The sequence below is a fragment of the Pan troglodytes genome, chromosome 15, assembly GCF_028858775.2.
Source record: "Pan troglodytes isolate AG18354 chromosome 15, NHGRI_mPanTro3-v2.0_pri, whole genome shotgun sequence".
Lineage (NCBI taxonomy): Eukaryota > Metazoa > Chordata > Mammalia > Primates > Hominidae > Pan > Pan troglodytes.
Genome location: NC_072413.2, coordinates 88,280,792 through 88,352,140, shown reverse-complemented (window position 1 = coordinate 88,352,140; position 71,349 = coordinate 88,280,792). Strand labels below are relative to the sequence as shown.

Below are 71,349 nucleotides of genomic sequence, written 5' to 3'. Positions count from 1 at the left end.
ATCCAATTCTGCATGTAATCATAATTCTACCCTAAGTCATCTTTGATTTCTGGACCTAATAAATTTTTTCCCCTTATTAAAAAAAAAAAAACAGGTGTTTTGGCTCACGTCTGTAATCCCAGCACTTTGGGAGCCTGAGGCAGGAGGATCACCTGAGGCCAGGAGTTCAAGATCAGTCTGGCCAACATGGTGAAACCCCGTCTCTACTAAAAATACAAAAATGAGCCGGGTGTGGTGGCGGGCACCTGTAATCCCAGCTACTCAGGAGGCTGAGGCAGGAGAATTGCTTGAACCTGGGAGGCAAAGGTTGCAGTGAGCTGAGATAGTGCCACTCCACTCCAGCCTGGGCAACAAGAGCGAAACTCCGTCTCAAAAAAAAAAAAAGAAAGACAAGTGGGTTATGTTGCCCAGGCTGGTCTTGAACCCCTGGGCTCAAGCTAAAATGCTGGGTTTGCCTCTCTAATCACTGGGATTAGAGGTGTGAGTCGCCACACCTGTCCTGAAACACTTCCCTTTCAACTGGCACATTTTTTTCCTTTTGTTTTTTATTGGCACATTTTAAATACCTGTAGGTCTAGGACCACCAGGCAGAGTGGGCTGAACAGACTGGAAGAAACCTTCAGTTCAGGGACTACTTGGAATCCCTGTGGCTGTGTGTTTACCACAGTCAGGCCAGCGGGGCTTGCAGGTGCTGAATTTGGACTCCCACTGAGCCCATTTGCGGCTTCTGTCGCCTTGCCAACGGCTCCTCCTCGCTCCCCACTGCTCTAGTAATGATTCTGGAAGCAGCCCAATGAGGCCTCCTCTAACCTTTCTTTGCCTCAGCCTCACCTCCCTGTGAGTTTTACAGCGGGGACCATGTTCCAGTGGCATGCCCCTCCTGGTAATGACACAGGGTTTCCAGGAGATTAAAACCTCCCCCAGGGGCATGTCATCTCGGTGTTATATGCTCTCAACCCCTAGAGCCCAGGACAGTGCTAGGAATCTTGTCAGGGCTATATAAAATAAATAGGAGGGCAGGGTGTGGTGGCTCATGCCTGTAATCCCAGCACTTTGGGAGGCTGAGGCTGGTGGATCATGAGGTCAGGAGTTCGAGACCATCCTGCTGAACACGGTGAAACCTCGTCTCTATTAAAAATACAAAAAAATTAGCCAGGTATGGTGGCAGGCGCCTGTAGTCCCAGCTACACAGGAGGCTGAGGCAGGAGAATGGCGTGAACCCAGGAGGCGGAGCTTGCAATGAGCTGAGATCGCTCCAATGCACTCCAGCCTGGGCGACAGAGGGAGACTCCATCTCCAATAAATAAATAAATAAATAAATAAATAAATAAATAAATAAAATAAATAAATAGGAAAAGAAATCAAATGCATGGACACATTGAGGTATTGGTGCATAGCATAGCAATCACTGCTGGCACTTTGAAAGGTTTGTAGGATGATATGACACAATGTCAGTCCTGTCAAAATCTCAGCTTCCTCTTGCTAATACACTGGGTCCTAGAGATTCTTGCTTTTGAGCTCTGTGGATAAGGATGGCTTGCTATGACTTGTACAGTGACTCAAAGGCAGAAGACCAGGATTTCCCATGCATTCTGGTTGTGAAAGGTTCACTTCTGGAAGGTTATTCACAAGCTCACAAACATGGAAACCAATGTTGCTGGCTGGCACATGAGAGATACTAATTTAGTCTTTTGTCTTTATTACGTGATCCCATTTAAAAGAAAATCTCCCCAGCACTGTTTATCTGGTTTCTCAGAGTCTCATGCTATGATGCATAAAGTTTACAGTAATTGAAAAAGTAATGACTAACACCCAAGGTGGTAAATAAATCACCAAGTTCACTAATTCAAAGCACTGAACATCCATTTGTAGAACACTACAGCACGATGTAAAATAACATTACCCCACAGCATAAAAACGGGAAAGTGGGAATTAATTTTCTTTTAATTTTTAATGCATTTTGGCTGATAAAGATATTAAACGTTAACAAAATTTAACATATACGCTGGCATTTATTAAACCACTGACTTGCGAGCAAAATAAGTGACATGTATTTTTAAAGCATTAAAGATTCCCTGCTGATAATTAGCTTGAAGGTCAAGGAGGAAACCATTATCAGCATATTCTGCAGAATCCCCTGTAGATTATACAGCCCATATGCTGAGGGAATGTGAAAAGTTGCAATCAGCTGCTTGATACTCCTGAGAGATGTTGAAAGACATTAAGCTCTCACTAGTTCTGATGAATCCGTTAGCTAAACATTTGAGGATAGTGAAAAATAAGGGGGTGAATTTCCATCCTCGATGCCACCTTTCAGTCTAACATGGAAAGATCTGTGTCTTCTGCTTAAGCCAATCAAGCTGCATTGTGGAGGTTCTGTCCATGACATAAGCATCTCTAATGAGGCAGGATGGAGAACTGCACTAGGAATGTTGCTTCGTCTAAATGACTGTCACCACCATGCAACATTTCATTGCTGAGGTCTTTGAATTTAAGGGCCCTGACTTGAATTTTGATTCTTTCTATACAAAAATGCCTTCAAAATAAGAAGCAAATAGGGATGATTTTTCACTAAGGGAAAGCGATGTCATGCCTGGGACTGAATTAGTTGGTAAACCAATCAGGTACAATACCAATATGTGCTGATGTAGTGAGTTTTTATCCCTAGTTATAAAAGTAGATTTATCTGCAGAATTCCATTTGGCTGGAATACACAAAACCCCTCTGTCCTTAGACCTAACTCATGATAGTGGTTGCTTTGGGGGAGACAGTGGATGGAAGTGTGTTCAGGTTTGGGGAGGGGTACAAAGGGACTTCGATTTTATCTATAATATTTTATGTATTTTATTTAAATTGGAGTTTCTCAGTCTCAGCACTATTGACATTTGAGGCCAGATAATTCTTTGTGGTTGGGGCAGTCCTGGGCATTGTAGGATGTTCAGCAGCATCCCGGGCCTCTCCCCTCTAGATGCCAATAGCACCCCAAATTGTGACAACCAAAAGTATCTCCAGCCTTTGCCAAATGTCCCCTGGGAAATAAAATTGCTCCCCCCACACTGCCCCCACTCCCCCCCACACCGCCCCCACTCCCCCCCACAGCACCCCCACTCCCCCCCACAGTGCCCCCACTCCCCCCACAGCACCCCCACTCCCCCCACACCGCCCCCACTCCCCCCACAGTGCCCCCACTCCCCCCCACAGCGCCCCCACTCCCCCCACACCGCCCCCACTCCCCCTACACCACCCCCACTCCCCCCCACAGCACCCCCACTCCCCCCACAGCGCCCCCACTCCCCCCCACAGCACCCCCATTCCCCCCCACACCACCCCCACTCCCCCCACAGTGCCCCCACTCCCCCCACAGCGCCCCCACTCCCCCCCACACTGCCCCCACTCCCCCCACAGCACCCCCACTCCCCCCCACACCACCCCACTGCCCCCCACAGCGCCCCCACTCCCCCCCACACTGCCCCACTCCCCCCCACAGCGCCTCCACTCCCCCCCACAGCGCCCCCACTCCCCCCCACAGCGCCCCCACTCCCCCCACACCGCCCCCACTCCCCCCCACAGCGCCCCCACTCCCCCCCACAGCACCCCCACTCCCCACACCATCATGTTGAGAGCCATTGATTTAAATAAAAAGCAAATAAGCACAAATAGAACAAGTGAAGAAAATGTTAGCATGTGCTAAATTGGGGGTGGGAGAGAGCACTCTATCATTTGTTTTATTATTATTATTATTTATTAATTTATTTTTTGAGAGAGGGTCTTACTCTGTCACCCAGGCTGGAGTGCAGTGGTGTGATCTTGGCTCACTGCAACCTCAAACCTCCCCGACTCAATCCTCCCAAGTAGCTGGGACCACAGGGGTGCACCACCACGCCTGGGTAATTTTTGTATTTTTTTTAGAGACAGAGTTTCGCCTCATTGCCCAAACTGGTCTCGAACTCCTGGACTCAAGTGATCTGCCCACCTTGGCCTCCCAAAGTGCTGGGATTATAGGCACGAGCCACTGCATCTGGCCTGTTTTATTATTTTGTATCTTTAAATTCTTCCCAAAAACTCAAAAGGAAAACGTATCTTTAAAACACCCAAATCCAAGCCGGGCATGGTGGCTCACGCCTGTAATTCCAGCACTTTGGGAGGCCAAGGCGGGTAGGTCATGAGGTCAGGAGATCAAGACCATCCTGGCCAACATGGTGAAACCCTGTCTCTACTAAAATACAAAAAAAAAAAAAAAAATTAGCCAGGCATGGTGGCGCATGCCTGTAGTCCCGGCTACTTGGGAGACTGAGGCAGAGGAATTGCTTGAACCTGGGAGGTAGAGGTTGCAGTGAGCTGAGATGTACCACCGCACTCCAGCCTGGCAACAGAGCGACACTCTGTCTCAAAAACAAAACAAAACACAAAAACAAAAACAAAAAAACCCAAATCCTTTAGCTCACCAATAATCTAAAGTGATATGTTGCCAATAAACTGCTGTGTTCCTCCTGTCCCACGCCAGGCTGGTTACATGCAGAACTAACCCCTGGGGGTGCTGCTCTTTCATCTGCCTCTGCACACACGTATTTCACAGAGATGTTTGTAATTCATTCTCTTAAACACACTGTTGTCCTAAAAGTCAACTCAAAAGGAACAGTCTCACTCCTGATCACTGTATGTTGGCCTGGTTTATTGATCATCCTGATTCCTAGCCATCTGCAACACACCCCCCTTCATATTCTACCCTGTCTAATCCATTCTTTATACTGCTGCAGATTGGTTTTTCTGACACAAGTATTTGATATTTCCTCACTTAAAACGTCTCAAAATAAGGTGTATGCGTTATGAAATACTGCAATGCAACTCTTTTTTTTTTTTTGAGACGGACTCTCCATCTGTTGCCCAGGCTGGAGTGCAGTGGCCTGATCTTGGCTCACTGCCACCTCCGCCTCCTGGGTTCAAGTAATTCCCTTGCCTCAGCCTCACTAGTAGCTGGGATTACAGGCGTGCGCCACCAAGCCTGGCTAATTTTTGTATTTTTAGTAGAGACAGGGTTTCGCCATGTTGGCCAGGCTGGTCCAAACTCCTGATCTCAAGGGATCCACCCAACTCAGCCTCCCAAAGTGACGGGATTACAGGCTTGAGCCACCGAGCCCGGCCGGCAATGCAGTTCTTATGTGAGGCACCCAGAGTAAGCACAGACTCCACAGATTCAAGGGCGTAGTTCCCAACTAGACCACCCTACTTCAGATGCCAGCTGCAGGTTCCAGAGGTCCCCAGGCCACCTACTCTTTCTTTTTTCTTCTCCCTTCCTTCTCTCCCTCCCTCCCTTCCTTCCTTCCTTCTTTTTCTTTCTCTCTCTCTCTTTCTTTTCTTTTCCTTTTTTTTTTTTGGCAGGGTCTTGCTCTGTCATCCAGGCTGGAGTGCAGTGGCACAATCTCAGCTCACTGCAGCCTTGACCTCCTGGGCTCTTCCTGATCATCACCTCACCCCCCCAAGTAGCTGGGACTACAGGCATGTGCCATGACATGTGGCTAATTTTTGGTATTTTTTGTAGAGATGGGGTTTCACCATGTTTCTTAGGCTGGTCTTGAACTCTTCTGAGCTCAAGAGATCCTCCCGCCTCAGCCTCCCAAAGTGCTGAGATTACAAGTGTGAGCCACCGCACCCAGTGGCTCAAGTGGCAATAAATTTGGGAGTTTCCATGACACCCTCGGGTTCCACAATTCCCTAGAATGACTTGTTGAACTCAGGAGAGTGCTATATTTACTATTACAGTTTTATTATAAAGGATACAAATCAGGGCTGGGCGCAGTGGCTCATGCCTGTAATCCTAACACTTTGGGAGGCCAAGGCAGGTGGATCACTTGAGGCCAGGAGTTCGAGACCAACATGGTGAAACCCCCATCTCTACTAAAAATACAAACAATAGCCGGGCATAGTGGCACACAGTTGTAATCCCAGCTACTTGAGGCTGAGGCACAAGAATCCCTTGAGCCTGGGAGGCAGAGGTTGCAGTGAGCAGAGACTGTGTCACTGCACTCCGTCCTGGGCAACAGAGAGAGACTCTGCCCGAAAAAAAAAAAAAAGATATCGATCAAGACCAGCCAAATGACAGTTCTGAGAGGGTCCTGAATGTGGAATTTCTGTGCCCTCTGAGAATCAGGATGCATGCTGATGTGTTTACCGACCAGGAAGCTTGCTCAGCCTGTGTCTAGAGTTTTACTGGGGTTCCATGACATAGGAATGATGGACTGAATTGTTGGCTCATTATTCAATATGATCAAATTCAGTCTCTAGCTACCTTCACTCCCTGGAGGTGGGGCTGGCTAGAAGCCCCACCTCTCTAATCACAGAGTTGGTCTTTCCAGGCATCCCCCATCTGAGTCATCTTGTTAGCATAAACTCAGGTGTAGTCTGGGGCGCACCATGAATAACAAAGTCACTCCTATCCTATCACTGGGGAAATTCCAAAGATTTAGAGTTTAACACCTGGGAAGAACCATTATTATTATTATTATTATTATTATTATTATTATTATTATTATTATTATTTTGAGACAGAGTCCCGCTCTGTCGCCCAGGCTGGAATGCAGTAGCGCGATCTCGGCTCACTGTAACCTCCGCCTCCTGGGTTCACGCCATTCTCCTGCCTCAGCCTCCCGAGTAGCTGGGACTACAGGCGCCCACCACCACGCCCAGCTAATTTTTTGTATTTTTAGTAGAGATGGGGTTTCACCGTGTTAGCCAGGATGGTCTTGATCTCCTGACCTCGTAATTTCCCCCGCCTCAGCCTCCCAAAGTGCTGGGATTACAGGCGTGAGCCACCGCGCCCAGCCGAACCAGGGACAAATTATTAAACAACCTATGACATCAGATTTCTTCACGTCCTGATCCCAGACAGTCTTCGCAGGCTCCCCAGCCTCTCCCATTACATTGCAGCCAGAGAACCCTTGAGGATCCTTGAACACACCTTGCTGTTTCCTAACCTGGGACTTCTGCGCATGCTGTTTTCTCTGCCTATGTTTGTTTTCTCCTTTGTCTGTCCCAGGAACTACTTCTCATTTGTAAGACCCAGGTAAGTAGCTCCATCTCCTTGGAGCCTTCCAAAGGGGCAGAGTTAATCTCCACCTCCGCGATGCTGGTAGTAATCCTTTGTTCATTTATAGATCATCTTTGCACTTAACTCTTCAGGCAGACTTGTTGGTTGAGATGCCCGTATGTACCATTGGCACGTAGCATATGGCCTTTGCTGAATACGCATTGAGTAGAACCTTGCCTTTATTATCTGAAGTTGTATTTGTCTGTTTTTTTTTTTTTTTTGGAGATGGAGTTTCACTCTTCTTGCCCCAGGCTGGAGTGCAGTGGCACGATCTCGGCTCACTGCAACTTCCGCCTCCCGGGTTCAAGCAATTCTCCTGCCTCAGCCTCCCGAGTAGCTGGGATTACAGGCGCCTGCCACCACGCTCAGCTAATTTTTGTATTTTTAGTAGAGATGGGGTTTCACCATGTTGGTCAGGCTGGTCTCGAACTCCCGACCTCAGGTGATCCTCCTGCCTCGGCCTCCCAAAGTGCTGGGATTACAGGCGTGAGCCACCGCACCAGGCCGTATTTGTCTTTTTAGAAAGTGTCATTGTGCCCCTCTTGGTTCCTCTTTTCACACCTCATTCCTCATGCTCCAGTGAAGTGGCTGTTCATCATCACCAATGTCCCTCTTGGCTGCTGGTGGACAAGCTACAACTTAAAATTCTATGGTTGGCAGGGCATGGTGGCTCACGCCTGTAATCCCAGCACTTTGGGAGGCAGAGGTAGATGGATCGCTTGAGGTCAGGAGTTCCAGACCAGCCTGGCCAACATGGTGAAACTTCATCTCTACTAAAAACACAGATTAGCCAGGCATGATGGTGGGTGTCTCTAATCCCAGCTACTTGGGAGGCTGAGGGAAGAGAATCACTTAAACCTGGGAAGCAGAAGTTGCAGTGAGTCAAGATCACGCCACTTCACTTCAGCCTGGGTGACAGAGCAAGACTCCATCCCAAAAAATAAAATAAAATAAAATCCTATGATTGACAAACCTGACCAGCCAGTTCACAGTTTGGAGAACTCATAGATAATATTGATGAGATGACATAAGAGGTGAGGTTTGCTAAATATCTAGCTACAGGGAGTCGTTAAGTATGTTGTAATTCCATCTATTGAATGAAATATTACGCATCCTTTCAATGCCATTCCTCATTGAAAGGAATGGCAAAAACCTCACTTACTTTTGCACCAACCTAATACTACATGTTTATGAGGTTTGTAATAAAACAGAAAGGCTTTTGTATAACATGAAGAGAAAGAGCAATCACAACTATGATGAAACAAATTATCCATAATCTAAGACACAGGAAAAACCTAAAAGAAAGAAAGACCTGTAATCCCAACTACTCAGGAGGCTGAAGCAGGAGGATCGCTTGAACCCAGGGGTTTGAGGCTGCAATGCACTATGATCGTACCATGACACTCCAGCTTGGGCAACACAGCAAGAATCCATCTCTAAAAAAAAAAACAAAACAAAGCCTGGGCAACAAAATGAGACCCCATCTCTATAAAAAATTAAAAAATTAGCTGGCGTGATGATGTGCGCCTGTGGTCCCAGCTACACAGGAGGCTGAGGAAGGAAGATCCCTTGAGCCTAGGAGGTTGAGGCTACAGTGAGCCGTGATCTCACCATTGCTTTCCAGCCTGGGAGACAGAGGGAGACCTGTCTGAATAATAAAAAATAATAATAAAATAAAATATAAAACAAAACAAACTCCAAAATAATATTTGTCTTTGGGTAATGGAAACATGGGTGATCATTCCCCATCTTTTTTATACTTTCATGTATTGAAAACTTTTCTTGTATCATGCTTAAAATGGTAGGAGAGAATAGTTCCTCTCTGTATTCCTAAATAAATAGGCAAAAGGTGAAAACAAATTTAATTTGGATACTTTCTCCTGTAATTGGAAATTTACAGGTGAAAAAATTCACACTTTTGCTCTTTTTGGCAATGAGAGGAGGCAATGAAGAGAGGTGCAGATGGGAATACAAGGCGGAAGACAGGAACCAGCCAATACCTCTGGCCACACTTTAAAAACGGGCACCCACAAGCCAGGAGAATTGCCAGAGAGACAAAAGTCAACAACAACAAAAAAAGGAGATTTTAAATGGAGACTGGGACCAAACCAGTTCTTAAAATGTCATTTTTCTAGTCAAAGAAAGGCAGCCTGAACAGTGGGGATTTAACTATTTGCCTATTTTTTAATTATTTTTTTAAAAAGAGGTTTGTGTTGTTTCATTGATCTCTTTCACTATCAACATAACATAAAACCTATCACTTTCTGGAAGAGCTATAATCACAACGAAAGCTGAAAATTGTTTCAGAGCACTTTGGGAAGAGGGGCTAGTTTAAGAGTGAGCTACCCAAGAAGACTGATTTAACCTTTTAAAACTCTGGTTAAAGTCACTCTTATCCAAGGCTCTTAAAAATGTCCTCACCCAGAATACACCAGCCTCCATATAGCACAGTAAACCCAAGCAGGGTTCTCTTAATGATTATTCTAGATGGCGGTATAGTTATTAAGTGTTATTGGTGTCATTCTTCTCTAATTTCTGCATAACCTTACATATTTTAGCAGGTTCTGGAGTGCGTGAATTGTGAGTTAGGCATAAATAGGCTGGTTTAGCTATGACTGAAGATCTGTTACTTGGGATTGTGTCCACATATTGAGACATTTCCAACCTGAGACCCCCATCACCCCAAAACAAAACAAAATAAAACAGAAAAAAGATCACACCAGTGAAGTGGCTCAGGCTCTTTTATTTCCTTGCTGATATTTCTGTCCAAAGGGCACATTTTCTTTTGTTTGACTTCATAGGAACTACCAGAAAATTCCTAAAGATTGATGGAGTTGATAGACCCGTTTCTCCAGTTTTCTTGATCAGTGAGTGAGGATTCTTTCCCTCTTAAGGTGAATGAAGTTTGTTTATACATGTTCTGAGTACACCATTTTAAAAGTGTCATTTGTCATTCGAACTATTAATAATTGGAGTACCCTCAGGTTCTGAGATTGTGACTTTGAGTGTGGAAATGGTATCATTTATTTATTCATTCACTTGTTCATTTTGTATCATTTAGGACTCTTGGTAGCAAGTGGCAGAATTTGTTTACTGAAATGTGAGATGTATTATAATGATATTGATATTGGGTTTCCTAGAACCCAAGCATAGGAATGCAGCAGAGCTCCAGGGAGAATTAGAATTAGAGTTCCAAAATCCCAGGGCCCGTCTTGTCCAGCTCACTCCTGGTTTTATCTTCTCTCTACAGGCAGTTTACTCTGCTTCTCCACCAGCTCCTGGACTATTATATCTTGCAGTCTAGACACACAAAGAAAGACAACTTTTTCCTTTTCAGTTCTGGTTTCAAAATTCATGGAAAAGAACTTTGCTTGGCCTGGCTTGGGTCAGAGCTGGGTTGAGCACCTATCAACTAAGGACATGACCGAGCTGGGTCATGCACTTACCCTAACCTGTCAGATGGGGCTGAGACAGCCAGACCACATTGTACTGATAGGACTTCTTGTGGATTCAGAAAGGAGCCTGCCAGTTAAACAAAATAAAACATGTTCACTACCTATTCCTTTTTCCTTTTTTAGTTTTACTTAAAAAATGATAGAGACGAGGTTTCACTATGTTGCCCAGGCTGGTCTCGAAGTTCTTGGCTCAAGCAATCCACCTGCCTCAGCCTCCCAAAGTGCTAGGATTATAGGCATGGGCCACCATGGCTGGCCCCCTATTCCTTTTTCTATAATATCCTCTTCCAAAAGTGAGTGGGAATTATGTATGCAGTATTTTGCCAGCAAACAAGTACTGAGTACCTACCTATTTTGTATCTAGCTGCCTCTTGCCGATCCTTTTGTTCATATCATGTCTTCTGGAATAACCTAAAGATTGTTTTCTATAGTTTTTAGCTCTCACTCATACCCACCTCTTTTCCGTTCTTTTTTTTTTTTCTTTTCTTTTCTCTTTTTGAGACAGGGTCTCGCTTTGTTGTCCAGGCTGGAGTGCAATGGTGTGATCATGGCTCACTGCAGCCTTGATCTCCTGGGCTCAAGCAATCCCCCTGCCTCAGCCTCCCAAGTAGCTGGGATCACAGGTATGCACCACTATGCCTGGCTAATTTTTAACTTTTTCTGTAGAAACAGCATCTCACTTTGTTGCCCAGGCTGGTCTCAAACACCTCATCCTCCCACCTTGGCCTCCCAAAGTGTTGGCATTACAGGCATGAGCCACTGCACCCAGCCTCTTGTTTGTTTTTTATGGACAGACTAGCTGCCTGCTTTATTAAGATCAAAACTCTTATCCAACTCCTCTGCAACTAAAACAAAGCCTCTTTTCACATTTCTCTCCTGCAGGATTTTTGTTTTTGTTTTTGTTTTACCTCTTCCTTCCTGCCATCTTCAGGGAAAAGATTCACTCATGTCAGGGTCCAGAGGCGATCAAGATCCGTGACAAATACAGGCTAATGAGAATACCCCAGAGAATGAGATAGATGCAAAACAGCAACTTAACAATCTAGAGTGAGTTATTTCTGCCACAAAGAAGAGAGATACTTAAAAGTGGTTGAGAAATTCAGTCCCTTCCTTTAGTCAAGCTATATACAAAGCCAAATCATTATCTGAAAACATCTTTGTTTATTCTGAGAAATCCCTGCCATATGCACTGGAAATACCCAAAGCCTATAGATTGAAATAGTAATAATAATAATAATAAAGTGAGTTGTTTTTATTTTTTCTGGGATTGTTTTTCAATGCAGAGAAGACTACTCAAAAGTTTACTTTTAGTTGACTCTAATAATAAAAAGTTTGCATAGGTCTAGAAAATTACGGCAATAGGTCAGGTTAGCCCACTGCCAATTGGTATGACCTATGCATTAAGAATGATTTTTACATATATAAATGTTGAAAAAATAGGCAAATAACATTTTATGACATGTGAAAATTGTATAAAATTCAAATTTCAGTGTGGTTGCGACCACATGTCTTTTTTTTTTCAGGTGGAGTCATGCTCTGTTGCCCAGGCTGGAGTGCAGTGGCACGATCTTGGCTCACTGTAACCTCTGCCTCCCAAGTTCAAGCAATTCTCCTGCCTAAGCCTCCTGAGTAGCTGGGAGTACAGGTGCCCGCCACCACTCCCGGCTAATTTTTGTATTTTTAGTAGAGACGGGGGTTTCACTATGTTGGCCAGGCTGGTCTCAAACTCCTGACCTCAAGTGATCCACCCGCCTCAGCCTCCTAAAGTGCTGGGATTACAGGTGTGAGCCACTGCATCCAGCCAATACCATATGTTTTATGTGACTCTTTCCAGAAAAAAATTTGCAGACACAGTGTTTAAAAGATTGGCATCCAATATATTAAAAACAAATTCAAAACCCTTGTTTGTTCTTAAGCTTTTAAGAACTTGGTCAGTTACACACCTGTGATACCCCCACCATAAACAAGATTCAGAATATTTCCATCAAGCCCAAAACATTCTCCACACCCCTCTGTGGAATATCCCTCTCTTCGTTCCCAGAGCAAGGCAAACACCGATCCACTCTCTGTCACTATATATTAATTTGTATTTTCTGGGATTTTGTATAAAGAGAATAATACAGTAAACACTCTTTGTGGCTGGCTTTTTATACCCAGCATACCGATTTTGAGATTCATTCATGTTGTATGTATCAGTAGTTTGTTCCTATTGTTATTATTATTGTTGAACAGCCATTATTTATACTCATTCTAAGGCTTCTAACTTCTTGTCCATAAGCTTTTTTCAACTAGGGAGGGTGAGCTTTGCTCATCGTGTCTATTTCGTGAGCTCAGAGCTGCCTCGAAATGGAATCTGCAGCCTCCCTCATGCTCCTGCAATAGGACCCCATTATTCTTATAAAGCTAACCAATTACACTTACAAATATGGCGAGCTTTAGATTCTCTTGGATATCCTGAAACTGCTTAAACCTCGTTAAGATTTCAATTTACTGCCGGCCATGGTGGCTCACACCTATAATCCCAGCACTTGGGGGTGCTGAGGCAGATGGTCGAGACTGGAGTGAGCCATGATCGCACCACTGCACTCCAGCCTGGGCGAGAGAGGAGACCTTGTCTCAAAAACAAAACAAACACAAAAAGATTTTAACTTAAAACCAGGAGTCTATATCAGTTACTTGATTATACACTTTCAGTTGTTCTTATGAGGAGGGTCTCTTGAGCAACATTCTCTTATACATTTGTAAGTACACAATATACCTAGTATACCCAGATTCCTTTGTATTACAGAAACATTATTATGGTTTTAATTTCTTAAAACTTCCATATTAATTCTTACTTTTCTGGGGTGGAAAGATAGGAGGCATTGGGATAGACTATTTCCATCCCAGTTACCTGAAGTGATCTGCTAAGAAAGACAAATGCTGCCCCAATTAATTGAGGTAACTTAGAGTCAAAGATTTTGGCAGAACCTGAGATTTAAAGTTGAAGACATACAGGAATTACTGCCCCTATTGTCATACTAAGCTCCTTTTTGTAAGTACTCTGCCAGGGACTTCAAAGCATTAAGGGTGTCTATTTTGGACTCATAGAACCTAATTCTTATGCAGGTCTGCAGACTTCATCAGAGTCCATACATTCCTTGATTAGATGATTACATTTGCATCTCTGGTTTATAATGTATTTCCTAACTAAAGATCTTTAACTCCCTAGGATTCCAATAAATATATCTTCATTTACCTATCTATTTTCACTTGCAAATATTTCAGTATATATCTCTAATATATAAGAACTTTAAAAAGTAATCTCAGGCTGGGTTGGGGGATGCTCAGGCACAGGCACCCAGCACTTTGGGAGGCAGAGGGGGGCAGGTTGCTTGAGCCCAGGAGTTCGAGACCAGCCTGGGCAACATGGTGAAACCCTGTCTTTATTAAAAAAAAAAAAAAAAATTAAGCCAGACATGGTGGTGTATGCCTGTGGTCCCAGCCACTTGGGAGGCTGAGGTGAGGGGATTGCTTGAATCGAGGAGTTCGAAGCTGCAGTGAGCAGAGATCGTACCACTACACTCCAGCCTGGGTGGCAGAAGGAGACCTTGTCTCAAAATAAATAAATAAAGGTCACCTCAGTGACATAAGTACCTTAGTACATCTAACAGAATTCACAAGAATTACTTGTGAATTGCTTGTACTCTGCCTACCTTCTTATTTCTCCATCTATCTTAAAAAGGTCTTTTTACAGTTTGTCCAATCGGAATTATAATGAGACCATAAATATGTTGTATTTGCTTGATGTGTCTGTAAGATCTTCGTATCTATTACAATCTCCTGCCCTCTTAAAGCCCTTGATATGTTAAGGAAGCACGGTTGTTTTCTATAATTTCCCACATTCTAGATTTGGCTAATTGTTTCTTGGTGGTACAAAGTCTTCTAAGTTGTTCTTTTACTCTCTATATTTCTGGTAGCAAGTGTGATTAGATTTTGGGTGGGTGGAACTGGGGTCAAGAATGCTTCACAGACAGGTATTTTCTAACTATCAAAGACCCTTGAACTTGATGGGACTTTCCATTTTTCCTTGTTCTGGGGTATTTAATATGGTAACCTGATTGAAGTTCGGATATCTCACATGACTTTGAGCCGAACTTGCAGTCGTAATTCACATAACGGCTAACACATATTAAGTGCTTTTCATGGGCCGGACTCAATGCTAGGCCCTTTATAAATATGTTCATTTAATCTTCTCAATATTTTGCAGATAAGGAAACTAATGCTTAGAGCGTTTAAGTTGACCCAGTTAGCAAGGATGGTGTGAATTTAGGGGTCGAACTGGAATCCCAATTTCCTTAGTCCCTTTCGCGGTGAACAATTCCCTTCTCCGGTTTTCGCAGTTCCGGTTCTCACAGGGCCCCAACCACTAGAAACCCGTCACTCCTCGCCCCGCCCCCTTTGGCCCCGCCCTGCCCTGCTTTGCCCTGCCTCTCCCTGCCCCGCCGCGCCCCAGTCCCTTGACGACCCTCCTCTCTGGGCCCCGCCCCTCCCGCTTCGAGGTCAAGCCCCAGAGAGCGCCGCGAAAACCACATTTCCCAGAGTGCACCGCGACGGCAGGGGTCCTCAGACCGGCGCTCGCTCGCCGGCGCCATCTCTATAGAGAAGAACGGAGGTACGGCCTGTGGTCATGGCGCTGTTCCCAGCCTTTGCGGGGCTTAGTGAGGCTCCCGATGGCGGGAGCTCCAGGAAAGGTAAGCACACAAACGAGCCGAAGAAGGCACCTGGGGGGCCTAAGAGGCTGTTTCTCGGGCCCAGGTCTAGACTTTTGCTTTGGATTTGTGTATCCATTTGTATCCCAGAGTTCTCCGCGGCGCTGCAAAGCCTTCTGGGAAAGGCTCAATGCCTCCGAGGTCTGGGGCCCAGAGGCCTGTTCTGGACCAAGGTTGTAGAGTTATGGAGGGGTGGAGAAAGACCAGCAGATGCCCTGGAGCTGGGACTTCTGTACGATGTTGTTAGGTCCTGTTCTTTTCGAGCCTCAGTTACTTCATCTTTAAATTGGGAATAATGATACTCGACATCTCGAGGAAACCCTTGATGCAAATGCAGAATGTTTTTATTACATATTACTTCCTTTCCTGTTATACTTATTTCTGAAATGCTTATTAGATTGGTATTACTTAGTGGCCTAGAGCTAGGGGATTAGTATCCAAAACCTAATCAGTTTCTCTCTGGAGGGGCACAGCACCCAGTGAAAAGAACTAACATTTATTCTTGAGGGCCTACTGTGTATCAGGTTATGGCTTTACACATTTTACTTAAGTCCCAGACATTTCCAGCAGAGCTGCATTGTTCAAAATTGGGGTACATAGTTCATTTAAGAAGTTAATTAATCCTGGCCAGGAGCAGTGGCCCACACCTGTAGGTGGAAGGATAGTTTGAGCCCGGGACTTCATGACCATCATGGTCAACATAGCGAGACTCCTGTCTCTTAAAAAAAAAGCCGGGCGTGGATACTACGCCTGTAGTATCAGCTCCGCAGGAGGCTGAGGTGGGAGGATTGCTTGAGCCCAGAAGTTTGAGGCCGCAGTGAGCCATGATCGTGCCTCTGCATCCCGCCCTGGGGTGGGGGGACCTTGTCTCTAAAAAAAAAAGAAAAAAAAGTAATTCTAAATTATGTGCCATACGTGACAGGGCGCAATTGAGTCTTACCTGTCTGTTATATCCTCTAATGTAGTTCCTACACTTTCTGTAACGTTTCTCCTAATTTTTTTTTTTTTTTCGAGACAGGGTCTCACTCTGTTGCCCAGGCTGGAGTGCAGTGGCGCTGTCATAACTCACTGCCGCCTCAGACTCCTGGGCTTAACTTCCTGCCTCAGCCTCATGAATAGCTGGAACTACTGGTGTGCACCACCAGGCCTGGCTAATTTTTTTTAATATTTAGTAGAGACGAGGTCTCACTGTGTTGACCAGGCTGGTCTCGAACTCCTGAGCTCAAGCGATTCTCTGCGTCAGCCTCCCAAAGTTCTAGGATTACAGGCATGAGCCACTGCGCTTGTCCTATTTCTCATAATTGTGAGTAATTTCTTGTGTAAAATTGTTGTCTTCCCTTACTAGACTGTAATCTCTATCAGGTTGGGCAGTGTTTGTCTATTCATTGTAGCATAGTTAGCCCCTAGCACAGGTCCAAAGTATAATAGGTGTTCAATAAATATTTTCTGGATGTACAGATCGATAGTAGTTACTTAATAATTACGTGTTGCAGGAATGCATGAGTGCACCTAAAAGAAGTGTATAGTACAAGGTGGGATATTACAGATACCATAGGTGAACTGCAGGATTAATTACTTCTTTTTATTTATTTATTTATTTTTTATTTATTTATTTATTTTTTTGAGACCAAGTCTTGCTCTGTCGCCCAAGCTGGAGTGTAATTGTACGATCTTGGCTCACTGCAGCCTTCGCCTCCTGGGTTCAAGTGATTCTCCTGCCTCAGCCTCCCAAGTAGCTGGGACTATAGGCACTCACCACCATGCCTGGCTAATTTTTGTATTGTTAGTAGAGATGGGGTTTCACTGTTTTGGCCAGGCTGGTCTCGAACTCCTAACTTTAAGTGATTCGCCCACCATAGCCTCCCAAAGTGCTGGGATTACAGTTGTGAGCCACCACACCCAGCCCAGGAATAATTACTTCTAATAGAAGGTTCAAAGAAGGCTTTATGTAGGAACTAATATTTTTTTCTTTTACTTTTTTTTTTTTTTTTTTTTTTTTTGAGGCAGTCTCACTCTGTCACCCAGGCTGGAGTGCAGTGGCACAATCTCAGCTCACTGCAACCTCCGCCTCCCGGCTTCAAGTGATTCTTGTGCCTCAGTCTCCCGAGTAGCTTGGATTACAGGCGTGCACCACCACACCTGGCTAATTTTTTGTATTTTTAGTAGAAATGGGGTTTCACCATGTTGGCCAGGCTGGTCTTGAACTCCTGAGCTTAGATGATCCGCCCACCTCGGCCTCCCAAAGTGCTGGGATTACAGGTGTGAGCCAACGTACCCAGCCTACTTTTTTTTTTCTTAAGTAGGGACAGGGTCTTGCTATGTTGCCCAGGCTGATCTCAGACTGCTGGGCTCAAGTGATCCTCCTGCCTCAGCCTCCCAAAGTGCTGGGATTACAGGCGTGAGCCACTGTGCCTAGCCAGGAGCTGAGTTTTGGATGGATCTTCAAGAGAGTAGGATTTGGACAAATAAAACGGCGGAAGTGTATACCAGGGCCTTCAAGTCCTGCAGAAGAAAAGTGTGAGAACTGCAAATCATCTAGTTTGTCTGGAGGTGTAGTGGCATAAAGAGGAGCCTTGGGAAATATGGTTGGGCTGGTGGTGATGGAGGATAGTGATCTTTAATAACATGTCAAAGCTTTATCCTTTTATTTTGAGAGGGGGAAATCGAACTTTTGCAGAGGAGTCTTACTCTTAAATAGTATTTATTTGACATCCTCTGGATATCTACAATCAGGAAAATGTGTGTAAAAGTATGTTTTATAAAGTATTGTCTTTTGAAAAAATATAAACACAGCATCATTTCTTGTAATGGAAAAAAGCCTTAATTCTTTTCTGGTCATTTTCACTTACCAGTCGGTGTTCAAATTTCACGAGATGTTTCAAAAATGGGATTTTACAGTTGGATTGTCCAAGTCAATTTCCAAAATACAGCCAACATTGCATTTTGTGGATATATGCCTTAGGTCTCTTTCAGTGTAAATCGGTTTCTTCCTCTCCTTCATTCCATGTGATCGATTTGTTGAGGAAACCGTGTCATTTGTCCTGTAAATGTTTCCCACCAAATCCTCATAGTGTCACTTAACATGCTTCTGTATTCCAGTATTTCCTGTAAACTGGTATTTACCTCTAGTCAATTAATTAGATTCAGATTTAATCTTTTTGTTGAAAGTACCTCATTGGGGGAGCAATGCACTTGCTATGGAATCATTTCAGGAGGATGCCCTGTCTAACGTTCTCTGTTTTAGTGATGTTAAGATTGACCAGTGGATTCATGTGTTTGCAACCTGTTTCATCCCATATGAAGCAGCCCATGAACCTTACACCTAATGATTTTTGCAGCCATTTATGATTATTGTTTAGGTTCATTATTATTTCATTGAGGTTGCAAAATGGTTGTTTTCTAATTGTATCATTCCTCCTGTATTTATTAACATCAATTATTCTATGAAGAACTATTGGGATACCCTGAATACAGTTTAGTTAGGCAGGAAAGACAGGATAAATACTTTTTTCTTTTTTTTTTTTTTTTTTGGAGACAGAGTCTAGCTGTCGCCCAGGCTGGAATGCAGTGGTGAGATCTGGCCCACTGCAACCTCCGCCTCTTGGGTTCAAGTGATTCTCCTGCCTCAGCCTCCCTAGTAACTGGGACTACAGGCATGCGCCACCACTCCTGGCTAATTTTTTTTTTTTTTTTTTGAGACAGAATATCTCTCTGTCGCCTAGGCTGGAGTGCAGTTGTGTGATCTTGGCTCACTGCAAGCTCCGCCTCCCGGGTTCACGCCATTCTCCTGCCTCAGCCTCCCGAGTAGCTGGGACTACAGGCGCTTGCCACCACGCCTGGCTAATTTTTTATATTTTTAGTAGATAGGGGGTTTCACCATGTTAGCCAGAGTGGTCTCAATCTCCTGACCTCATGATCCGCCCGCCTCTGCCTCCCAAAGTGCTGGGATTACAGGCGTGAGCCACTGCGCCCAGCTTACTCCTGGCTAATTTTTGTATTTTTACTAGAGACAGAGTTTCACCATGTTGGCCAGGCTAGTCTCGAACTCCTGACCTCAAGCGATCCACCTGCCTTGGCCTCCTAAAGTGCGTGAGCCACCTCACCTAGCCTGGGATAAATACTTGATTCATTCCTTTTGTTAGTTTCAGAATAATGAGTTGGAGGTCCCAGTAACTTCTAGAGGTGACCAGTGAGGTGTGAAGTTTTTTGTTTTCATTATGAAGTCATGAATTTTTAATGTTTATATTTCAATCCATTGCAGGTAGGCTTTTTTTTTTTCTTTTTTTAGAAATGAGGTTTCACTCTGTCGCCCAGGTTGGACTGTAGTGGCGCAATCACAGCTCACTACAATCTCCAATTCTTGGGATCAAGCAGTCCACCTGTCTCAGCCTCCTGAGTAGCTAGGACTGCTAGTGTGCACCACCACACTTGGCTGATTCATTTATTTTTTTAGAGATAGAGTCTTGCTACATTGGTCAAGCTGATCTTGAACTCCTGGCCTCAAGCAGTGCTCCCGCCACGGCCTCCCAGAGTGCTGGGATTACAGGCATGAGCCATCATGCCGGACCTGACCCAATCATCTTTATTTAATAGCTTTCTTGCTTTCTGTCCTAAGAGATGTCCAGGAATCATCACTTACATTTTCTCTTGTGGCCTGGAGTTGGCCATTTCTCCAGGGAATCCTGGTTTCTTTTAGTGGAAAATGGTATGGATATATGAAAACCACACACTGGGTTGTTAGGGGTATCATCACCACTGTGTTGTCATTACTTCTAGACTTCAGTGGATGGAACCAGGAAGAGAAAAATACATCATGAATTCGTATTAGTATTTCCAGTCCAAATGTAAGATTATGAAGCTTTTACTTCTTTGATTTAATTTTTAAAGTTCTTTATATATTCAAAATAACAGTATTAATGTGACTAATACTAACAGTTTCAGATTTTTTTATGGTTCTATTTGTTTTAAGGACATGGCCCACAGTGGATATGCGGTCAATTTACTGAGTTTGAAAATCACTTGAAACAATTCCCTGTGTGGTTTTACCACCAGTTTGATATATGGTGATATAAATATTTTCCATTTTTAGGGATTGTTTTTATTTTTAATTTGATTTTGTTTTATAATGATGTAAAATGCTTAGCCTAACGTTGAGATTGTAAACCAGGTATATTCAGAGGAGAAAAACCTTCCATCTCTGTTTCTCCAACCTGTCACTTTCCTTCCCCTGCAGACTAACATTTTCATTAGCCCATGGTATCCTCCCATTTTTTTTCCCTCTCTTCTATAAGAGCAACTACATTTTCCCTCTCTTTCTTAAATGCGTACTATTCTGCATTTTACCTTAGATCCTGGAGATCGCTCTACACTCTATAGAGATCTTCCTCATTTCTTTTTACTAGTGCACAGAACTCCATCGTGTGGCTGTCACATGCTTTATTCAACCAGTCCCCTATTAAGGACATTTGGACTCTTTCCAGTCTTTGGCTGTTATAAATAGAAGCAGTGTACTTTTTGCCTTACAGTATAAAAAATGTTATAAAAATGTAAAATAGTGTTAGCAAGAAGTGGGTGCAGAGTTTCAATTAAAAAAACGTTAAACTCCTGGACAGGAAAGACAGCCAATACCAAAATGAGTGAGAGGGGTGCTGTTCTCCTCTTTCTGGCTACCATTAAAAGTTAGGCCAAGGGCTGGGCACAGTGGCTTACACCTGAAATCTCAGCACTTCGGGAGGCCAAGGCGGGCAGATCACATGAGCTTAGGAGTTTGAGACCAGCCTGGGCAACATGACAAAACCCTGACTCTAATAACAACAACAAAAACTAGCCAGGTGTGGTAGTGTGTTCCTGTGGTCCCAGCTACTCGGGAGGTTGAGGTGGGAGGATTGCTTGAGCCTGGGAGGTGGAGGTTGCAGTGAGCTGAGATCTCACCACTGCACTCCAGCCTGGCTGACATAGTGAGACTCCATCTCAGAACAAAAAAAAGCAAAGAGGCCAGGATTTAAGTAGGCATCACATTCAGTAAGGAGTCTGGTGGGACTATGTTTAGTAAAATTCATTCTTTCGGGAAACAAGAATAGGAGCATCCATTGTGTCAGGAGCAGCAGAGAGTGCCCAGCATCTGACCCCTTCAGTTCTGGAGCTTTTCTTCCTACCCTCAGATTGTTGACTAGGATTGTGTACCCTAGAACATTGTTGCTTGGGAATCAAATATTTGACAGATTTGGAATGGAAGATGGTATATTAGTTTATTTAATCTTCATATTATATGAAGCAGACATATTATCCATATTTGGGGAAGAAACTAAACACATTATCTTTTACCCCCAAACCTTTTTCTTCCTGTGTCCACAAATCAGAAAATGGCACTACCATTCACCCAAACCAAAACTTAGACATGTACCTTGACTCCCCACTTCCACCCATTCAATTCTTTAGTCCTTCCAAACAACTCTGAAAGTCCTTAGTTTCTCCATAGTCTCACTACCATTACCTAACTTTTGCCGTCATCGTCTCCTAGATTACTACAACAGCCTCCTAAAATAGCGTCCCCGCCGTTAGTCCTGCCATTGCTCCCTGAGCCACTCTCCACACTGTTGCAAGAACTTTTAAATGTCCTTATTTAAAAACACTATGTGCCATTCACTGGTTTAAATGCCTTACAAATACTAACTTATTGAATGCACGTAACAACTCTATGAAGTTAGTGCTGTTCAAATGTACGCACAGAGGGAACCAGTAAGTAACTTCTGAAGGTCACATGGTTAGTAAGTCACAGAGTCAGGATTTGAACTCACACAATTTAGCTTCAAAGTGTGTGCTCTTTTTTTTTTTTTTTTTTTTTTTTTTTGGAGACGGAGCCTTGCTCTGTCACCCAGGCTGGAGTGCAGTGGCATCTCCACTCACTGCAACCTCTGCCTCCAGGGCTCAAACGATTCTCCTCCCTCAGCCTCCCAAGTAGCTGGGATTACAGGTGTGCGCCACCACACCTGGCTAATTTTTGTATTTCTAGTAGAGATGGGGTTTCACCATTTTGGCCAGGCTAGTCTCAAACTCCTGACCTCAAGTCATCCGCCCAACTCGGCCTCCCAAAGTGCTGGGATTGCAGGCATGAGCCACCCCGCCTGGCCTAAAATGTGTGTTCTTAAACGCTGTTCTTTGCTGCTCATCTTTCAAATAGTATATCTGATTTTGTCACTCTCATTCAAAACATGACCATCTGCCCATTGCTCTTAGGGTAATGCCAAGCTCTCAAACATGTTTTTTAAGGCCCTACCTCTCCTGCTTCATTTTGCCCCCATTTCCCTTCAGTCCCAATGGCCAAGCCACAATCGCTTCTCCTATTTCTCACTGTCTATTTCCCAAACACTTTCTAGGAGCATATTTCCTTCACTCCTCCTCCTTTAGATCTTAGCTGAGAGATTTTCTCAGTTAGCTTTCTCTGATCCAGACCTTGTTTGAATTAGAGAGCGTGCTGTCATTATTCCCTATTTTCTCTCTTTTTGCATTTGTCACGTTGCATAGAAGTGACTGCTAGTAGGGCAGCTCCATGAGGGTAGTGTTGGGTTTGTCTTATTCATCGTGCATTCCTAGCACCTAGACCAGTACTTGGCTGTCAGTAAAAAATTACGGAATAAAAAAAAAGAGACTCAGATAAATTATTTTGTTCAGAGTTACACAACCAAGAAACAGCCAGTTTGAATACAAGTTCTTCTAAGTACAGAGCTTGTGTTATAAGCCATGCTACGATATTAGAACATTGGGTTTTGGTCCTTTATATAATACCTTTGGAATTCCTGGGCCTCTTCAAATTGTAGGTTAACTCCATGGAAGGGCTGAATTTGCTCAGGTTCTGTGTAATAATCATCTTAAATGCAGTTCTCAGCCATGTTTGCTGGTGCTTTTTGTATAAATAGGTTTGTACTCCCAGATCCTTTGTTAGACTTATTCATTTTAAAGGAACAAATCTCTTCCATAATATATACACTACTTTATTTATACACTTGGCCCTAGAAATGTTTTTTGAATTACCATCTCAGGAGGAGCACTTACCTCTGAGTTCACTTAAACAAACTAGTAATCAGTGCTATTTCGTTATAATAGAAGGGGAATGGATATAGAACTTGGATATTTTATCCAATTATAGTTAAAAATGTATTTTAAAGTTCAAATCTTTTCATGGCAATTCCTTCCTCCCTCTATGTGTAATAGAATTAAATTAAAGCATTTTTGCTAGTGGTAGAGAAATAGGGTTACATAATAAATGTTCACAAAAAGTATTTGAGCTTAAATTATTCAGCGATGATTCATTATATTATTTTCTGTTAAATTACCCTGAAAATTTATACATGCTACATTTCTACCAGACACCTGCCTATTTTTGTTAGGCGGTAGTTCTAAAGTGGTTTTTCTGCCTGATGTTTCCATATTTCTTGGTGTGTATGCATAATACAATGTATGGCAGAGTGTTAATTTCCAGGCACATTCCAACTCGTAATTTACTAACCTGCAAGGACAAAAGCCTTGTCAGCCAGTGGGATTCTCTTTCTTAAACCGTAGGCATTTGGTGTGCTGCTGGTCTTCTCTATAAATGTTACGTCTTGCTTAGTATTGGCACAATTATCTATGTACACATTTTATATCTATCAAGTATGTAAATTATGTGAGGATGTAACTGTTGAAAATGACTTTGCAGTCTGATTAATAAAGCATCTTTTCATCTCAGATAACTCTCTCCAGAATTCTGTTGAATTAAAATTGAATTTAACAATGCAAGTTTTTATTTGACAGTGAAGGTTATAATTATAAACTCCATGTGAGCAGAACCTTTCTTGTTCCCCACTATACCCCCAGTACCTAGACCTGTGCCTGGGTGTGTAGTTGGTATTCATTAACTTATGTAATGATTAAATATACATTTACAATGAAGAAAGGAAGAATTATACTAGTTGTACTTTATACCTAGATAATGGATTTTTTTTTTGAAGATTTCAAATTTCTTCAGTTCATTTGATTAGGTGTTGGGGGTATAAACATGCAAAGATATGGTGCATATCCTCATTCATTTTATTTATTCAACAGGTATTTATTGAGTCCATTTGCTTTGTACCAAGGCACTGTGCTAGGAGTTGGGAATACAGTAGTGAATAGTCATGGCCCTGCCCTCATGGAGTTTGGGAAGTGACAGGTGGGAGGAGGGGAGGGAGCTAGAAACTGGGATATAAGAGTTGTAAGCTAGTTGGTGTTTATTTTTTCTTTTGCCACTTCTGTAGTATCACAGTAGTCATTACTAATCTGGTCCCTATAAGGATTTGAGTTTTTGACCCTTGGCTTAGAGTATAGTGGGAAGATAATGAGATTACAATGTGAAGATTGCCGTAAGAGCCCCGTGTACTAATTGCAGGGAGACTTTAGGAGAACCAGCCTCCTTAGTTGAGGAAGTGAAGAGAAGCTCCGTGGGGTGGGGTGGAGAGAACTGGATGAAGAGTCACAGATTCAGGTTCAGATGCTTGCCCTTGGCCACAGCTGGGCCTCCAGCTGTTGGTCTATAGGGGAGGGGGTGGTGTCCAGGCTGTGCTCTGAAGAGCCATCTCAGACCCAGCCCCTCCTTCTGAACTCCCAACTAGAGAGCATCCCTGCCTTTTCTGTTCTTCATGTTGGACTTCTATGGAAGATTCTGTTTGAAGTGAGTTCCTTGGCTAAGAAAAGTTTGGAAGTCCATGGACTAGAGGACTTCCAAAATCTTTCCAAGCCTACCATACAGTGATTATTACTTCTAGTATTCCCTGCATGTGCACTGCTAATATGCTATCAAAAAATAAAGCAAAACACAGCTTGTCAGATGAAAATACCTTTTGCTCCACAGGAGGTCATTCAATTGGCATGAAGGTCACAGAGGATCCATGATGATTCATGTTCAAAACCCAAGAGCTTTCTTTCTTTTTTTCTTTTCTTTTCTTTTTTTTTTTTAATAGAGCTGGGGTCTTGCTTATGTTGCCCAGGCTCGTTTGAACTCCTGGGCTCCAGTGGTCCTCCCTTCTCAGCTTCCCAAAGTGCTAGTATAATAGATACACTGGCCAAGTTTTATTTCTTTCTGAATTTTTTCCCCCACAGTAGTGCCATACAGCAAAGCCTCAACTGTATCCTCAAAAGCCTGGCACAGTGGTGGCACGCCTATAGTCCCAGCTGCTTGGGAGGCTGAAGCAGGAGGATCGCTTGAGTGTAGGAGTTTGAGGCCATCCTGGGCAACACAGCAAGACCCCATCTCTCAAATTTAAAAAGCCTTTCTTGTGTCTTCTGAAGGACTTTGAAGAGTCACACAGTGTATGTTGTGATGTCTGTATTTCTTTACATTTTCTTCCAGCTGTCATCACTATCTAGAATATTTATATAGAAATATACTGGAATTGTTTGAGAGCATCTTTTCCTGAATACTGTTTGTTCCATCTTTTTCCACTTTTTCATGATAGAATCTGATTTTTGTGGAAATAATTTTGATCTCAGTGAGCAACAGGAACTAGTTTCACATATCTTTTGCCAGGAATTAGGCCCAAATGAAGGGAACCAACCTCAGAAGGAAAAAGAGAGTAGAAGGTTGCATGAGCAGTTGTTTAACATTTACTAGGTATGACATTACTAGTTACTTAACCCCTTTGAGTCTTAGTTTCCTCTTCTATAAAATGGTGATCATAATACCTCCCATAGAGCCTTGTTGTGAGAATTAAAAGATGAAAAGGATGTAAGTTCTTAGCCTGGTGTTTGGCCTGCTGTAGGCACTTAAGTTGGAACCTGTCACTTCTTTCCCTTTTTTCTGTGCTGTTTAATATGCCTTTCTTTCTTTGGGATTTTCCTTCCTTCCTCTTTTCCTTCTTTCTCACAAGTATTTGTTGAACACCTACTATAAGCCAGTGATTAAAACAGTACCTGTTGTCAGGAAGCATACATTCTGGTGTCTCCTCCATACTAAGATGCAAATACTGATATGGTTTGGCTCTGTGTGCCCCTCCAAATCTCATCTTGAATTGTAATCCCTATAATCCCCATGTGTCAAGGGAGGAACTGGTGGGAGGTGATTGGATCCTGGGGGCAGTTCGCCCCATGCTGTTCTCACGATAGTGAGTGAGTTCTCATGAGATCTGATGGTTTTATAAGGGGCTCTTCCCCCTTGGCTCTTTACTCTTTCCTCTGTTGACACCACATCAAGAAGATCCTTGCTTCCTCTTCACCTTCCACCGTGATTGTAAGTTTCCTGAGGCCTCCCCAGCTATGTGGAACTGCGAGTCAATTAAACCTCTTTCCTTTATAAATTACCCAGTCTTGGGTATTTCTTTATAGCAGTGTGAGAACGGACTAATACAGTTACTTAAGGAGCTAGTACCCAGAATAAAGAACTTCTGCAAAGAAGATCTGTGAATGGCTAATAAACACATGAAAAGATGTTCAGCATCATTAGTCATTAGGGAAATGGAAATCAAAACTACAGCAAGATAACACATCATACCCACTAGGGTGACTATAATAAAAAAGATAATATAACAAAAAAGGATATGGAGAAACTGGAATTCTTATACATTGTTAATGAGAATCTAAAATGGTACAGCTACTTTGGAAAACAATCTGGCATTTCCTCAAAATGTTAAATATGAGTTACCATATCACCCAGCAATTCCGCTCCTAGGTATCCACTCAGGAGAAATGAAAATGTGTCCATATGAAAACTTGTACATGAATATTCAGAGTAGTAGTATTCATAATAGCTAAAAAGAAGAAATAACCCAAGTGTTCATCAACTAATGGACAGGTAAAATGTGGTAAATCCATAAAATGAGATATTTGACAATAAAAAGGAATGAGGTAGTGATACACACTACAGCATGGATGAACCTTGAAAACATTGTGGTAAGTTACAAAAGACCACGTATATTATATGAGCTTATTTATATTAAATGTCCAAAATAGGCAAATCTAGAGAGATAGAAAGCAGGTTAGTGTTTGGCTAGGGGTGAGGTGGGTGGGGCAGGGAAACAGGAGGTGGGTGATAGGAATGGACCGCTAATAGGTCTGAGGTTTTGTTTTGGGATGATGAAAATGTTCTAAAGTTATGAAGATGGCCACACAACTCTGTAAATATACTAAAAATCTGTTAAATTGTACATGACTAATGGCCGAGTTATAGTATGTAAATTATATCCCAATAAAACTGTTCAAAAATGTAGTCACCCTCCTCTTTTGTACCTTCAACCATTTAACGGGTTCTTCCTCTTTAGGATATGAATAAGCTCTGGCCTCCCATCCAAACAAAACAGGACAAAATACAAACCCCCTGTGGGCTCCCTTGCTGCTGCCATCCCATGTTTTTTTTCTTCCCTTCACAGCTAAGACTCCTAAAAGTTAGAAAATAAGTAATTTAGAAATAGTTCACTGTAGAAAAGTAAGAAATTATGGGTAAGCAGAAAGAAGAAAATCTTTAGACATTTAATGTAATCACCTAGAGATAATCATCACAGTATTCACGTTTATATAATTTTAGCATTTAAAGTTAACATCTTGGGTTTTTATTTCCAAAGAAGAGTACTATTTTAAGGAAAAGTTTGTTAAGTTAGTGTACTAAGGTAGAACATGGAATATTTTTTAAAAGATCTTAATCTTCTGTAATAATATTAAGCATGGTGGGCTTTTATGCATGATTTGATTTGCTTTTGTTTTGTTTTGTTTAAGATGCAGTCTAACTCTGTCATCCATGCTGGAGTGCAGTGGCGCGATACCGGCTCACTGCAACCTCTGCCTCCCAGGTTCAAGCGATCTCCTGCCTCAGCCTCCCGAGTAGCTGGGATTACAGGCGTGTGCTACCACACCCGGCTAATTTTTGTATTTTTAGTAGAGATGGTTTTTCGCCGTGTTGGCCAGGCTGGTGTCAAACTCCTGACCTCAGGTGATCTGCCCTCCTCAGCCTCCCAAAGTGCTGGGATTACAGGCATGAGCCACCATACCCAGCCGATTTGATTTTTTAACTTTTAGGAATTGTCTGAATCAAATTTGAGGTCATAAAAGCCTAATGCTTTGGAAGCATTCACACTCATTAGACAGTGTGGATGGATGGAATGCAAAATGCCTTGTTGCCTTTTAGCCCGTACTTGTTATATGGCTTTTGCTTAAGCTGCAGTTTGATATCACGGAAGGATTTTGGTCTGGAATATTTTAGAGTGTATTAAAGCCATGCCCTGTGAAATAAAAATTTCATGGATTCTGTTCAGCTTCTGTGGACTTTGGACTGACTGTTCAAAACGTCTGGCTGACATTGGCTGTGAATTAGGATGTCAGCTGATAAGATGGATAGATCTCCTGCTTTAGAATCATATTGAACTAATTTCATTGATCTTTTCTCCTTTTGCCTGTGCAGAGTTAGACTGGCTGAGCAACCCAAGCTTTTGTGTTGGATCCATAACGTCCCTGAGCCAACAAACTGAAGCAGCTCCAGCCCATGTTTCTGAAGGGTCACCGCTGACAAGGTAGTTTTTGTTTGACAGATGTGTTTTCGTTTTTGTCAGTTTACTGTCTATAGCTTAGCTGAAATGAAGCTCCTTAGAAAACTCTAATAAAAGAGGTATGTAAAACTCTTACTTAAAGTAATAAGGTGATCTTTAACTATTTTCCCTTACCTCTTGTATTATTTTTTTTTCTTTGCTTTGCAGTGGCAAGTACATGACACAGTTAGTGCCTGTAATTAGGCCAAGAGGGAAATGGCATCATTGTGATTCTCGAGTAACATTACTAGCCTCATTAGTAACCTTTAGAACATCATAATTCAGGTATTTTTTTAGTTACATTTTCAACCCTTTTGTAAAAATAGAGAAGGAGCTTGTATAAGATTAAAAATGGCATCAAAACATCAGGGAAAGCAAGATGGCACACATCTCTCCTCAGCTGTGAAAGAATTTTGTTTTAGATCATTGAACTGAGAAATAAGCTGTCTTACAAATACAGACTAGATGATTTCGTTAATAGGGTGAATAGGTTGTGAAACCCGGTACTCTAAATGTGTAAGAAGCCTTTGGAAATTGAGAAGAGTTGATGCATGAGAGGAAGTTGGTAGATATTAGATATTTCAGTAATGAGGAAGAAGAGCTCATTGTCATCTCCAAAAACAAGGACCACAATTAAATGTTTTGGTTTTTTAAATTAACGACATGTTGACATAATATGTGGCACTGAAAATAAACCTTTTTATAATGATTTTTTTTTGAAAATTATTATTATTTTTTTTAAATAAAGATGAGGTCTTGCTACGTTGCCCAGGCTTGTCTCAAACTCCCAGGCACCTTCAGCAGTCCTCTTGCCTTGGCCTCCCAAAGTGCTAGGATTATAGGCATGAGTAACCACACCCAGCCAACCTTTAATAATGTCTTAAAAATACTATATTTGTTAAGTGGTAGGTTACTTTCATTTAAAGATGTATAAATAAGAAAGTATAGGTTTAGAAACTATTAAAATTGGAATTTCTTCACCTGTTATTATTTTAGATCCAATTCCTAAGTCTTGCAGGTGAGGGGTAATCCAGTAAGTTACTGTGTAATATATGGGCAAATAGTAAATCTGTGTGAACATTTATATAGTTCCCTCTTAAATATTTGTTGACTTATTTACATAGTATTATTTTTCCTACATCTTTTTAGAAAGTAATTTTAAAGTTGATTTTCCCAAACAGGAGTCATCTGAAATCAGAGTCTTCAGATGAAAGTGACACTAACAAAAAGCTCAAACAAACAAGTAGAAAAAAGAAGAAAGAGAAAAAGAAAAAAAGGAAGCATCAGCATCATAAGAAAACAAAGAGGAAGCATGGGCCGTCGAGTAGCAGCAGGTCTGAGACAGACACCGATTCTGAAAAGGACAAACCTTCCAGAGGCGTCGGAGGCAGTAAAAAGGAATCTGAGGAACCGAAGTAGGTTGCTGTTCTCAAGCACCTATGATATTTTAAGTCTTGAGTTTTTCTCCCTTAATTGTTGCCGCAAATTAGATGTTTGAATAACCATTTAGTCACTCAGTCAGAAGAGAGCTCTACCATTATATCAGCTTAAAAAAGAGAAGGAGAAAAATTAGGGACACGATTTTATTTGAGAAATGTTATTTAGACACAGTAATGATTGTGTGAATCTCTTTTAGACAAAAAGTCTTTGGGATTTTCAAAAGATGGCAGATGTGCCACAGTGGGTCTGTGAGTCAGTGCCGTTATCACATAGATAACGGTTCCCTCTCTGAGGGCCGTGGGTCTCCACACTCTGGGTAGGAGAAACATCTTCTTTCTCTGCCTTGATATATCTTTCATTCAGTCACTCCTATCAACTCCTGTGTGTATACATGATCACACACACTTTAAGATTAACGTAGCACTTAAATAATTGTTACATTTGTCCTTTTCCTTTTCTTTTTCATATTTGTTTACGACCACTATGTCGAAGGCAGTGGAAAACAGCTCATGATTACAGTGTTTCCATTCCTTGGGGGCTTTATTTCTCCCATATTTTACTCTGCTTTCTCTTTTTTTTTTTTTTTTTTTGAGACGGGGTTTCACTCCGGTTGCCCACGCTGGAGGGCAGTGGTGCGATCTCAGCTCACCCCAACCTCTACCTCCTGGGTTCAGGCGATTGTCCTGCCTCAGCCTCCCGAGTAGCTGGGATTACAGGCGTCTGCCACCACGCCTGGCTAATTTTTTGTATTTTTAGTAGAGATGGCATTTCACCATGTTGGCCAGGCTGGTCTTGAATTCCTGACCTCAGGTGATCCACCTGCCTCAGCCTCCCAAAGTGCTGGGATTACAGGCATGAGCCACTGTGGCCTACTCTGCTTTCTACCTTGAGCATATTGTTCAATTCATTCTACAGAATGGCCACAGCATAGGTGCTCAATACAGCCTTTTCTCTGTGCCTAGTTGAATGTCTTCCTAAGTAGAGGGGTATTTGCGTGTAGGTGGGACAGGTGGTATATGGTGAAACTACCTGAATTATTGCTCATTTAACTTTCTCCTTTATTTGCTTATATGGTCTAGAAGGGAGAAAACTTAGGTACCTGTCTAGAACATCTCTAAAAAAGAAATAGTGCTGTTGAGATTTTTGCAACTCTTCAGGAATTTTTGTTTCCTTTTTTTAGACAGAGTCTCATTCTATCACCCAGGCTGGAGTGCAGTGGTACGATCTTGCCTCACTGCAACCTCTGCCTCCCGGGTTCAAGCGATTCTCATGCCTCAGCCTCCCAAGTAGCTGGGACTACAGGCATGCATCACCACACCCAGCTAATTTTTGTAACCCAAGCTTTTTTTTTTTTTTTTTTTTTTGAGACAGAGTATTGCTCTGTCGGCCAGGCTGGAGTACAGTGGCACGATCTCGGCTCACTGCAACCTCTGCCTCCCGGGCTCAAGCAAGTCTCCTGCCTCAGCCTCCCAAGTAGCTAGGATTACAGGCATGTGCCACCACGCCCGGCTAATTTTTGTGTTTTTAGTAGAGACGGGGTTTTTCCATGTTGGCCAGGCTGGTCTCGATCTCCGATCTCCTGACCTCAGGTAATCCACCCGCCTCTGCCTCCCAAAGTGCTGGGATTACAGCCATGAGCCACCACACCCAGCCCCCAAGCTTGCTCTTTAGAGGAAAAAATAAAGCAGTCGAGCAAAAAGGTTCTGAATTTGACTGAATTTTTGAGGGTAGGAATCAGGCCTGTCTTGCTTACCACCATATTCCCACAGCACGTGGTGCACAGGGCCCATTACAGAGTAAGCACTGAATTTGTTTTTGTTACATGAATGAATGAATATGTTATTGGTATCCTTACTTTTTACTGTGTCTTTAAAGAAAGCTACTTTAATTGTTATGTCTTCCCAAAACTCACCTTCTAGCTACTTCTCCTTTTTGATAGCTGGGGAAAATGAGTTTTAAAGGATTTCCTGAAACCACACAGGAACTATCTTTAGAACTTGAAGGATAGTTAATTTCAGCCTATGCTTAATCATGTCAGGGAATCTTTACAGCCTCTTGACAGTTTTATGATCCAGATAGCATTTTTAAGTTTATTGATATTTTATAGAATATCCTTATTAAGATTGTTCTTGTCCTTCTCTTTTACTGTCTTGTTATTAACTTATGTATTCTCTTCCCGAGAAGGTGACCTGGAAGAATTATTTATTTCCACATAGACAAGGACTACAATATTAGTGAATTGTGAGAGTCTTTCTGTGATGTCAGGAAAGTGGGTTCGTGAGGGTAGCAGACCCTGTGAGACTCTGTTTCAGGGTGATGACAAATGACTTCCCCAGAGGCCACAGCTACTAATTGACCTTGAGTTTCTGGGATGAGCTTTCCCTCACCTTCAGGTGGAGGCAGCTCCTTCCTTGCACACAGCCCAGACTACCATATCCTGCTTCCTTAGCTCAGTACCGCCAAGGGGAGAGGAAAGGGCCTGTTGACTCCTCAGGGGCGGTCTGCAGCTGGCCTCTCCTTTTTTTCTGCCAGTTGGCTTTCCATTTATTTCTCAAATGCGTCAATCAGTTTGCAGTAGGCTCTCCATCTTTTCATTGCCCCTTATGGTTTTTGTAGACAGGAAGCCCTCTGCAGTTGGGAAATGTGTTAAAATCTCCATACATTAACCTGAGGCTCATCATTCAACAACTATTTATTGAATAGCTACTTAGTGTTCCTGAAATGCCATTCCCTTATATTTCCTGCCAAGAATAATTAAGAAGCCTCCAAAATATTTATTTGTACCTGGGCAGAGCTGAAAAGCAGAGATGGAACAACAGTTAATGGCTGTTTTGACTACTTTGTCACCTTCTTGTGTCAGCAGCATTATGAACTGATTTTCTTTAGAGGAAGAAGATGTTAGATGCCAGAGAAACCTTCCCTCCCTCTCACTTAACGCCCCGGGAGTGGTTCCTTTTGGATCTGAGCTGAAAGTCTGCCAGCCTACACATTGGTTCAGAGAGATAGATTAGGGTCTTGTCTTCAGGGGAGCCTCGTGATTCTGCTTTATTTACGAGGTCCAGATGTATAAGCAAAACAGCGAATACAGAGTCCAGACCATAAAAATGAGGCTGAGCCGGGCACGGTGGCTCACACCTGTAATCCCAGCACTTTGGCAGGCCGAGGCGGGTGGATCATGAGGTCAGGAGATCGAGACCACCCTGGCTAACATGGTGAAACCCCATGTCTACTAAAAATACAAAAAATTAGCCAGGTGTGGTGGTGGGCACCTGTAGTCCCAGCTACTCAGGAGGCTGAGGCAGGAGAATGGCGTGAATCCGGGGGGCGGAGCTTGCAGTGAGCAGAGATCGCGCCACTGCACTCCAGCCTGGGTGACAGAGCGAGACTCCGTCTCAAAAAAAAAAAAAAAAAAAAAAAATGAGGCTGAGACCAAGCCTAAGTGATGTTGGAGGCTGAGCAGTTCAGAACCATGGCTTTTTAGAGAAGTTTTGAGTTGGAATAAAGTATCTAGGCACTTTCAAGTAAGTTAGGCGAAGTTAGGGCAGCACACTTGATTATTGGTGTTGTCACCTTTGGAGGTGTGGGAGTTCCCTCTGCCTAGCCCTCTAAGGTGCCTCAGAGCAGGAATACTTTTTAGGAAAAGACCTTGTTTATAAATATATTTGAAATTCAGGTTACAGTAATCTAAATGAAATATTTTAAAAGAACTGCTGTATACCTATATTCTTCACGTTAATTTTTGAGATAGGAAGACTTCTTTTGTTGGTAGAGTGTCATTTAGTGGTGACAGGTTTTGCTTTATTTTTTAAAACTCTTTGCCCAGAGCTAGAGTCCTCTTCCATCTCTGTGGCACATGTACATTTAATGTGCTTAGGTGTGTTTGATGCCATGTGGAGTTTGAAGTGTTTAACTCTCATATTGCTGAAAATGCCACCTGTGTCACTGGAAGATTTTTTAAAGTGCCTCTCCCTTCTTCTTCTTCCTTTGTCCCACAGTCAAGGAAATAATGCTGCAGCTGATACTGGACATCGCTTTGTTTGGCTTGAGGACATTCAGGCTGTGACGGGAGAAACCTTCAGAACAGATAAGAAACCAGATCCTGCGAACTGGGAGTACAAGTCTCTCTACCGAGGGGATATAGCAAGGTAGTCACCTTGTTTTCCCCCAGTTTTCACTGTAGTAAAGTGACTTTTTTCTCCTCGGAACTCTCTTGGCACTGTCTGCCTGCCTGTTTCTCTCTTTCATCAGTTCTGTTGGGTTTTATTTATTGCATTGTTCAGGCACATGTCTCATCTCCTATTCTAAAATGAAGGCTTAACACTTGAAGTCAAGTCAGATTAATCTTATTTATCCCTGGTGCTTTGCATAGTGCCTGGCACAGTAGGCGTTCAATAAGTATTTGTTGAATAAGTGAATCCAAAAGTACCTTGTAATAATTAATTGTGACAGACTATCTGGTAACCATTTGGTCTAACCTATATGTCATTTTTTAAAGTTGGAAAGCTTTCATTTATCCACTCCCCACATCTGTCATTTAAAAAATGACATTTAGTGGTAAGGACTTTTTCAAAATGTTTCTAGCATACACCATCAGATAATCATAAAAATAGGTGATATTTGCTTTAGTAATGAGTTTGAACTTTTCCCCTCTAATTTGGCAATCAAAAATATTTGAGTACTTACTAAACCCTTTAGACCAAACTTGTCCAACCCCAATTTGTAAACTTTCTTAAAACATTATGACTTTTTTTGTGATTTTTTTTTTTTTTAACTCATCAGCTATCATTAGTATTAGTGTATTTTATGTGTGGCCCAAGACAGTTCTTCATCCAGTGGGGCCCAGGGAAACCAAAAGATTGGATACTGTATTAGCCCATTTTCATACTATTATGAAGAAATACCTGAGACTGGGTAAATTATAAAGAAAAAGAATTTTAATGGACTCACAGTTCCACATGGTTGAGGAGACCTCGCAATCATGGTGGAAGGTGAAGAAGGAGCAAAGGCACGTCTTACGTGATGGCTGCTCTTTATAAAACCAGGGGAACTGCCCTTTATAAAACCATCAGATCTCGTGACACTCACTATCACGAGAACAGCACAGGAAAGACCTGCCCCCATGATTCAATTACCTCCCACCAAGCCCCTCCCACCACACGTGGGGATTATGGGAACTACAATTCAAGATGAGATTTGGGTGGGGACACAGCCAAACCATATCTGATACCCCTGCTTAAGACATTTAGTACTTTGTGAGAAACCGTGGGGAACATAAAGAACAATAACACACAGTCTGTTCCCAGATAGTTTACAGATAATGAGAATTGAAGCTAGAGAATCATCAATCTTAGAATATAAAGCCAAGAGGAGATCTTGAAGATTATTATTCTTTATAGACTAATGACTTTGTGAAATAAATGTCCATTTCCATTACTTTGCTGTATCTCCAAATTTTAATCCTATTGTCACTCATCCTGACATTATACCTCACCACGTAAGCAATTCCAACTAAAATTTCCTTCCCAATGAGTTAATAACAGTTGTTTTATTCAGTACATATTTAATCTACCTACTGTCAATGGAAACTTTATGGTTGAGTATAAATGACTATTATATTTTCAATGTATTCATATATTTTTGAGTTATCTTAATGCTCCTTGAGGTATTACTTGGTTTTCCATGCCACCACAGGGTACTACCCCAGATGTGGTAGATTCCCAGTAAAAGATGGGCAGCTGGGCCAGGCACGGTGGCTCACGCCTGTCATCCCAACACTTTGGGAGGCTGAGACGGGTGGATCACTTGAGGTCAGGAGTTCAAGACCAGCCTGGCCAACGTGGTGAAACCCCATCTCTACTGAAAATACAAAAATTAGCTGGGCATGTTGTCACATGCCTGTAACCCCAGCTACTAGGGGAGTGAGGCAGGATGATTGCTTGAACCTGGGAGATGGAGGTTGCAGTGAGCCAAGATTGTGCCACTGCACTCCAGCCTGGGCAACAGAGCAAGACTCTGTCTCAAAAAAAAAAAAAAAAAAAAGGGGCAGTCAACAAACAGAGATTGGACATGAGGTAGTGGCCGTGGTGCTGTGTGCATTGTTTCACTTAAGTTAGCCTGTCTGATCCTCACAGCTGCTCTGTGAGGAGGACGAGGAGAACCCTCTTCATTTTACAAATGAGGAAAAGGAATCGCAGAGAGGTTAAGTAACTGCACAAGATCATGCAGCCAGGCAGCAGCAAGGTTGGGATTTGAACCCGCGTGTCTCTGACTTCACATTTCAAATGTTCTTTCACCACCCATGCAGAAAGATGAGACAGGGTGTGTGGTAGGACGTTTTCTAGATTTGGAAACAGAGGACTCTGGTTCTCTTTGTGACTTTGCCATTTACTAGCAATAAAGTCCCAGGCAAATCACCTGACTTGTCTGAGCCTCTGTTGCTTCATTTGTAAATTGGAAATTGTAACTTCTGCCATGCCTTGCACTCAAGTATCAGAATATTTGATATGGAATTGGAAATTGGTGTGCAAATATAAAGGGTTAGTATTTATTAATAGGTGAAAGGAGGGGAGTGTACTAACAGAGAGTGGCTCTTGAGCTTCTGCTAATGAATGGCACAGGTTTAGGGAGAGAGTAATTGGAAACAGCCTTATTAATCTAAACTGCAAGGATACCACTGCTAAAGGGCTTAGGGCATTGTTATTTCCTAGCCATTTGGTAAAGTTTACACAAGACAAATCTGGTCTGGATTAGTAGCTATATAACTGTTAATGTCCAGGTCTGGGAAGATATTGATCCCATGGCAGTCTGAGCTGGTCAGAGGACAGTGGGAATACTGTCACTGAGCAATGGGCTTAATGCCTCAAGTGCATAGAAGTCAATACTATGGCACCAGCTTTTGAGAGAAGCAGCAGCTTTATTGCAAGGTCAATAGGAGGCAGCACTTGAATCTGTCTCCCCGAGATGGGGTCTATGTGTTTTATAGGAAGAGAGTAACTGTGAGGGAGATAGGAAAGTGCATTGAGGCGTGATTTGATTGGGTTATGGAGACAGTCAGTGTAGGGTTCTTGGTTCTTTTTTTTTTTTTTTTTTTTTTTTTGAGACGGAGTCTTGCTCTGTCGCCCAGGTTGGAGTGCAGTGACGCTATCTCGACTCACTGCAACCTCCGCCTGCCGGGTTCAAACAATTCTGCTGCCTGAGTCTCCTAAGTAGCTGGGACTACAGGCGCGTGCTACCATGCCCGGCTAATTTTTTTTTTTTCCCGTATGCCACTAAAATTCGCCCAAGTTTGTTCAGCCTGCATTCATCTTGATTGCCTGGCGCTTTGGATTTAATTCTTCCATCCCACTTTGTATCTTCCATTTGCTTCCCTCTCTCCAGCTTTTATTCTTTCTTTCTTTTTTCTCTTGGGCCAATGCGTGTGACCCAACTCACATGCATGGACTCTGGGAAGGTAAATGCCTGGCTAGTTTTTTTGTGTTTTTGTATTTTTAGTAGAGATGGAGTTTTACCGTTTTAGCCAGGATGGTCTCAATCTCCTGACCTCATGATCCGCCCATCCCAGCCTCCGAAAGTGCTGGGATTACAGGCGTGAGCCACTGCGCCCGGCCTGTGGGTTATTGGCTCTTAAGTTCATACTGCAGCAACTCTCCTCACTTCTTAATTTGATCCGTGCTCCTTGGTTTAGGTACCTTGGTTCCCTGTGCGGTTGACATTTTTGTTCCCTGGCTTTGGGGTCACCAATTGGGCACACTTGATTGATCTGTGTGTGCTTGTGACTTGCGAGCTGTGGGTCCACTGCAACTGAACAACAACTCATTGTTCTGTTATTGACAAAGCTGAAGTAGTTTGAACTGGTTCTGCAGTTAACAATTTTGTGTCAGGTACTGAATTTTCACACTTTAGGGGGAACACTGACACGCCGAGAGCATTGAAATGAAGGTGAACGGTTAGGATTTGACCAGCACTGTCATGTGAGGACTAGATGGGCATTTGGCCTAAGCAGGGATATGATCATTGTCTTTTTTTCTTTTTTCCCCCCTCCCACCCCCGATCATTGTCTTTTAAGCTTGGATGGACTGTCCCTTGGAGGCTGGATTGACAATGTTTTGTGTGACTTGTGGAGTTAGAACCAGTACTAATGAGTGGAAGTTCCGGGAAGTCAGATTTGCTTCAGTATAGAGTGGCACATCCTCTACCCCGTGAGCATCCCGCAGTGACACTGGGTATGGGAGTAATGTGGTAAGCAGGGGTTAGCTTCTAAAGTTAGTGTACAACTTGAAAATTAGAGTCAAACTATATTTGGAAAATTCCTTAAGACTAATATACTGTCTGATAGTGAAGTTCAGCTCAGTCAGTTTTTTCTCCATTTTTGGAATAGATTGTTATTTCTTTGGCTATACACCAGATAAAATAGTTGGCTTATGTTTAGGAGCCAACTTTGATAAAAATAATAATTTAAACTTATCTAACCCTTACTATATGGCAGACACTCTTCTAAGGACTTATATTAACATTTTTGGCCAAGTGCAGTGACCCACAGCTGTAGTCCCAGCACTTTGGGAGGTCAAGACAGGAGGATCGCTTCAGGCCAGGGGTTCAAGACAAGGCTGAGCAACATAGTGAGGCTGCATCTCTACAAAAAATTAAAAAATAAGCTGAGTGTGGTGGCATGTGCCTGAAGTCCCAGCTATTCAGGAGGCTGAAGTGGGAGGACTGCTGAAGGATTTTGAGGCTGCAGTGAGCTATATTGCGTAACTGCAGTGAGCTATATTGCATCATTGCAGCCTGGGTAACAGAGGGAAACCCTACAAATTTTTCTGTAGATGGGTGCAGTGGCTCACACCTGTAATCCCTGTATTTTTAGTAGAGATGGGGTTTCACTGTGTTAGCCAGGATGGTCTCAATCTCCTGACCTTGTGATCCGCCCACCTCGGCCTCCCAAAGTGCTGAGGCGGGCGGATCACTTGAGGTCAGGAGTTCAAGAGCAGCCCGGCTAAATTTTGTATTTTTAGTAGAGATGGGGTTTCACCATGTTGGCCAGGCTGGTGTCAAATTCCTGGCCTTAATTGATCCACCCACCTCGGCCTCTCAAAGTGCTGGGATTACAGATGTGAGCCACCACGTCTGGCCGTTAGTTGATTATTTGATAAGGATTTTATAGCAAAAGTGCCTTCATTTAGGGAAACATTGTGTTAAATTACAGCCTAGGTCCTGTATAATTATTAAGATCTCATGCTAAGTGATAAATTGGATATAACCTAAATGTCTAACGATTGGGAAATGGTTAAATAAATTATGGCACATCCATACAATGGAACAGTTTGAAGTTAATACAAATTATATTTTCTAAGATTAATGGTATGGGGAGATGCTTTAAAGTAGGAAGGCAGGCCTGAAACTATGTGATATCAACTATTTTGAAAAAGGATGTATGTGCACACATATAAATACATACTGAAACACATATAGTGTCTGAAAGTAGATAGTAATATAGGCCAGTAACATTTTTCCCCTTCCCTTATCATTTTCATCTAATTTGTTATAAAAATGCAGCTGTTAGTTTAAAGTCAGGAAACAGTAAACATTTTTCAAGAGATTATATGAATATCTAAAATACTGTATATTTTTTGTGAGACTAATGAGGAATCAATACTATTAAAAGAGGATAAAGGAGAACAAAACTAGCTTTTTAACTTAAAGTTTGTTCCTTAGGGAATGGCAGCCTTGTTTAGAACTACATTAGTGCTATTTTTTTTTTTTTTGAGACCGAGTCTCACTCTGTTGCCCAGGTTGGAGAGCAGTGGCTTGAGCCCGGCTCACTGCAACCTCTGCCTCCTGGGTTCAAGTGATTCTCCTGCCTCAGCCTCCCAAGTAGCTGGGATTACAGTCGTGTGCCACCACGCCCAGCTAATTTTGTATAGTTAGTAGAGACGGGGTTTCACCATGTTAGCCAGACTGATCTCAAACTCCCGACCTCTGGTGATCCACCCGCCTCAGCCTCCCAAAGTGCTGGGATTACAGGCATAAGCCACCACACCCGGCCTACATTAGTGCTATTTTATCTCATCACACCTTTGTTAAGGTTGTTTTTGACTCATAAATGGAATGGCAAGAGACTGTCATGAGATAGTCTAGAAAGAATTGGGAGGGAGGCTAGATAAAAGGTTTGAGAGAGAATGTTTATGTCTGTGTGAGAAAATAGTCCCCTATAGTGGAATTTGCTGTGTTTGGTCAGTGAGGAGGGCAGAGGCACTTAGAGAGGGGACCTGTTGACCGCAGAGAAGCCACAGAGGTGAGGGAGAGAGCCTGGCCCTGAACCAAGGTGAAGTGGAGTGGAGCTTCCTGGGAGCTGACAGAAGATGAAGGCAGTTCTCCCCTGCCTTTTTCTCCCCACGGCATTTCCAATTTTATTAGGAAAAAATTTTAATATACAGCAAAAGTTGAAAGATTTTTACAGTGAATGCTCGTATAACTGCCCCCTACATCTACCATTAACTTTGTATCCATTCAGTTTGTATTGTACTTGCTTTGTCATATGTGTCCATCCATCAGCCCATCCTATTTTTTTTATGCATTTCAAAGTAAACTGCAGATCAATAAACAACCCCCTAAATACTTCAGCATGTGTATTATTAACTAGAGGTCAATATTTATTTAGTTTTATTCCTTTAATTGAAAATTTACATGCAATGTAATGCACAAAGCTTCATTCTCACCCGAACCTCTGTGAAAATGTGAAATATTACTCTGACCGCCAGAAGTTTCCTCGTGCTCTTTTCTGGTCAGTCTGTACCCCATTCTCCCAGAGGCAATCACCGTTCTTACTTGTTTCCACCCTCAATTCGTTTTTACCTGTTCTAAAATGCATGTAAGTGGAATTATACAGTGTGTACTCTTTTGTATCTGGCTTCTGGCTTCTTTCACTTAGCGTAATGTTTTTGAGATCATCCGTCCATAAGGCACTTACCAGTAGCTTCTTTTTACTGCTGGTGGTATTCCATTGTATGGCTGTACCTCTGTTTACTTATCCGTCTTCTATTGATGGACACGTGGACTCTTTCAGTGTTTGGCTGTTAGGAATAAAGCTGCCGAGAACATTTGTGTTCATGTCTTTGTGTAGACATGTGCTTTCCTTTTTCTTGGGTAAATATGTAGGAATAGAATTGCTGGGTCATAGGTTAGGTCTGTGTTGAATTTTTTAAGAAACAGCCAGATCTTTTCCCAAAGTGATTATACCAGTTTACATTCCCGCTGACAGCGGATGAGAGTCCTGGTTACTCCACAGGTTACTCACCAACATTTGGTGTTGTCAGCCTTTTAAATATTAACATTGTTCTAGTTGGTGTGTGGGGTACGTCATTGTGGTTTTAATTTGCATGTCCTTGTTGACTAATGATGTTGAGTTTTTTTTTTTTATGTGCTTATTGGCTATTCATGTCTTCTTTTGTGGAATTTCAGTTCAGATCTTTTGCCCGTTTTTAAAATTGAATTGTTTGCTAACATACATACAGAAAAATGTACAATTTTCCTTAGCTTTTGCCTGTGCAAATATTCAGTAGTCATGTGTTTGTTGACTCTGGGGACGCCTACATGTTCCATAAAAGCGTTTTAGAACCCAACCTCTTTTCCTCTAGAGTAGAAAATAACCAAATGTAATTTCATTTGACATACTTTGTTTCAGCATTAAAAAAAGAATCTTAGGCCTATATGTTATCTTCTTAAGTAGGGACACAGGAAAATATTGAGAAAACAGGACTGGTCTAGGAAACAGATGATCCAGGTTCCAAGGCCTCAGTGTCCTTATTTAGGAACAGTTAAGAGAAGGGATGATAATTTTTGCCTTGCCTGTCACATATGGCTGTGATGATCAAATGACATAATGTGTGTGACAGTTCTTTACAAGGCTCCAGGAAAATAGAAATTACTAAGATCTAGAAGACAGGCATGATCTTAAATTCATGAGATGTTAAAGAAGAGTTGAAGTGTTATAGGAAGAAGTCAAGCCAGGCAGAAAGAAAGTTAATTACTAGTCCTTGTGTATCTCCAAATAGAAACAATCTGAAGGTGAGGTGAATTTGGTTATATGCAGTGAACCTGCATAACGAGAGTTTAGGTCTAATGCGCCTTCAGTCATTCAGAGGTAGTACACATATTCCCTCAGTAACTTTTTTTCTTTTTCTAATATCAGATACAAGAGGAAAGGAGACTCCTGCCTTGGCATTAACCCTAAGAAGCAGTGCATATCTTGGGAAGGGACTTCCACAGAGAAGAAGCATTCACGCAAGCAGGTTGAACGCTATTTTACTAAGAAGAGTGTGGGATTAATGAACATCGATGGAGTTGCCATTAGCAGTAAAACTGAACCTCCCTCATCTGAGCCCATCTCCTTTATACCAGTGAAGGACTTGGAAGATGCGGCTCCTGTTACAACCTGGTTGAATCCTCTGGGGATTTATGATCAGTCAACCACACATTGGCTACAAGGACAGGGTCCTCCAGAGCAGGAATCAAAGCAGCCAGACGCACAGCCAGACAGCGAGAGTGCAGCTCTCAAGGCCAAGGTGGAGGAGTTTAACAGGAGGGTGCGGGAGAATCCTCGGGATACGCAGCTGTGGATGGCATTTGTTGCTTTTCAGGTATGTGTTGCCATCCCAATTCTCTTACCTTAGAAGGACATTCCTGATTTTGGGCAAACTGATGGACTCTGCAGCAATTTTTGAGCAAATGAGGAAATTTGACACTGGGCATACAAAGATCATTAGAATAGAGCCTTTGCCCTGAGCTCGCTCAAAGTCCAATGAGGAAAATGGACATGCGAAGAATAAGTGCACCCTGGGGTAGTAAATGCTGTAATGTGTAACTTGGGAGTGGAGTGAGGGAATGGCTTGTGTTGAGGGAGGAGAAAGAGCTACCAAGAAGGAGAAGGTGAAGTTCAACACAATCTTGAAAGAAGAGATGTTCACCAGGTAGGGAGAGGCATTCCTGAAGTACAAACAGAACAGGCAGAGCTCATGGAATTGTGAAAGAGAGAGGGCTGTTCAGTGTATTACCCAGTTAGAGCCATGCATTCTCTTTCGAAAACTTGTAGGTTTGTCTGAATCCCTAATTTTGAACCACTCATACAATTACCATATTTTGTGCCACATTTGGCCCTTTTATTGGTAAGGTCTGCTCTTCAGAAAAGACTTTCAAGGCATTGTATGCTAGTCATTGATGCAGAAATCAAAGCTTAAAATGGCAGAGAGTGGATAATTAAGTGATAAATACAAGATCAAACATATCAGGTGACACAAGCACTTTAGGATCCAGGTTTTCTTTAAAAGAAATTGTGGCAAACTGGTGGTTTAAGAAAGTCCCTAGGGGGTGGTAAGAAAATCAGTAAGCATTGTTGAAACTCAGGATCTCCCAGGTCCATTTGCATTTGTAAATTGGTGTTTTTGTTGTTGAGGACGAGGTCATGAAAAGTCCTGGCCTGTATGCCATCGAGGAAGGAGAGCAGGAAAAGCGAAAGAGGTCCCTGAAGCTCATTCTGGAGAAGAAGCTGGCCATTCTGGAGCGGGCCATTGAGAGCAACCAGAGCAGTGTGGATCTGAAACTGGCCAAGCTGAAGCTCTGCACAGAGTTCTGGGAGCCCTCCACTCTGGTCAAAGAGTGGCAGAAACTGATATTTTTGCATCCCAATAATACAGCCCTTTGGCAGAAATACCTTTTATTTTGCCAGAGCCAGTTTAGTACCTTTTCGATATCAAAAATTCACAGTCTTTATGGAAAATGCTTGAGCACTTTGTCTGCTGTTAAGGACGGCAGCATCTTATCTCACCCTGCGTTGCCTGGCACGGAAGAGGCCATGTTCGGTAAGGAGATAACCAGATCCAGTTATGTGGGAGGAGTTAGACTTTCTTTTGGCTTTACTTGAAAATGGAGATCTATTTTTGATTTATTCTAGAAAAAGTCTAAATTGTTTGATAGAACTGATTTTTTTAAAAAAGTATTACGACTCTTTTTGATAACAAATTTGCCCCCAGCTCCCAGGGCAGGTGGGGGCAATAGGGCCAGTAGAGTTAAGATATCACTGGACAAGGTTCTGCTGATTAGCCAAGTAAACATAGGCAAGTCTCTTAACTGCTTTGGCAGTCGGTGGCCTTATCTGTCGAGATGCATGTACCTGTCTCACCCAATTGTAGGGTCCCAGGCAGTAATGTCCGTGAGATGCCCTGACTGGGAACCACTGCATAAATAGAAGTTTTGGGTATTATTATGCTGTTAACATTTTTGGTGTGTCCTGAAGGAACCTGGAACATTAATTTTGACAGTAATGAGATGTTGGAGGCTGCATGTTATGCAGAGCCAGAGAGTATCACTTTTGACCTTGAATCCTGAAGGGTTTGCCCTTCACTGGCTCTCGTGTGTCCTTGGGCAGGTCCTCTTTGAGCCCCAGTTTCTCCATCAGCAACAATACTGTAAACCTGCTTTACAGGACTGTGTTGCACAGTAAACGAGATAATCCAGGGCGAGTCTAGCTCAGTGTCCGGCACAGAGCAGGCATTTATTTGATCACAACCCCTGTTATTGAGTATTAATTACTGTTGGCATCTAAAGATAGAAATACATTGCTCTCAAAATATAAGCATTTATCACACTGACACAGAGTCTTGAATTTGTCACTGTATGTGATCTACACAAATAGCTTAGTGTTATTTAGTAGCTGGAATTGTACCACAAGTAAGATGAACTGGAATGTTCAGACATGGAACCTTGATTTGTTTACAGCCGACTCTGAACATAGGATGAAAGTTGCTGGTGAGTAATGCCATCTAGTGATCAACTGAATACAGCTCTTTGCTTTCTGATAAAAATCTGCTACGCCATCCTTTTTCTATAATTTTTCTTGTAATAATGAGCTGTGATTATTTGATAGCATTCAGACCAACCTCTTGACTTATTTTTATGTACTATATATAGTTTTTGTTGTTAATATTTGTGTTCTGTGATGCTTTCATACAAAAATTAGAACAAACATACTTGGATTATAATACTGTGTGAGACGCTTTAAATCAGGACATGTATCACAGCTTTGTAAATTAATAGTGATTGCAGGTGAAAGGTGTTCTCAATGTGTTAATTGCCTGTTTTGAGAAGTTAGGTTCTTTCCCTTTAATGGTATCAACCAGGCTTCTTCCCCTTTGCCCTCCTGTTCGCAGCACTCTTTCTTCAGCAGTGCCACTTTCTGCGGCAGGCTGGCCACTCTGAGAAGGCCATCTCATTGTTCCAGGCCATGGTGGACTTCACCTTCTTCAAACCCGACAGCGTGAAAGATCTGCCTACCAAAGGACAGGTACCCAGCTCTGCTCGCCTCATCTCTCTCTTCCTGGCTCTTTCTCTGGAGGGAGAGGGGGAAGGTGTGGATAATGAGAGGTGGTGAGGATAATGAGAGGTGGTGTGGTAGTGTTTTTAAAATATCATATCCTCCTTTATATCAGTCTGCTGAGGAGGAATTCTCAGAAATAGTCCAGTGATCTGAGGAAAGTTTTGTAATGAAAGTGGTGAGATGTGGATAGGTAAAGAAGCTTCCCCCTCCTTCACAACATAAAGGCTCTCTGAGGACCCACTCTCCCACCTTGCCTGCCTGCCTGCCTGCCTGCCTGCCTGCGTTCCTCCTTTCCTTTTCCTTTCCCTGCCCCCTTCCCCTCCCCTTCTTCCTCCCCTCCCCTCCCCCTTCCCCTTCTTCCTCCCCTCCCCTCTCCCTCCCCCCTCCTCCCCTCCCCTCCCTTCCCCCTCCTCCCCTCCCTCCCCTTCCCCCTCCCCCTTCCTCCTCCTCTCCCCTCCCCCTCCCCCTCCCCTTCCTCCTCCCCTCCCCTCTTCCTCCCCCTTCCACCTCCCCTCCCCTCTTCCTCCCCCTCCCCTCCCTTCCCCTCCCCCTTCTCCCTTCCCCCTTTCTCCTCCCCTCTCCCTCCCCCTCCCCTCCCTTCCCCTCCCCCTTCTCCCTTCCCCCTTTCTCCTCCCCTCCCCCTCCCCTCCCTTCCCCTCCCCCTTCTCCCTTCCCCCTTTCTCCTCCCCTCCCCCTCCCCTCCCCCTCCCCATCTTCCTTCCCTCCCCTTCCCCTCCCCATCCCCTCCCTTTCCCCTCTCCCTCCCCCCTCCCCTCTCCCTCCCCCACCCCTCCCCCTCCCCTTCCCCATCCTCCTCCCTCCCCCTCCCCTCCCCCATCCTCCTCCCTCCCCCTCCCTCCCCCTCCCCCTCCCCCTCCCCTCTCCCTCCCCCACCCCTCCCCCTCCCTTCTCCCTCCCCATCCCCTCCCTTTCCCCTCTCCCTTCCCCCTCCCCTCCCCCTCCCCCACCCCTCCCCCTCCCCTTCCCCATCCTCCTCCCTCCCCCTTCTCCCTCCCCCTTCCTCCTCCCCTCTCCTCCCCTCCCCCTCCCCTCCTCTCCCCCTCCCCTCCTCCCCCCCTCCCCTCCCCTCCTCCCCCCATCCCCTTTCTGCCTTTGTTTAAATGCTGGTTGGCTCCCCTAGTCAGGGAAACAGTTGTCATGCCATTTTAAACCTTGCATTACTCTCTTCCACCCTTACACATTCTAGTTTGGGTCTTGCATCACTTCCTCAGTTAACCTTCTAAGTACCCACAATCTTCGCTAGAGTTGCAAATGAAATTACACAGAGATACCTTGTCAACAGTGATCCTTATTGGGGAAGGGTTAATCCTTTAGATGACAAGCGAGCATTGCCAATGTTTGAGATAAATGAAGATAAGTGAAGAAATAAAGAATTTTTATAGAGCTATGTATATAAGAAAATGTATCTTTTCCCTTTTTCTACTAAATAAAACTCAGTTTTCTACTCTGTAAAGATGTCTAGTGGAAGATAAACAGAATATATGAGTTTATGGTGAACATTCAAAAGTGTTTCTTGAGAGGCCAAGGCCTCCGTCATGTGGGAGTTTCATGAATTGCCAGTAAAGACCGTTTTTATCATGATGCTACCTCTAGAAAAAATTGGATTAAAGAATTATACCAGTTAAATTGCTATAATCAATCATTAATAAACCATATAACAGTAATTTTAAGACATGCTGTGAGATTTTAAGAATAGGCTGTACTACAGAAGTGATTCTCAGCTGACTCTAAGGAACCTTGTGGGTCAGGGTCAGAATTTCTCTCACCCCCTCCCCCCGCCCCTTTCCTAAGACCCTCTGCGATAAGAACAGAGTGATGGGTGGAGGGTTCTGCCTACAAATGTGACCCATCGAAGACCACTGCTCTAAAGTGTTGGGAGACCCCGATCCTCGTGCTTGAGGTTTTAAACACGAACAGCGCATGTGATTCCAAAGCATTTACATGACAACTTTGGAATAAAGTTTCTTATTTACTAATATTCCATATTGCTTTTATAACTGAGAGACGTTGTTACCGTGAACACAGTAGCGTGATTTAACACAGGCAGGTCTGATATTACTGGTCTGCGTTTCTGTGGAATAAACAAATAGATTATACTCATTTATCACACTATTTAAAAAAAATTTTTTTTCTTAAGTAAACTTTCTTTCTTCACTCTTATAACAGCCAGACCTCTAAAGAGGGAGCGTAGTCGTCCTGGTTCCCCTTTCTGAGGATGACTGATGTGTCAGGACGTTTGCCCTGCCCTGACGTGACTCTCCTGGAGGCAATACTCTTCCAGGCGTGTGTGGCACTGCCCAGGGCTCAGGCTAGATAATCCTGTGGCTCATGGCCCATGCTGTGCCCACTGGAAGTCTGCTTGTCCTCTTCAAAAGGTTTCTTACAAAAGCTTTCACTGAGTAGGTTATTGGCTCACTTTCACAGTCCTGTTTCCAGTTGATAACATGATCACGTTTCTGTTCATTGCTGTGTTCACATTCTGTTCCATAGGGAAAGATTTATTGCCAGTGAGCTGCTTACCACACACTGCAGACCTAATGCCCGAATGAATGAGGGAGGCGCTAATGGGGCCAGGCTTTAAAATGCAGACCTTTAGGCTGGGCGCAGTGGTTTAGGCTTGTAATCCCAGCACTTTGGGAGGCTAAGGTGGGCAGAGCACCTGAGGTCAGGAGTTGGAGACCAGCCTGACCAACGTGGAGAAACCCTGTTTCTACTAAAAAAAATACAAAATTAGCTGGGTGTGGTGGCTCATGCCTGTAATCCCAGCTACTCGGGAGGCTGAGGTAGGAGAATTGCTTGAGCCCGGGAGGTGGAGGTTGCAGTGAGCCAAGATCACACCACTGCACTCCAGCCTGGGCAACAAGAGCGAAACTCCATCTCAAAAATAAAAATAAAAAATGCAGACCTTTTTACTCCCTGGTTGCCTACCTTGTTCAGATCTGTGCCAACAAGCATTTATTGAGTCCCTGCTAGGCAGTGAGTATTGTGCCAGGTGTTAGGAATATATAGTTACTTAAGATATGGTTGTGCCACGTAGCTCATGGTCTGTCTTGTTGGAACCTTCCTCTCAAAATATCTTGAAAGTGGCATGACTTTAGGAATTAGCTCGGGGGTCCAGTGACACTAGGTGAACTGGCAGTGCCACTGTCCCTGGTTAGACTGGCCTGGCAGGATAAGAACTAGGAAACTACTCCCTTCCTACCCATCTGGAGATCCTTCTTGCTGAACCTCAGCTGGTCTTTTTGTAACCTAATCCCGAGAGTGACCTCCCATCACTTTTGCCATATTTTGTGTGTTGGAATCACTAGGTCCAGCTCACATGCGAGTGTGAAAACCACAAGGCAGAGGTAGGGTCATGGGGGCTATCTTGGAAGCTGCCTGCCACGCTAGATAGTTCTTTTTTCTATCTTGGGGTGTGTAGCATGTATCTACTTCAAAGACTGATGGCAAACATGATTTCAAGGATCATAAGCTTCTCTTATATCCACCAGCGCGGATTTTGCCCACTGACTCAGCAGTTTTATACAAGTGAGGTCTAACGTCCATTCTAAAATCTGAACAGGTGGAATTCTTTGAACCCTTTTGGGACAGTGGAGAGCCCCGGGCTGGGGAGAAGGGAGCCCGAGGCTGGAAGGCGTGGATGCACCAGCAGGAACGAGGTGGCTGGGTGGTCATCAACCCAGGTAAGTCATCTCTCATTGAAGACGTGTACTTCTGTTTCTTCTGGAATTTGTTTTTACATCCTCATGATTATTTGTTTATCTGCTTAAGCTATTTATCAGTAGCTTCAGAATATTGCACAAACATCAAAATGTCAAAAATGTTAAGTAGATGTCATGGGTTCCCCTTAGAAGTTTTAAAGCAGTGGACTTATTCCTTCAGTACATAATGCTTTGAGGATTTGAAAGTTTCTGTAATTTCCCTTTTTCCTTTTATAGGTTGCAACTGAAGAAGGAATCTTGTTAATAACTGCCCCAATCCTCATTCTTTTTTTTTTTTTTTTTTGGAGACAGAATCTCGCTCTGTCACCCAGGCTGGAGTGCAGTGGCACGATCTCGGCTCACTGCAACCTCTGCCTCCTGGGTTCAAGCAATTCTCATGCGTCAGGCTCCTGAGTAGCTGGGATTACAGGCTTCTGCCACCACGCCCAGCTAATTTTTGTATTTTTGGTAGAGATAGGGTCGCCGTGTTGGCCAGGCTGGTCTGTCTGGTCTCAAACACCTGACCTCCAGCGATCTGCCTGCCTCAGCCTCCCAAAGTGCTGGGATTACAGGTGTGAGCCACCACGCCCGATCCCATTCTTTTTTAGTGTGTATTTCAGACAGTCTTTTTGTTATCCTGTCAGTGTACAGACCAACAGATACTTTGAAAAATACCTTTTTAGGACTATTATAAAGTAATTATTACCTAGCATTTACATAACTGTCACTCTAAATGACCCCCAAATACTTTCCAGATTTATACTCTAATGCAGAGCTGCCCAACAGAAATATAATGTGAGCCTCTTGTGTAATTTCAAATTTTCTAGTGGCCACATTAAAAAAGTAAAAAGGAACAGATGATGTTAATTTTGATAGTGTATTTTACTTAATCTAGTATATCAAAACATTTCAGTATGTAATCAGTATTTTAAAATTATTAACCAGAGATTCAGATGCCAATTGCATGCTTTAAAAAGAAAAAAAATTAACTAGGTATTTTGCATTTTTTTTTAGTACTCTTTGAAATCTGGTGTGTATTTTACACTTTTAGCAAATCTCAGTTCAGACTAGCTACTTTTCTTTTTTTTCTTTTTTTTTTTTTTTGAGACAGAGTCTTGGTCTGTTGCCCAGGCTGGAGTGTAGTGGCTCGATCTTGGCTCACTGCAACCTCCGCCTCCCGGGTTCAAGGGATTCTTGTGCCTCAGCCTCCCAAGTAGCTGGGATTACAGGTATGTACCACCATGCCCACCTAATTTTGTATTTTTAGTAGAGACAAGGTTTCACTGTATTGGTCCAGGCTGGTCTCGAACCCCTGACCTCAAGTAATCCACCCACCTCTACCTCCCAAAGTGCTGGGATTTCCGATGTGAGCCACCGCACCCAGCCCAGACTAGCTACTTTTCAAGTGCTTGATAGCCACATATTAATGGTGACGTATTGGACAGCACAACTCTAAGACATTCAGGAACTGCTTCACTCCCTGAAAGGCAGTTCCAGCATAGAGAGAGATCTGCCAGGCAGATGATTTCATTGAAAGTTCTATAGGGAAAGAGTGATGGACAAGGACTCAGGAGATTGACTCCTTGCCTAGGCTCAGTGAGCCTCTTCTCACAGGTGTGACCTTTCTTTGTTTATTCATTTGCACCATGAAAACTTTGGATTAGGTATTGTCTTGCACGACAGTTCAGAGCTCCGGGCCAGGGAGCATCTCTATTACCACTAAGAAGCGAGAGGGGCCCTTCAGGTGTTTTGGGGTAACTCTCCTCTGGGCAGTGCTGTCAGGCAGTGATCATGCCTCAGCTGGGGCTGTCAGAGTCTCAGCTGTTTAGATTTCCCTGGAGTGTTCTTTTCCAAAAAGAATGAGAACTATTCGTCAGGCTGACCAGTGGTTTTATGTATGAAGAAAAACAGCCTGCATGAAACGGAAGTAGGTATTGCACTCAGCCACTGAGTCTGCAAGACCGCATAAGCAAGGGCCAAAAAAAACAGAAGTCTGATTAGTAACTCTCCTCTCTGAGTGACTGACTTAGCATGGGTCTGTGTTTTTAGGCTTAGTTTTTTTGTTTTTTTGGTTTTGTTTGGTTTTTGTTAGAGAGCGAACCCATTACAATGCATAGTATCTGTTACACGGTTTGCTGTGTTCTGCATTTCTGTGACAATAAAGTTTTCATAGCAGTGTCCACAGACTAATTTTACTTCTGATAAGTTTCCAGATATCTAATGGTCACTTAAAATCAGGTGTAAAGTTAGTTTTCTCCAAAAGGGAATGCAAATGAATATCAAAACCTTGACTTTTAGCATCAAGTTAGAGACTTGTGTTGGTACTTACATTCTCTGCAAGCTTCTCACACATTTCCATTATGGAGAAACTTTTGCTGAATTTATGAATTTCTTTCTAATGAATTTAATGGAAGTCCTCCAAAAAACTAGGAGGGTCAAAAGAAAGGCTGAAAATTTTCTTGATTCCAGCAAACCTAATTGATAACAATTTTTGTTTTTATTTTATTTTTAACTTCTCTTATTTACCCTGAAAGGTTAGCGTTGAGAGGGTAGTTGATTTCATCCTGCAGTCAAGCATTTATCATAGCATGTTTCTTCTCTCTTGCCCTCACTTTCTGTTAGTATGTAGTTGTTATACATGAATGTCTGTCCAAAGCTCTGTAATCTTTTGAGTCCTTAATGTAGTAAATTCAGGTATCTAAGTCTGATGTATGACTCACAAAGGTAATTTCTCTTATAAGAGTTTTTCAGTGTGATTAAAGGATTACTTTAAACATAGATCTTTAGAAGAAGGTGATAAATACATTCAGTTTTCTTCTTTGAGAAACTCAGAAGAGCATTTAGGCAGAATATTGGTGGAATAATAGAATGCTAATATATACATTATGCTAATATATATGATATGTAATGCTAATATACACAATATATTATTATTATACTACATATACACATTATGTGTTTTAAGTTTTTAAAAATATTTTATTTTGAAATAGTATAGAGTCACAAGAAGTAGAAAAAATGTACCAAGAGGTTTTGTGCACCCTTCATCCAGTTCCTTCCAGTGGTAGTACCACAGTATAATGTCAGAACCAGGGAACTGACATTGGTACAGTCTGCAGTTCATTCACATTTCACCATTTTACATGCACTCATTGGTGTGTGTGTTTCTATGGTACTAGGCAGTTTCTGTCACGTGTGTAGCTTTGTGTAATCACTACCACAATTAAGATCAGACTGTTTCATCACTGCAGGGCTCCCTCGCGGTATCCTTTCTTAGCCACGTCTGCCCCTTCCCCCTCCTAACTCATGGGAACCACTAATCTGTTCTCTCTGTTTTCCTGTTATCTCATGAAGGTTATATAAATGGAATCATAAGGTATATAACATTAACAAAATTTTTTTAGTTGTAAAATATAATATAAAATTGATCATTTTTAAGTATACAGTTGAGTGACATTAAGTACATTCACACTGCCATGCAGCCATCACCTCTATCGACCTCTGCAACTTTTTCATCTTCCCCAAGTCTGTACCCATTAAAGACAAATTCCTCACTTCTCCCTCCCCCCAGGCCCCAGCAGTCATTCTACTTTCTGTCTCTATGAATGTGACTACATTAGGAACCTGGTGGATGTGGAATCATCCAGTAGTTGACCTCCTGTGACTGGCTGATTCCACTTAGCATAGTGTCGTCAGGGTTCATCCATGTCACGCCAGGATTTCCTTCCTTTTTAAAGCCGAACACTTCTCCACTATGTGTGTATACCATCCATTTGTCAATGCACATTTTGGTTGCTTCCACCTCTGGGCCATTGTGAATAATGCTGCTATGAACATGGGTGTACAGTATCTGTTTGAGACTCTGCTTTCAGTTCTCCTGGGTAGATATTCAGCAGTGGAATCGCCTCATATGGTAATCCTGTGTCTAGTATGCCATGTTGTTTTCCATACAGCAGACGGCAGCTGCACCATTTTACATTCCCACCAGCAGGGCACCAGGCTTCCAATTTGTCCACATCCCTGGGAACAGTTGTGTTTTGTGTAACTTTTTGAGATTGGCTTTTTTAACTTAGCATAATTTCCCTGAGATACATACAAATTGTTGCATATATCAATGGTTTGTTCATGTTGATTGCTGAGTAGTATTCCATTGTGTAAATGGACCACAGCTTAACTGTTCAACCTACTGAAGGATGTTTGGATTGTTTCCAGGTGTTGGCGATTATGCATGAAGCTGCTTCTGAGTATTAGCGTATAGGTTTTTGTGTAAACGTAGGTTTTCATTTATCTGGGATCAGTGCCCAAGAGTGCAGTTATGCTAAGTGCATGTTTAGTTTTGTAAGAAACTGCCAAAATGATTTCCTGTGTGGCTGTACCATTTTATATACTTTATTTTTTAACCTTGAACTTTACAGATAACTCTGGCTTTCTTCCTCTTCCCTTCTACGTGTTCAGAGTTAGGAAACAAAGTGAAATAAATTATTGGATATCCTGATTTGGCTTTTTTAAAGGCAAGTTCTAGTGAGCATAGGTCATAATTAATTATACGGTCCCTGGCTAAAAATTCGGATGACTTAAGAAAATCTAAACTAGCGCCATCATTAAATGTCATTTAGCATTCTAAAACTGTGTTGTCTAATACAGTAACCTCTAGCCACATGTGGCTATTTAAAATTAAATAAAATTAAGAATTCAGGCCAGGCGTGGTGACTCATGCCTGTAATCCCAGCACTTTGGGAGGCCAAGGCAGGTGGATCACCTGAGATCAGGAGTTCAAAACCAGCCTGACCAACATGGTGAAACCCCATCTCTACTAAATACAAAAAATTAGCCAGGCATGGTGGCACATACCTGTAATCCCAGCTACTCAGGAAGCTGAGGCAGGAGAATTGCTTGAACCTGGGAGGCGGAGATTGCAGTGTGCCGAGATTGTGCCACTGTACTCCAGCCTGGGCGACAACAGCAAGACTCCATCTCAGAAAAAAAAAAAGGAATTCAGTTCCTTTACTAGCTACATCTCAAGTGCCCAGTGAGTCACATGTGGCTACCCTGTTAATGCAGGTATGTAGTGCATTTTCATCATCACAGCGAGTTCTGTTGGACAGTACTGTTCTAGAGTATGTGTCATTTCCATTTTAATCACTATACTATTAAAAATAATTTGATTTGATCACCTTGTCTTCCTTTGCTTCCTGAGGACTTGACTGATTACAAAGAGTTCCTAAATGCCACTGAGTATCCTGGGAGACTGGCATGGCTCTTACACATCTTGGCATTGCGGGTGCCCAACAGTCCCTGACATAGCAGGCTGATTGAGTGGCGATGGTGGTTTTATTTGCTGATGAGGTGAAGAAGTCTCATTCTTGTCTAGATGAGGATGACGATGAACCAGAAGAGGATGACCAGGAAATAAAAGATAAAACTCTGCCCAGGTGGCAGATCTGGCTTGCTGCTGAGCGTTCCCGTGACCAGAGGCACTGGCGGCCCTGGCGCCCTGATAAGACCAAGAAGCAAACCGAGGAAGATTGTGAGGATCCCGAGAGACAGGCATGTATCCTCCGCCCCAGGCAGGAAGCTGTCCAGGGGGTCCCTGCCTGCTTTCCATTCCCATGCGCTTTGGTTATCTGAAAGGAGGCCGCTGGAGCTCTCTTAGCAGTTGGCTAGCTTAGGAGATGCTAACCTGCTCCTGTTCTCATCTGTGGAAACTTCCTTCCTGCTGGATATCAGTGTAGAATTTCCTTGGCTGCTGGTGATGGGGGAGCATATAGGTGCTTGACCAGAGAGCTTCTGTCCCCTAGTAGGTGGGTGGGCCCTTGTGGTCACCCCTCTGGAAATTGTCTTCCAGGTCATTCAGTTAATTTTTCATGTGGAGCCCTGTGGGATACATACAGATTATTCAAAAAACTCGGAATCACTGTCCTAGATTCTTTCCTTGTGTCCACTTTCCCCACCCCACTCTTGGGTCCGTGAAGCTGTAGCAGATAGACTGGACTCTAGAAGACAAGAGGGACTGGCCGTACAGTCCATGTTGGACAGTTGGCATCAGCGTGTCTTGCGGAAGAAGAAACTAGTGTTTATTGAATACCTGTGGCGTGCCGGGCAGTTGCTCTGTGTTATCTCATTTACTGTTACCATGTGACTTGTTACATGCTGCTCTGTGTTTAGTGGCCAGCAGCTCTGGAGGTTTTAAATTAAAATGAAGAAACGCTGTCTTGATACCTGGAATTGATCCAGTTTAACCAGATACCAACTCTGTGTCTTGGAGCTCTGTGACCTTTTCTACAAACGAGGCGCCCTGAAGGCAAGGAGTTTATCCCTTTTGTTTAGTGCTCTGACGTCAGTGCCTAGAACAGCATTTGTCCTGTGGTGAGCACTCGGTGAATCCTCTTGGATGTTGAAGGAATATTTGTTTGATGATGGAGCATCTGCTCTGGGCAGAGGGATCAGCACAAGTGAAGGCCCTAGAGTGCCAGGAGCGTTTGAGGAGTGGGGAATGGGGTGGCCAGACTGCAGTGAGGACACAGAGAAGTGGGGATAGAGACAGAGGTGATCTCTGGAGGAAGAAGGGGCCAGCTTCTAGCGAAGCCTCAACTCACTGGAAGTCTTGGAGAGGGGACTACCTGGGAGGCCTCTTGCCTCGCTGAAGCTGAATGTCTGCAGAAGAGTGGAATCTTTCTTTGGTATCTGAGGATTTTGTAGAGTTCACAGCCACCCTTCTGGAAGTCATTTCTCAAGGCTTAGAGTCCCAGCAGTCTCCTGGAAGCAGATTTCTGGAGCAGACTGCTGCTGCAAGCAATTTCTTGCCATTTAGCTTTTTCTGTAATCAAAGCCTGGGGGAGAAAAGCTTTCTAATTTATTTTTAACATAAAGAGCAGCTTTCTGATTAATTGATGGTTTTGATTGAGTCCCACATACTCTAGTTTATTGTGCTTATGTTATGATTTCCGCTTTGCTGAGAGCCACAAAGACCAATCAGATAAGCAGCACCAGGACACAAAGGGTGGCCTCCTTGGCCTTATGTTTTTAAATTATTACATGAACTCAGCTGTAGACATTTACAGTTAGTGTTAGGCTCTTATAATTGCTTTTAACGTGCTCCATTGCTCCTGTAGGTTCCTTCTTACCTTGAGTCTGTTTATCTAGTTTTGTCTGTTTATCTAGTTTTGTCTGTTTATCTAGTTTTGAGCATATTTTTCATTTCTTGGAGCAATTTTGTACAAGGAAACCACAAATAGTAAAGTTCTTATCTTCCATCTTACAATACAAATTTTTCACCATCATGCGTTATCAAAGTACAAAAGCAATTATGTATGCTTTCAGAAGTGAACATGTTTCTAGATTTTCTACAAATCCATCAGGATACTTTGAAAGCTTCTGGCTTAAACCCGTTCATGCCTTCTCTCCTCCTCAGGCTTTCCCATGTGTTGAAATGTTAATGGCACCACAGGGCGGCCTAACAGTTATTCTCCAGCTGTCCAGGTTGCCTTGCGAGGCCTCTGGCTTGTGCTAACAGAGAGCTTAGCTCCTGTCTGTTTAAAATTGATTTAATTTGAATAATGTTGAACCATTAGTACACGCATATAAACAGAATTGTGACAAATGTGCAGGTTTTGTTTTGTTACATGGGTCGCTTTATTTTGTCTTTGTTGCAGGTGTTGTTTGATGATATTGGGCAATCTTTGATCAGACTTTCCAGCCATGATCTTCAGTTCCAGCTGGTGGAGGCCTTCCTGCAGTTCTTGGGTGTGCCTTCTGGCTTTACTCCTCCAGCCTCCTGTCTTTATCTGGCCATGGATGAGAACAGCATCTTTGATAATGGACTTTATGATGAAAAGCCCTTGACTTTTTTCAACCCTTTGTTTTCTGGGGCTAGCTGTGTTGGCCGCATGGATAGGTTGGGCTGTCCTCGCTGGACCAGGGGTCAGAACCGAGAGGGCGAGGAGTTCATCCGCAATGTCTTCCACCTTGTCATGCCTTTGTTTTCAGGCAAAGAGAAGTCCCAGCTCTGCTTCTCCTGGTTACAGTATGAGATTGCAAAGGTAATTCCAGACTCGTCCTCCCATGTTTGGGGACTTTTCATTTCACGTCAGTGTTTATAAACAGGATTGTAAGCCTCCGAGTGCTCTCCCTGGAACTATGCCCCAGCACCTCCTCCTCCAGTGACCCTGAAGGCACCTTGTGTGTGTTTGCCCTTCTGAGGGGCCGCAGTGAAGAGGAGTAAGGCAGGAACGAGTCAGGCTACCTCAGTGACTCTCGAGCTGTTTATTGTATTATCTTGCACTACCAGGTCCCCGTCCTTATATGAACAATGAGTTCTCAAAATAGTTTTAAAGCAGCGTCAGAGCATTCAGGGGCTTATTAAAATAGATCAGCGTCAGGCGCGGTGGCTCACGCCTGTAATCCCAGCACTTTGGGAGGCCGAGGCGGGCGGATCACCTGAGGTCAGGAGTTCGAGACCAGCCTGGCCAACATGGCAAAACCTCGTCTCTACTAAAAATGCAAAAATTAGCTGGGCGTTGTGGCGTGTGCCTGTAATCCCAGCTGCCCAGGAGGCTGAGGCAGGAGAATCGCTTGAACATGGGAGGCAGAGGTTGCCGTGAACTGAGATCGCACTATTGCACTCCAGCCTGGGTGACAGAGTGAGACTCCATCTCAAAAATAAATAATAGATAAGCTACTGATAATACTTACCCTCCTCTTTCTGCTAGAAATGAGTCTGGATCGGCTGTTCTGTCCTCTGCTGGCCACAGTTAGTACTGGCTCTCTTAGCACCCAAGTTCTGAAGCTTCAACTACAGATTACACACACCAGGCTGTATTGAAATAGTGTGTTAAAATGTTGTGGCCACATCTCTTTGGAGAACATTTGTAGGTATCAGCCTTGTTTATAGAGATTTCAGCTGGAACCCTGGATTATAAATTTGGGGGCAGTTGTGGCCCTGGTAAAAATCCTCATTTCTTTTCCAGCTCAGAGAGCCTCAGTGTTTACCAGACCTGTGATAAAGGGAGAAAGTGTAGACGCCTTTTTTCCTGTCAGTGCTTTCTACAGTTGGCAGCAGAGGACGCCTTAATTACAGAGCACCTGAAGTCATTCTTCTCTTTTTCCCTGTAGGTCATTTGGTGCCTGCACACTAAAAACAAGAAGAGATTAAAGTCACAAGGGAAGAACTGCAAAAAACTAGCCAAGAATCTCCTTAAGGAGCCAGAAAACTGCAACAACTTTTGCCTGTGGAAGCAGTATGCACATCTGGAGTGGTTGCTTGGCAACACGGAGGATGCCAGAAAAGTTTTTGACACAGCACTCGGCATGGCAGGAAGCAGAGAACTGAAAGACTCTGACCTCTGTGAGCTCAGTCTGCTCTATGCTGAGCTGGAGGTGGAGCTGTCGCCAGAAGTGAGAGGGGCCGCCACAGCTCGAGCTGTTCACATATTAACCAAGCTGACTGAGAGCAGCCCCTATGGGCCCTACACTGGACAGGTGTTGGCTGTTCACATTTTGAAAGCGCGAAAGGCTTACGAGCACGCACTGCAGGACTGTTTGGGTGACAGCTGTGTCTCCGATCCAGCTCCCACCGATTCCTGTAGCCGCCTAATTAGCCTGGCTAAATGCTTCATGCTCTTCCAGTATTTGACCATAGGGATTGATGCTGCTGTGCAGATATACGAACAGGTGTTTGCAAAACTGAACAGTTCTGTTTTCCCAGAAGGCTCTGGCGAGGGGGACAGTGCCAGCTCCCAGAGTTGGACCAGTGTTCTCGAAGCCATCACACTGATGCACACGAGCCTGCTGAGATTCCACATGAAAGTGAGTGTTTACCCGCTGGCCCCTCTGCGAGAGGCACTCTCACAGGCTTTAAAGTTGTATCCAGGCAACCAGGTTCTTTGGAGGTCCTATGTACAGATTCAGAATAAGTCCCACAGTGCCAGCAAAACCAGGAGATTTTTTGACACAATCACCAGGTCTGCCAAACCCTTGGAGCCTTGGTTGTTTGCAATTGAAGCTGAGAAACTGAGGAAGAGACTGGTGGAAACTGTCCAGAGGTAATTCCAGACCGTTCTGTTCGTGTGCCCCGCAAATGTTTATGGAATGCTTGCTGTGTTTCCCTGACCTTGCTGGGTCTCAGGAATACAGGGATGAACATGGCACGGTGCCCAGAACACCTGCCGTGGGGCTGTAGGTGTCATAGAATAACAGATTGAAAGGCAAGCGAGACACAAAGTAGCGGCGCCTCTCAGGAGGGGGGTTGGTGGCTGTCGCCTGGGTGTGCTTCTGGGGAGTATGAATGTTGTTTCTGTGTGCATGGGTGGTGGCCGTCAGATCACGAGAATGCTGAGAAGCCGTCACAAAAGCCTGATGGCTAAGAGCACCGGGGCCAGGTGGCAGCTTTCTGGATTCCAGTGCCAGCTCTTCTCGGCTGGGTGAACTCGAGCAGGCCACTTCCCCTCTCATAGCTCCCTCTCTGTCAAATGGGAATGAAAAACCTACTTCATAGGGTCTCTCTGAGGGGTCAGTGAGGTAAGTGCTTGGTACAAAGTGTGTAATGACTGGGAGCTTCTGTCAGCATTCCTAGTGACAGAAGTGTCATGTTTAAATTCCATCTTTGATAACGATATTTTCTTTTTTTATTTTTATTTTTTGAGACAGGGTCTTACTCTGTCGCTCAGGCTGGAGTGCAGTGGTGCAGTCTCAGCTCACTGCAGCCTTGACCTCCTGGGCTCAAGTGATCCTCCCACCTCAGTCTCCCCGGTAGCTGGGACTACAGGCACCACCACGCCTGGCTAATTTTTTTATTTTTTATTTTTTGTAGAGACGGGGTTTTGCCATAGTGCCCAGGCTGGTCTCCATCTCCTGAGCTTAAGCGATCTTCCCGTCTCAGCCTTCCAAAGTGCTGGGATTATAGGAGGGAGCCACAGTGTCCGGCCTGATCCAGTATTTTCTCTCTAAAGGTTAAATGTTAATCTGGGGGACACATTAGCTTAGGCATCATTGTTTTCCCAGAATCTTTGCTGTTGCTTCACTCTGACCTTATAAGCCAAAATTGTCTTTGAATAATATTTCACTTGTTTTTTATTTCTTCCATTGGGATTTTGTTCACTCTATGTGAGCCTTGCTTTCTCTATTATAAATCAAAAGGTCTTTTCTTCCTGTAAAGTAGAATTTGCATTCTGCTGATTAAAGGGTAGCTTTCTTTCTCTTTTTTTTTTTTTGAGACGGAGTCTCACTCTGTTGCCCAGGCTGGAATGCAGTGGTGTGATCTCAGCTCACTGCAACCTCCGCCTCCCGGGTTCAAGCAATTCTCCTGCCTCAGCCTCCCGAGTAGCTGGGACTACAGGCACCAGCTAATTTTTGTATTTTTAGTAGAGACAAGGTTTCACCATATTGGCCAGGCTGGTCTCCAACTCCTGACCTTGTGATCTACCCACCTCGGCCTCCCGAAGTGCTGGGATTACAGGCATGAGCCATCGCGCCCAGCAAAGGGTAGCTTTCTTTAGAAAACAGAAGCGAGCGGGTTTTTGTGTGACTTCAAGACAGATTCGGTGTGGTGTGGAAACCACAGAACTCTGGCCTGTGCCTTCTCCTGGCCTTGGAGAAGCCCCATACACAGCGCTCTACGCCTGAGGGACAGCTCTCCCCTGAGTCTGTCTGATCTGGTTGTTGCTGACACTTATCATCACTAAGGCATCTCTTCCTTCTGTGATGTAGGATGAGAGAGCTTGTGTCAGAGTCACGTGAGCCTTTACCTTGCAGGTTAGACGGTAGAGAGATCCACGCCACAATTCCTGAGACCGGCTTAATGCATCGGATCCAAGCCCTGTTTGAAAATGCCATGCGCAGCGACAGTGGCAGCCAGTGCCCCTTGCTGTGGAGGATGTATTTGAACTTTCTGGTAAGAAAATATTGAGATGTTTTGTGTTCACGCAGAGCTCTACCTCTTCCTTCATAAATGAGAAGGTATTTATGAAATGAGAAGTAGCCCCTGCCCAGGAGAGCTGGGAGGCCATATTTCACTCTCATCTTCTTGGCATTGGTGAATCTCTAAGAAATCCTGATGGAATAATGTCAGATCTCTCAGGACTTGGGAAGAGGTTGCAAGTAGTCCATCTTCTCGAAATATTTGGTAGAACGAAGTTGAGTAGTTACTGGGCTATTCAGTGCAATAGGATTTAATGTGGGTTTCTCTGAGTTGACTTAAGTCGGTAACTTGCAAAATGGTCTAAGAACTTTCCTTTGAAAGAGACCTATATTCTTTGCTATTCTGCTCATAAGAATTTCTAGGTCCTGATTGTTTTGTTATTAAAAGGTTCAGGTTGGGTGCCGTGGTTCAGGCCTGTAGTCCCAGCACTTTCGGAGGCCAAGGCGGGAAAATCATCTGAGCCCAGGAGTTCGAGACCAGCCTAATCAAGATGGTGATACCCCATCTCTACAAAAAAATTAAAACATTAGCTGGGCATGGTGCCTGTGAGCCTTTGGTCCCATCTACATCAGAGGTTGAGGCAGGAGGATTCTTTGAGCCCAGGAGTTTGAGGTGGCAGTGAGCTATGATCACACCACTGCACTCCGGCCTGGGTGACAAAATGAGACCTTGTCTCTTAAAAAAAAAATGTAATCTAGAATGTAATTTTTAAAATCAACATTTCCGGCTGGGCATGGTGGCTCATGCCTGTAATCCCAGCACTTTGGGAGGCCAAGGCAGGCAGATCACCTGAGGTCAGGAGTTCGAGGCCAGCCTGGCCATCATGGTGAAACCCCGTCTCTACTAAAAATACAAAAATTAGCTGGGTGTGGTGGTATGCGCCTGTAATCCCAGCCACCTGGGAGGCTAAGGCAGGAGAATCGCTGGAACCCGGGAGGCAGAGGCTGCAGTGAGCCAAGGTCATGCCACTCTACTCCAGCCTGAACGACAGAGTGAGACTCCGTCTCAAAAAAAAAAAAAAAAAAAAAAAAAAAAAAAAATCAACATTTCCTTTTTTTTTTTTTTTTTAAGACAAGGTCTCATTCTGTTGCCCAGGCTGGAGTGCAGTAGTGGGATCTCGGCTCACTGCAACCTCTGCCTCCCAGGTTCAAGCAATTCTCCTGCCTTAGCCTCTTGAGTAGCTGGGATTACAAGCGTGAGTCCAGCTTATTTTTGCATTTTTAGTAGAGATAGAATTTTGCCATGTCAGCCAGACTGGTCTCGAAATCCTGACCTCAAGTGATCTGCCTGTCTCATCCTCTGAAAGTGCTGGGATTACAGGTGTGAGCCACTGCGCCCGGCCTAAAATCGACATTTCTAAAGCAGCTTTGTGTTCATTTAAAAGTACCATAGAGATTAAATATGGTGAGACACCATTTAATTTTGTGAATGTGAATGTGAATGTACAAGCTGAAAGGTGGCTCTTTGGCTTTAATAGAGTCTGTGAATTGGCTCAGCCTTGGGTTAAAGGTCTGGCATTGGGCTGGGCCTCGTTTACTGTAATACATCTGTTGCCAAGTTGCACTTTTTTTTAGAAACAGTCTTCCAGGCCTCTTGCTTTAGTTCAGGGGTACTCAGTCATATCCAAGTGGTCTTCAATGAATATTGTACGTTTCGGAAATCAAAAGTGATCTTCCTGGCCAGGCGTGGTGGCTCATGCCTGTGATCCCAGCACTTTGGGAGGCTGCTCATGCCTGTGATCCCAGCACTTTGGGAGGCTGCTCATGCCTGTGATCCCAGCACTTTGGGAGGCTGAGGGAGCCCGATCACCTGAGGTCAGGAGTTCGAGACCAGCCTGGCCGACATGGCGAAACCCCATCACTACTAAAAATACAAAAAAAATTAGCTGGATGTGGTGGCAGGCATCTGTAATCCTAGCTACTTGGGAGGCTCAGGCAGGAGAATCGCTTGAACCAGGGAGGTTGCAGTGAGCTGCAGGCGGAGTTTGCAGTGAGCTGAGATCGCACCACTGCACTCCTGCCTGGGTAACAGAGTGAGACCCTGTCTCAAAAAGAAAAAAAAGAAAAAAAACAAAGTGACCTCCTTACTCATAAATCTTATGTATATATCTGAAGATTTCCATAGGATAAATTCTCAAAACTTGATCATGTTACACATGACAAAACTGGAGTGTAAAGAGATACAGAGCGAGTATCCGTATCTGTTGGGCCCCCACTCATTCCTGTCTTTGATTCCAGAATTCATCGGGTGTGTCTCTCTGACCTCTGGAAGGAGCCAGGCACTGAAGGCCTGAGGGGCTGGGCAGGACCTGTGACCTCAGGACAGCTGCTCATGGGCACACTCAGGAATAATGGGCACATTCTTGGGGGCAGAAGTTGGCGTCAAAAATGAATTACCAAGTCCGAGTGTGGTGGCTCATGCCTGTAATCCCAGCACTTCGGGAGGCCGAGGTGGGCGGATCATGAGGTCAGGAGATTGAGACCATCTTGGCTAACACGGTGAAACGCCGTCTCTACTAAAAATACAAAAAATTAGCCGGGCGTGGTGGCAGGTGCCTGTAGTCCCAGCTACTGGGGAGGCTGAGGCAGAAGAATCGCTTGAACCCAGGAGGCAGAGGCTGCAGTGACAGCCAAGATTGCGCCACTGCACTCCAGCCTGGGCGACAGAGCCAGACTCTGTCTCAAAAAAAAAAAAAAAAAAAACCTGCAAAAGTTTATGCATTTCTCTTAACATTTATTCTTCAGACCCAGAAGCTCTGATCTTAAGGTTTGACTCGTGTGTGAGCTGGAAACTTGCAGGCAGGATGCTGCTGTTAGTAGAGACAACAGTTTGAGGCAGCAGTCAGGAGCCCAGGGTTTTAGTGAAACCTCCACTCCTGTCATCAGGCTGCTCAGCTGAGAGAGCAGAGCAGATGCTCCCTGATATTCCCAGCATAAAGATTCCACCCATCTTTACATTTAAAATGGTGGAGTTTGCACATTTGCCAGTTTAACTTACCCAGTCTTTTACAGGTAGAGGCAGGGTAAGGTGCAAATGTACAATATTTTTACTAAGAATTTTCCATGAGCCTAGTTTGGTTCAGTTGTAGACAAAAAGTGCTTATTGGCTTTGAAAAAAAGATCTGGCCCCTTAGAGAATTTCTCTCTTTTTGGAAAGGTAGTATTGGAACTAAGGACTAATTAGAGCAGAGACTGCCCCTAGCAGTTCCTGAGGCATCTGGGCAGGCTCCTAGCACTTTGTTAACACAGTGAAAAATCACATTAGGGCCAGCATGCAAGGTGAAGGTAGCGAGTGCCTGAAGAGGCGGGAGAAGGGAGCCTCGCAGGCCGGGGGGAAGGCTAAGGCTCCCTGGAGGAGGGCTGTGAGGTTGGTTGTGCGATTGTGCCTTTTTGTGTACATGTGCATATACGTGCTTGCTTATACATATGCACATACATATACTCTTGCAACATGCATGCAAGCTTATTTGCTTGCTTGCACTTTTTTCCCTGTAAAAATGTTTGAAGGAGTTCGGGAGTTCGAGACCAGCCTGGCCAATATGGAGAAACCCCGTCTCTACTAAAAATACAAAATTAGCCGGGTGTAGTGGCACATGTCTGTAATCCCAGCTACTTGGGAGGCTAAGGCAGGAGAATCACTTGAACCCGGGAGGCGGAGGTTGCGGTGAGCCGAGATCGCGCCACTGCACTCCAGTCTAGGCAACAAGAGTGAAACTCCATCTCAAAAAAAAAAAGTTTGAAGGAATTAAAGCTTATTCTTGGCCACGGAGAATATGGGAGGGAAAGGAATTGGACAAACAGCAATTAAAATTTTCCACTAATGTTGGAATTTAGCAGGTTAAAACCTCACTTTTAGGAGAGACTTTCAAATGCGCTGTTTTGCATATACATTAACACTCTCAGCCAAAGTTTTTTTTTTTTTTTTTTTTTTTTGAGATAGGGTCTTTCTTATTGCCCAGGCTGCTGGAGTGTGATGGCACTATCACGACTCACTGCAGCCTCAACCTCCTGGGCTCATGCAATCCTCTCACGTCAGCCTCCTGAGTAGCTGGGACTACAGGCATGCACGACCATGCCTGGCTGTTTTTTTTATTTTTTGTAAAGATGGGGTCTCACATATTGTCCAGGCTAGCCTCGAACTCCTGGGCTCAAGCAGTCCATTCACCTCAGCCTCCCAAAGTGTTCAGATCATGGGCGCGAGCCACTGCCCCTGGCTTGTTTATTGTTTTGTTGTTTTAGCTAAAATTGCAGTTTTTTCAAGATACTTAAAATCCTTTAATTTGGTCATCTACCTACACAATAAAGAAGGAACTATGAGTATATAAGCCAGTTAGTTGATTTCATGGGATTGATGAAAGACGTCTTAAATAAAAAGGGAACAGTGGCATTTCTGAATTGTGAATCATTAGATTTTCTTTTACCCGCTAGTATAATTTGTTCCATCCTGTTGACAGCTGGCAAGAGTCGGTATATATTGAAAGGCCATCATTTACAAGAGCTGGTGGGAGGGAAAAGAATCCCCCTGAGTTCTATCAGAGATAAACCAATAAACCTCTCAGCAGAGTGTCAGTCTTCTCTCAGGAGCACATGGAGGGAGCATTATAGAAATGCATCTTTTTTTGTTTGGACAAGGTTGGTTATGTTTTGTTACATAAAAAATTGTATAAGCTAACAGTTGCTCACATTTGTTTATAAGGAGATAAAAAAAGAGAATCAAAATTTGCAAAAGCCTTAAGACCTTCAGCTTCCTCATTTTTTAGAGATGTTGCTTCCCCCATGGGGAGGTGGCACACATCTGCTAAGAAGGTAGACAAATGCCAAAACAAGTGATTACGAAGCACCAAATAGCTTCTCTACACGGAGGACTCAAACACTTGGGACGTTAGTGATGCAGCCAATGGGCAGCTGCCCGCCACTGTCACTCGCCTCCCCCGTGGTCACACAGGGGAGAATTATTGTGGCCCAGCTCAGGTCTGAGTCATAAGCATTTTTTGTTTTTTTGAGACAGAGTCTTGCTCTGCCATGCAGGCTGGAATGCAGTGGCGCAGTCTCAGCTCACTGCAGCCTCAACCTCCTGAGCTCAAGCAATCCCCACACCTTAGCTGGGACCACAGGTGCGCACCACTGTGCTGGGCTAATTTTTATATTTTTGTAGAGACAGCGTTTTGCCATGTTGCCCAGGCTGGTCTCGAACTACTGAGCTCAAGCAGTCTGCCTTCTTTAGCCTCCCAAAGTGCTGGGATTACAGGCGTGAGCCACCGTGTCCGGCCAGCATCTTGTTGGCTGAGTTCTTCAGATGGTTTGTATGAGATTCGGTTCCTGGGGCTTCGTGTGAGGGAAGTGGCCTCTGTGTGAAGTCTCCATTCCTGCTTCCCTCTGGGAGACTGCCCTTGGCCGAATCACACACTCACTCGGGCACCCATCATGGCAGTTCTGCTCCTCCATTAGCTGTTTTCTTAGGTTCCCAGCAAAGACCCTGTTGGTTACCTGAGATGCTCCCAGTCCACCTGAGGAGACGTTTACCTGGACACAATCCCATAGGGTGCGGACACAGTACCATGGGAACTCCAGCAAAGAAGAGTTGCCCCCTCTGTTATGTTTCAGTCCTGACTTAGGAATTTCATGAGGGGTCTCAGTTGTCAGTTCAGAAGATGAGAAAGGACCAGGAGAGCCAGATAGCGCCCATGAACTCTTCCCTCCCTCGAGACTGCACCAGTCAGAGGTCAAACGTACACGCAGGCCACGTCTCAGAAGATGAAATCATGGACGGAAGCCACACATGGTCACCACCAAGCTTTCACTTGGCATCGAGCCCTTCCATACCTCCGTACAGTGAGGGCATCTCCAGCACTGATGGAGGCTAGCCAGCTGTGTACCTGGATTTGTTGGGTTCCGAGATTAGCTGTGCATGGTTGTTACATTTTGTCAGTATCTTAGGAAAGTATGATAACGCTGAAGTATGTTAGCATGGGAAGGAAGGACAGCGCTCAGTGGCTCTTTGGTTATAAATTCAGAGGCTCAGCCTCAGAACTGGAGGCTTCCACCAGGGAGGACATGCAGGAGTCCTCCGAGCCTCACAGCTGGCCCTGTGCGTGGCACTTGCAGAGGCTGGGGAAAGACTGGGCCTTGCCTGAAGCAAGGTTATCACAGTTCCGTCCCTGTGACTGTGGGAGTTAACCGTTGAGAAGGACTGGCCATGGAGTCCCGGCTACTTGGGAGACTGAGGTGGGAGGACTGCTTGAGCCCAGAAGTTCAAGGCCAGCCTGGGCAACATAGACAGTGAAAAAAAACAAACAAACAAACAAATAGAAAAGGGAGTGAGGCCATCCTTGGTAGGTGGAGTTCCTGAGATGTAAATTGGAGAGTGGAGTCCCTGGATGCCACTGTTCAGGTTTCTGGGAAGCCGGTCAGCAGCCCTCACTGGTCCCGGGCTGGATGCTGTGCCCCGGCCGCTTGGTTGGGCAGGGCTGGCGTCCCCTAGAACCTTCTGAGGGAGGGGAGCCTGCAGGACGGGGTGGGTGGAAACAGAGACTTCAGCTCCACAAGCCCTGCCTGTGCCCACTCCTGGCTGCACAGCTACCTGTGGAGCTGCCCGTGTGGGCTGTGATTCCTTGAGGGCTTGAGAGGGGCTGTTGTCAGCGGAGGTCCCAGGCTGGGTCTCCTTCCACACTGGGCTGGGAAGGAGGCTGTGTGGCTGAGTCGAGACGGAGGGTTTTATATCTAGAGAGAACACGTGCTGAATATCCACACAGATACTGAGATTGCCGATGGAACTTGCACCTTTTGTAAGGTCAGTGATCACAGTCCTGGCCATCTCGTTTCTCTAAAAGATAGTTTTCAGAAAATGGCAAGTATTAAAGCAAGTGTCTTCTCTATGTTTTCTAAGATAAGTATTGTAGAAGATTTTCTCTATTTGTATAATGTCTTCAGCCTCACCTCACTGACACTCCTTGGTTTCAAGCAGTGTTACTAACACCCAGAGGTGACAGCCTACAGCAAAGGAGGAGATCTGAGACTTTAAAAAGTCAGTAGTGTTCAGGATTGACACTCTGGGGCCATTTGAATGGGAGGAAACAACCCCAACACAGCAGTGGCTTCTGAGAGTGCTCCCTGGCACCTGCCCCTGTCCCACAGCCACCGTGACGGTGCCAGGCCCTCTGCACAGGTGGGCTCACTGCAGCTGAGGGCTTGTGCCCGTCATCCAGGGGCGTTTGTGTAGCCTTAGCCTCTCTGTGTCAACTAATCATGTTTGTATTTTCTCCCCCTCACCTCAGGTTTCCTTAGGAAATAAAGAAAGAAGCAAAGGTGTATTCTACAAAGCACTTCAGAATTGCCCTTGGGCAAAGGTAAGTGTTAAAGGCCATGGTGTCTTCAGCTTCCCGAAAACTTCCCGCCAGGTCTCCGTCCAGCTAGTGTCTTCCCAGCCTGCCCCGCGGCACTGGGGATGCTCGGCTCATGGACGCCATACCCTGTCCCAAGGTACATCCAGAGCCTTTTCCTGGTGAAACTGTCCCCTGTGGAGTCAGAGCCTGGCCCTGCCTGGGGCTGGTGCTTCATGGAAGTGTTGCCGTGGGTAGCTGGTTTCCCAGCATTTGGTCAGAGTCCAGCCCAGATGCTGAAAGAGTTGGGATCATGTCCCAGCCTGGCTGTGAGAGCCCAGGTCAGGTGACACTCAGAAGTGAAACTGAGGGCGACGGCCAGCAATTCCTGGACCCCTTTTAAAAGAGAAGGCCTCGCTTGGCGTTTGCTCACTTTTGCGAGTTCAGTGTCCTTCCTGAACATGCCCAGTGCTGCCCGAGTTAAGAAAGTCTCAGCCAAGGGGAGCAGGGGCTGTGGAGGGCGACAGGAGGGCAGGGTCACCAGGAACCTGGCCCTTGCTTCCTGAGCTCCTCCAGGCTGACAGGAAGTGGCGGCTGAGTAAGGCGGCCTTCCTGCCTGCCCCTAGGTGTTGTACCTGGACGCTGTGGAGTATTTCCCCGATGAGATGCAGGAGATCCTGGACCTGATGACTGAGAAGGAGCTCCGGGTGCGCCTGCCGCTGGAGGAGCTGGAGCTGCTGCTGGAGGATTAGAGAGCAGTGGGAAAACGGGCTGTGCCTGTGAGGCCAAGTTGCCCACCCTGCGGAGCTAGGAGGTGCGAGTAGAGAATGTGTGTGTTAGGAGAACTCGGCTTTTGAAATGTTCTTTCTCGATAGTAATAATGTGGGCTGCCAGCCTCTCACATCTTGCACACTTTTTGGGTGTGTAAATGACACAAAAGCTATTTACATATTATATATGTGAATATGTGTATATATGTACATAGCCAGAGAGTCATGCCACGTGGTCATTAAACCGATGATGATTGAGGCGTGGCAGCGTCCTTGCTCATTCTCTCCCTGTGCGCAGCCAGCACTGGCCCCCGCACGGTGAATGTGTTCCCTCCGCTGGTGTCGTGGTGGTCCTGCCAGGCCCTCTCTGAGATAAAGGTCTGGTTTTTCAGCACTAGGATGTCTTCCCCAGGCTGGTGAGCAGGAGATTTTGCTCTTGTGTTGAGACCCGCAGTTAATGCTTGGTGTTCTGGCCTGCACGCAGTGTGTGGCAAGTTCCCTGAGTTTACCTCGGCGGCGATGCCTCCGCCTGGAGCTGGAGGGGCAGCGTGCCCTGGGGCTGCTGAAAAACTCAGGCCTGTGGAGTCAGAACCCGCTCTTCAGCAGGTCCCAGGCCACTTGAGTGTGGAAGGCTGCCCGGGGCAGTGGCAGCCTCTGCGGGAAGCCTGCTCCCAAGCCGTCTAGGAGCCGAGCACGCTGTACCGCCAGCCCCAGCCCTGCCTGCATGAGGGGCCCGGCACGCTTGTGCAGCAACGCTGCTTACACTATGAAGGCCAAGGCTGGCCCGGTTCTGGTGTTGCATTCGAGGGCTGTGAACAGAATGAAATGTCAACATCCATTTCTCAGACTTGTTCTGCCTCTGAAGAGATTTTTAGTGCTGAGTGATTTTCACTATTAACATATGGCTGGAAGGAATGGTTTTCTTATCTTCTCCGAGCTCTAGACTGGCTAGCTTCTCTCTGGCTTTTTTTGTTTTGTTTTCCTCTCTTTAGAATTGCTGTATACTTGTATCTCCTCAGCACATTTAGAAAAGCCAGTGTATAATTTTGGCTGGCAACTGACGGATGCAGCGGGCAGCAGCAGGCAGGGCAGCGCACGAGAGCGCCTCCCAGGGCACGGTGGGAAACTGGCCAGCCCAGCCCCACTACTGCCCTCTCCTGCTCGTCCCCAGTCCCTGAGCTACAGGTGGCTGTAGGCAGAAGCCCACCGGGTGTTCCTTAGCGACAGACAGGTCGTCAGCTGCGCCCCTTGATGCCTTTTCACAGAAACAACCCTCAACTTGAGGAAGTTGAGAGCTCCACCCTGAGGTGGACTTGCTCCCCCTCCCTGAGAGCTAACTGGCTTGAACTGTCATGAGTTCCTGGCTGCCCACAAAGAGGGACCTTCTCCACCCTTGTCCTCTGCGTGGGGCGGACATCAGTCAGACATGTCACCGACCTGATTGGGGGCAGGGAGTAGGAAGTCCAGGACCAAACCATGCTCCCCATGACAGCAGCTGGCGCCTCAGTCCCCATCTGACTCATGTCTCTTCTCATCTGGTTCAGAACTTAGAAGGGCGTGGCCTCTGATCAGCTGGTCCCCTCAAACCCCAGTGGCAACCTGTCCCTTGAGAGCCAGGAATGGCTCTTAGCAGTGGGCAGTGAGCCCCCGAGAGGATAAAGCGGCTGCTCGGACAGATTGCGAGCACGTTACTTGCTGCATGGGAGGAGGTTTAAAACAAATCAAAGATACCTTGAGGGCATTTTACAGAAAACAAGATGTCGAGAGCATCACTGTTATTATTTAAAAGCCCATTTGAGGCCAGGCGCGGTGGCTCACGTCTGTAATCCCAGCACTTTGGGAGGCCGAGGCGGACGGATCACGAGGTCAGGAGATCGAGACCATCCTGGCTAACATGGTGAAACCCCCGTCTCTACTAAAAATACAAAAAATTAGCCGGGCGTGGTGGCAGGCGCCTGTAGTCCCCGCTACTCGGAAGGCTAAGGCAGGAGAATGGCGTGAACCT

At 44.3% G+C, this 71,349-nt stretch overlaps 1 protein-coding gene across 5 annotated transcripts; it reads left to right on the top strand.

Moving 5' to 3' along the window:
- Positions 1 to 14,981: 14,981 nt before the first annotated feature.
- Positions 14,982 to 69,604, top strand: NRDE2 (NRDE-2, necessary for RNA interference, domain containing). 5 transcript variants are annotated; one of them, XM_063793068.1, is made up of 16 exons: positions 15,172 to 15,272; positions 28,690 to 28,798; positions 28,982 to 29,098; positions 29,995 to 30,228; positions 34,249 to 34,398; positions 42,441 to 42,888; positions 43,701 to 44,106; positions 45,023 to 45,052; positions 45,454 to 45,587; positions 49,204 to 49,324; positions 54,714 to 54,889; positions 56,995 to 57,381; positions 58,454 to 59,382; positions 61,091 to 61,229; positions 68,530 to 68,601; positions 69,201 to 69,604. In XM_063793068.1, exons 6-16 carry the CDS (start codon positions 42,577 to 42,579, stop codon positions 69,324 to 69,326), a joined length of 2,832 nt encoding a protein of 943 aa, XP_063649138.1. In that variant the 5' UTR covers positions 15,172 to 15,272; positions 28,690 to 28,798; positions 28,982 to 29,098; positions 29,995 to 30,228; positions 34,249 to 34,398; positions 42,441 to 42,576; the 3' UTR covers positions 69,327 to 69,604. The 5 variants fall into 5 exon arrangements, with proteins under 5 accessions (XP_001141630.3, XP_009426561.3, XP_063649139.1 ...); XM_009428286.5 differs by lacking the exon at positions 28,982 to 29,098 and having other exon boundaries at positions 14,993 to 15,272; XM_063793069.1 differs by lacking the exon at positions 45,023 to 45,052 and having other exon boundaries at positions 15,119 to 15,272.
- The last annotated feature ends 1,745 nt before the right edge of the window (positions 69,605 to 71,349 follow it).

Coding starts and splice junctions, on each gene's coding strand:
- NRDE2 (XM_009428286.5), top strand. CDS start 15,209: ATGGCGCTGTTCCCAGCCTTTGCGGGGCTTAGTGAGGCTCCCGATGGC. Junction 15,273..28,689: donor TGGCGGGAGCTCCAGGAAAG/GTAAGCACACAA, acceptor TTGCCTGTGCAG/AGTTAGACTGGCTGAGCAAC. Junction 49,325..54,713: donor CTGGGTGGTCATCAACCCAG/GTAAGTCATCTC, acceptor ATTCTTGTCTAG/ATGAGGATGACGATGAACCA.